Here is a 70,801-nt window from a genome sequence, read left to right as displayed (position 1 = left end):
GCCTGGGAACTGCAACAAGTTAAGTTAAATGAGAGCAAAGCACCCCGTTGCTTAGCCATCCTCATTTAACTCCACACCAACTTTTTCCTTTCGCATTTCTTCACTGCTGCGCTTCTCTCCCAAAATCACCTCCAGTCAAAGAGGTGGAAACAAGTTAAACAGAACTGTTCTAGATCCCTTCGTCCTGTTTAGCTTAGAAAAAAAGCCATAAAACTGGCTTACACCAAGAACAGCCGCATTCCTACAAACAGACAGAATTTCCCCCTTCATTAAAGAATATGAAGGGAAAGACACCAGCGGGGCAAAGCCTGACTAAAGGCTTGTTAAACCTGGAGCTTTACTGAGAGCACGCAAAGAGGAACAATGCACCAGCAAGAAAAAGCCCTGTTTATAAAAGAGTAATGTGGTATTCTTTGAATTCAAGGACAGCTCTCTTCCCCACTCACAAGGATTTAAGAAGCCGGGCGCTCTGGGGCCAGAAGGTGCCCCTATCGGCCTCTCCAGAAAGGGGGGAATTATGGATGCACCACATCATTAACTCAGACCCTACCTGAAGGTCTGCAACAGGAAGAGCCTGTGCCCTCTGCCACCCAGAACCAGCCATGGCTTCTAACTTAAATGACCACAATCTTCTCACTACAGCATCTAAGGAGACGTGTAGCTGCATGTGATGAAACCACAGCGGAGGTTCACCTGCCTCCTCCAGAGCCCAGGTTAACCAGCAGGCTCAGCGAAGGCCTGAGGGCAAAAAAAAGGCACTCGCTTACTCTCAGGGGGTTTTCATTGAGGTAGAGGGGTTCTCCTTCGATCATCTCGATGGCCATTATCCCCAGTGACCAGATGTCCACTTTGGGCCAGTAGGCTTTTCGTGTCACCACTTCAGGCGCCATCCAGTACGGGGTCCCCACCATGGTGCTGCGCTTGCTCTGTTCGGGAGTGATCTGGGCACAGAAGCCAAAGTCAGCTGGAAAAGCAAAGAAGGAGGGAAGAAAAAGTTAGAAACCAGCAGGTTTCTCCAAAAACAACACGTACTGATGCCAATGCTGTGGTACAAGCTAGCCTGTTGCACTGCCTGCTACATTGCTGCTGCAAAGGAGGCCCTGGTTTTGTGGTTAACAAGGTGTTCAGGAGTAAGCTTCTAAATCTGACTCGCTGAGGCCATCAACATCACAGAGCTGCTCACTTGTCGATGTGAAGGCTGGTGATCAGTAAAGAGCTGTACATGGATGCTGTGAAACGTGGCAGTGCAGCATTTGGCAGCTGTAATACACTGTGTAACACATGCTCTCAAGCCTGTTCCTGGGTCTGTGAAAACAGAAACCAATGCCCAGTCTGTCCTCCCTCCACCCACACCCACCAGTATTATCTGGTCGTATTTTCAGTCCCAGAGATAGTATTTCCCCAGAAGATGTACCATCTCGCAAACACGATTTGCTTTCTAGAGCAAATACTGTGTTCAGAATAAATTTAAGTACCTAATTTGGTACTTATTATTTTCTTTGAGAAGACAGAAAGCTGAAGAGCCTTCCTGTGGAAATTGCTTGGCCCTGTCTTATTTGCATTTGACTTTCCAAAAGATCACAGAATAATAGAATCATAGGAAAATTAAGGTTGGAAAAGCCCTCCAAGATCACCTGGTCCAACCATCCCCCTACGAACAATGTCACCCACGAAACCACGTCCCCAAGCACCACGTCCAACCTTGCCTTGAACACCCCCAGGGACAGGGACTCCACCACCTCCCTGGGCAACGCGTCCCAATGCCTGACCGCTCTTTCTGAGAAGAAATGTCTCCTAATTGTTTTAATTGGTGAAGAGTAGCACTCTTTGTTCAATTCTTTGTTTTAATTGTTGAAGAGTAAGGGCATGACGTTTCCATTTTTCCACTCACCAGTGACATCACCCGACTGCCAGGACTTTTCAACTGTGATGGAGAGCGGCTTGGCAACCCCATCAGCCAGTTCCCTCAGGACCCTGGGATTCATGTCATCAGGTCCCATAGACCTGGACCTGTTTACATTCAGCAGGTGGTCTCGAACCTGCTCTTCACTTACCGTGGGTGGGACTTTGCTCCCCCAGCCTCCACCTACAGGTTCAGGGAAATGAAAGACTTGGGAAGCCCATCTACCAGTGCAGACGGAGGCAAAGAAGTTGCTGAGTACCTCAGCCTTCTCCGTGTCTGTCGTTACCAATTACTCAGGTATAGAAACTCACTCCTAATATAAGAAATTAGCCACCTCTAATCGCTTCCACACTACTATTTTCACCCCTCAGTTTATTTTCACAAATGTTAAAGGCGCATGGTGGCCCCTGGGGACTCCTCCTGTCAGCCCAGCGCAGCAGCCCGAAGGGAGCTGTGTCCTCTCTTGTGCTCTTCCTCGAGGCTCTGTGCAGAGGGGCTGACACCTCTCGCACAAGGGCTGGCGGGTGGGAAAGAAACACGCACACAAGCCCTGAATATCAGCAAGAGTTCTTTATTGCCAGGTGTTTGGTGGCTCCAAGCTAATGCCTGGGATGGAGCCTGCGCGACGAGGAGTAGGGAGCTCGCCGGGCCCTGCTGCGTAGCTACCGGTGTTCTCTCATGGCACGCAGCAGAGAGCTGCCGGGGTAGTCCCAGGTCTGATGTGGCCGAGGTGGATCCACTTCCATGGGTTCCTCCGCCTCTTCTTGTGGATCCACCTCCATGGGCTCCACGGTGTCAGGCAGGAGGACAAGCCAGTCCTTGCCTGGGACTGCCCACACGGGATGCCTCCCATCAGCTGTGTTCTCCGGCCAGGGTGCCGAACGAGGGGGTCGCCCAGTTCCATTGCCTGGTCCCATGCCACTCTCCACTTGATATTCATTCGTGGGTTTCACGCCGCCATCTCTTTTACGGCCACGGCTGGGTCCCTCGCTGCGATCTGGCCGATGGGCACGCCTCTGCTCCCCACGGCTCTCCGCATCACGCTCCCGTCTTCGCTCCACACCACCACTGCACCTCTGGTTAGGCCCAGGCCCCCTGCTGCTGGATGTCTGAGGGGCCGGCCTGTTCCCCGCATCGCTGCGGTGCCAGTGATATCTCCAATAATCGTCTCTGGGCCGGGCAGCAGACTTCCCCCAGGCACTGATGTCTTTTGTGCCGCAGGTGCTGTCCCTCTGCCCATGAGACATCTTTCTCCCATTAGCTGCCATCTTCTCGGTGCTTCCTCAGATCGCTTCGCGGTCCTCACACCGAGGAGGGCTGCCGCTCGCCTTGCTCCTTTCTCTGGCCTTCCTCCTGCCGCTTACGCTGGCTCTCAGAGGACCGAGTCGCTGAGCAAGTGGCGGGCCAGCGGCAGGGGGCCTCTTTTATAGGGCCCGGGGCAAAGGCGTGACAGCGGTGGCCACTGTGACCTCAGCAAGGCTCTGTGATGGAGTGGCCCGTGCGAGGCCAAAGGCGGCTGCGTTGGGAGAGGCCTGGAAGATGCCCTCATGTGGACAAGGAGGAGGGCTGGGGGGGCTGAGGGGCCCCTTTTCTGGGGCTGGCTCCCCCCCAGGCCATTTGGCTTGACAGAGAGAAAGGCTGCCCCATGCAATCCTGCCTCAACCCATTTTTTCTCCCCATCTCCAAGGCTTAGAATCTCTGGTTAACAAAAGAAAACTCCATCAACAAAACCAAACCAGACCCATTCAAAAGGCTAAAGCGGTCACAGCTGAAGTACCCATCTTCAGGAGATCTTTGATCTGTTTGAGGGCAGCACAGCCCCAGGAATTGGAGGGGAGCAGCCAGGTTAAGCCCGGCAAGCTCACGGAGTTCAAGCTCTAAATTCTCCCAAAAGATGAGCCTCGGGACCAAAACTTGGGACCCTTCTGGGCAATAAAAATCAGGGATGCAGGAAAAACATCACTTATATAAAGTGCAGCAGTTTTCCCTGAAGCATGCGATAATAACCCTCTCTTCCTCTCTTGTACCTACCAGCGTATTGCCTCTGCTCCTGCTCATTCCCCCCACTTCGCTCCCAAATAATAAGACCCTGCAGAACTGTTCCCACCAGTGAAAACGCTAAATTTAGGTATGAAAAAGTAAAAGTTTAAAGATCCAGGGCAGGTTTTGTGTGTCCCAGTGCATATTTAGCCTTGGGACACCCTTCTGAGATAACCACAGGTACATTTCCCTCCCGTGCAGGTGGAAAAAAAAGGCAGCAGTGGGATGAGAGGACTGGGGTTGGGAAGCATTTTGCAGCCACGAGGTTTCAACCAGGACCTCTGCAGAAGCTCCTCTCCTTTGCCATGGGACTAAAAATAAAATAAAATAAAATAAAATAAAATAAAATAAAATAAAAACACTCAAGTAATGGTGTTGAGGGAAATACTGGCAGAGCCACCAGCCCCGTTACCACTTTTTCAGGCACTTTTGGGGTACGTTACCAGGCCCTCCGGTCTGCCTGGTGCCCGGCTTTGTGAAGTTTCACGAGGGGAGCAGCAGGATGCAGGATGACACAGTTTGGCTGCCGGGCTCTCATGGGACAAGGACATGGACATGGGATGCACATCGCAGCAGTGCCACCACCAACTAGTTTGCCAGCTCCCCCTTCCAGACATTCCCTTTTTCTTCCCCCTCCGACGTGGGGCTCAGCACCCAAATGGCTTGTGAGAGCTCGGCAGGGCTCCCAGTGCCAGGAGGCTGAGCTGGGAAAGTCCTCTTCACGTTAGGCTTGGTTTCTTGGACTTCCAGCACCCAGCTCTGCCCTACAGCCACAAGCGGATAAAATCCTACAGCAGGGGGCTTGTGGGGGCACACGTGTCCTCCCCTTAATATTCCTTAACCCAAGCTGGGACGAGGCACTTGCACAATTATGTAGGTGATAAACTCCTGCTCTTGTCATCAGCCTCACCCTACTGACCCCACATGTAAAAGTGATGCTGGGGAGGGCAGCTTTAGGGACCGATCCCAAATCCTCCCCCGTTTCCTCCTCTGCACCTGGAGCCGCAGACACCAAGCTCTGCCTGGGGAGACAACAAGCAGCCAGGAGGGTCCATTTCATCATCTGCCTCCTCCTCTTCCTCCTCAAGCTGGGCTCTACATCCTGCTTCCACACTGGTGTTTCTCAGAGCATTAATGACTTCCAAACAGGTGAAAATAAGCAGTAGAAATCACACTTTCTGCATCAGCTTTCAGCGTAAAGTCACTTTGCTCTATCAAGTAAGATCTAATTAAAACAGATCAGAGAAACACAACTCCTTCAAGCACCCCCCAATTCATTTCTGCAAGCGTCATTGAAACAAAGGGGAGGAGAAGCAGGTCATTCATTCAGGTTTTATTTAAGGTTTCAGTTTTGCTTTCTAAATGGCTGAGCTGACCCTAACAAACCGGGCACTACCGGAGAGTTACACCAAGGCAGTACAAAGAAAGAGAAACACGTTTTCCAGCTGATTTTAAAACGGCAAATGCCCTTGTTATTTCCCAGCAGGACAAGACACACAGACACCTGGCAGCAGGTCAGATTAGCTCCAGCTCACTTAGCACGAGTTGTTGCTCAAAGACATAAGGCTCAGTCCTCACTCTGAGCACCCCTTCATTGCACAGGAGCCCCCCGCTCCTTCCTGCTCCCAAACAGGATGCCTCAATCCACCGCAGGCTGCTTCAGCACCCTCCAAATTTCCTCAGCAGTTGGGAAACTGAGCTTTTACCTTTTGCATCCTCCTACCCCAGCACCCGTCTTCTTCCTCAGACCAACACCATCTTCTGTTGCCCTCCCACCCCTTTCCTGGGGGCATCCATTTCGGCTGCAAGTTTCCATCCAGCCCCCGCCGGCATCGCTGTTCTGCCACCACCGGCAGCTCCCTGCTTCTCCAAGACCCCAGCCTTGATGCTGAGAATTGTCATTAGCAGCAAACCATGAGATCCGCCCTAGGACATTATCTATATGCTCAATCCAGTGCGTTTACAACCCCAAAATACATCCACATGTTCTCTATTACTATCAAAATAAGCCACTGAAAAGTCTCCGTATTTTATGCTAGGGAGACAAACAGACTCAGCCTTCACCTTTGACAGCTTCCATATGAAAGATGCTGGGGAATCTGTAAGCTCGTAATTAAGAAAGGCGTTCAAATACGTACCATTCTTCTTGGACTTTGGGCTGGACCTTTCACTGCCAGCTGAGCTCAGCAAACTTGAAGTACCAGCAGCCTACAGGCCATTTCACCCCATCCTTGCATGGTAAATATCATCTGGTGATACCAACCCGTGATACCTTGAGACAGACACGTTCGGATACTAACAGAGATCTCAGCTCAGAAGCGATCTCAGCTCAGCCAGCCCCTCTCACCCAAACTCTTGGCCCCACTGAACTTAAATCAATCATTTGTTTAAAGAAAACCTAGGGCTGCAGTAATCCAGCTCAATATCAGCTCTTTAAATATAGGAAGCTTGAAATGCACCAGCTGCTTCTTAAATACGATATTCTTCAGTGCTTTGGAAAAAAAAGAGATGAGTTTTACCTTCCGCCACCACCAGGAGCTCTGGGAGCTGTAGCACGTTGTGCCATTTCGGCACCTAACCTGATGGGGTTGCTGAGGATCCCATAAAAACAAAGCAGGTTTTCAGGATGGATAGTCAAACTGAATATTTCATGTTCTCATATAGAAGAGAGAATCTAATAATCAAATAAATAAGGGCTGTGATTAAAAATGGTTCAGACTCAGTAGAATTAGTTCATACTGTAGGTATATTAAAATATATTTTAAAATGCTACCAAATCAGTTCTCTTCTCTTGGAAGTTGCGTTCAAATCCCAGCAGTAAGGATGTTCTCAGAAAAAAAAATAAGAATTATTAAGTCAGACACTTGTGCTAACAGCTCTCTGTAGTGACCAGAAAGTGCTGTAAAAGGCTATGCAGCAGCTGCCACCAGTGCTGAAGCTGAGCGATGCCCAGATGAACCTAAGAGTAGAGAAAAGGATCCATCTCTGGACAAAAAAAAATGTATCTCATTCTCCTAAACTAACTACATTCTTTTATTTATCTTTTTATTTAAGATTTCTGAGACCATGAAAACACGATGCGTCTGTTAACTTGGAATTGGGGCTAGGTACAAAGTAGCAAGTCAAACTCTTTCGCATCACAGGTTGGTAAAATAAAAACAGGAGAAGATGACATGTCTACAGCCGCTGTCTTACAGCTTCCCAGAGCACAGCTCTCAGTCCTTACCAAACCAGTAAGGACCAATCCACAGTCGAAGTCAATGAGACAGAAGCACATCACAGGCTTAAGAATGGGGAGAAACAGTCACTCCTGCAGATTCCTTTCCAATAGGCAACAGAGAATCCAGCAGAGTAACTTAAATACAAGTCACCCTTTTTACCATTTTTCCTCCTGCAGAAAAATAAGCTCACGGATTTGCTCGCAGGTAGGGCACATCTGCATTACCGCTCTCACCTCAAAGGGGTGTCAAGGATGGAGTGGGAAGGGAAGGCGAAGGGAAGTCAGCAACACTCAGTACATTCATGGATCGGGTTTAATCCTGTGCTGTCAAAAACAGTCAGTTGGTGGGTCGGTAAGACCAGAGCCACATTAGATTTTAGACCTAGTGAGATCTAGCCCATCATTCCTTCCCATCTACCCCACGCATGGCATTTTGAGACTTGCATAGAAAATAAAACCAAACTCCTCACCAAAGAGAATTATCCGAGGGCAGTGGCCTTCCCTCTCCCGATCTCCACCCCAGCCCCAAGCAGAGGAGCTCATCAAGAGATCAGGTTCCCCTCAGGGCTGGCAGCTTTGCTGCTCTGCCCAAGGAATTCATCTTGCGAGGGGAAACTCTCCATATTACATGAAGATGAAGAATATATACAAGGGGAGGAAGGCAGAAGATTTGGCAATGGGCTTCAGACATTACAGACTCACGTCAGACAGTGGCCACCCTGTAGCCTGAAGGATGGGAGAAGACACCAAAAAAGCAAGGGACCTTACAGGCTTTATCTACGCCTGTAAAACCAGTGCAAGGGCTGTCACGTATCGCAGAGTGAATGGGGAAAAATATATGTATATATTTCAATCACAAGCCCAGGGCAGGGAGGAAAGGACTGATCCAGCAGCAGGTGTCAGCAAGAAGCAGGAATGAGTTTCTGTGCAACACAAGTGCTTTGGGGAGAGGAGAACTGGATTAAACTCACCCTGGAAATGACCAAAGCGATACGTACAGAGAAAGCAAGATCTTTTATCCGTTCCCTCTGTGTGCAGTTACTCCTCTTCAGAGCCACTCGCTATCCCACAGGACTACAGAAGCTTGTATCACTTAATGCATCGCTTGTAAGCACCCAGTGACGATAACATGAAAACCCATCCCATCCGACAGAATTGTCTGGTGACAGTGAATTCTCCAACCCTCCCTCAGCCCCGAGTTAAGAAATGCAGCAGTCCTTTTATTAAAAATCAGGATACAGTTCAACATAACGCCAGTGTTTACACCCGATCTCTCTAGTAGTTCCAGGATTGCTGTTGTTTTACATATCATTAGCAACCGAAGGAGTCAGTAGCATAAAGATATCAGTTCACTCGCTCATTTCAAAAAAAAAATAAAATGAATGCCCCTATGCTTCCAAGGAAACACTGTCCATGATCAGTTTGTTTTCTGTTGGCCTTGGTCTAAGAAGCAAGAGTTTTCACCATCATCTTGCAGGCAGATCTTATCTTCCTAAGAGCAATTGTTCTGTTTGCTTTCTCTTACAGGGCAGGTCTCCACGAAGCCTGACAGCACTAATAAAATAACCCTAAAAGAAATCCCAGTTGATTTTTCCTGTGATTTTTCTAGAATATCAGAACTATTTGAAAGCTGTTTAATTACTTGAGTTGAAACGAAAGTGTGCGGGGAAGGACCTTGATTCACACAATTTGGCAAAAAGATCACGACTTGTCCAACAGCTGCAAGAAGCACACACAGGCTTTCTCCTTGCTCCCCCGAAGCATCCAGCGGTGCTGCAGGAGGGCTGCATGGTCCTGCCCTCGTTCCCCTTCCAGTTGTTTTAGCTGTTCCGATTGCTGCTGCCTGCTTCCTTCCCTCCTCAAGTCATCCACAGCAGAGAGCAGCCTCAGTGCTGGAAGAGCAGCTTGGCAAAAGCAGGAAGAGTCCAGCCAGCAGAAGATTTACTTTATTAAGATAAACATGGCCTAAAGGCTCCACATTATCTTTAAAAATAAACACAGTAAGAAATACGAAAACAAACTGGCTTTGCTACGGGTAGGTCAGGTTCAGATGTTCTCAGAAGATCTTCCCAGCCATAAAATATACCCTTCCCCTACCGTGCCCATCAAGGAGGATGGAAAGACAGTTCACTACGCAAGATCAGCAGCGTACCTGTTGCGTGCCCTCCCACATTCAGCAAACGATACATCTGCTACCCTTCAAGGCAGATCAAAGTTTTAAGAACACCCCTGTGAAGGAGGAGCAGGAGGGGACAGGGACAGGTAATTCGGTTTCTGTAGGGAACATCTAAAAGGCTTGACACGACGGCTGTGCTGGCTCCCCCGCTTTAATGGTTGTTCTTTGCTGCTTCTTTAGCAGCAAGAATCAGAGGAGTGAGACTAGAAAGAGGCTTTGCAATTTTCAGGAACTGGTGCTAGGAAGAGGAAAAAGGAAAAAAAAAGGTTACATTTCTCAGAACATGTCCCAAAAGCCTGGTGTTTACACAAAATATCAGGACCTAGACCTGTATGAACTCCAACAACCTCCAAGCAGGTGAAACAAAAAAGGCACGATGAGCAAGAAAGTTCACCGTGACTTTTGGGCCTTACCTGAACTGATAAAGAGCTTTGCACCCAACACATCCTAGTTTCTCCAATGTTTATACACTCTCAAGACCAAGCAAGTTCTCCCAGGAAATAAATTCATGCAAAATCTACAGTGAAATTCTTTGTGGAAGGGAGGTGTAAGTAAAAGCAACCTGTGCAGTTCCAAAACATTGCACAGGGCTTCCTGCAGCAATCATCTCTCCATTCTTCCTTTCCTGTCACCACAGATCTGCTGAAAACATTGCCTTGGCCTTCTAAAGCTATTAGAAATTTTCAGAACAGCTGGGACTGAAGAGCACAGCAGGGAATTCACAACAGGACCAGTCAGGCCATCTCCTATACCAGGTGCTCTGTTCTGTTAAACAATATTGATTATCGAGCATGCAACAAGCTGTAGGTGGTGTCACAAAGTGCTTCTTGCAGCACATGTGGTGTTTGTTTCGGGGGCAAGGCTTAAAACATAACATCTGGAACAGAGGAAGGAGTTTTCCCTGTGTTCAGGGTTAAGTGGAAAGCTTGCAATACTCCAGCCTCGCAGAGAAAGTCTAGGTTGAGGACAGAGACTGACACAAAACAGCCAATCAGACGAGTGGAGGCATGAAGCCCACAAGCTGTTCAGAAAACCCAAAATAATTAAGTCCCCCAGGACTTCTGAGCACCAGAAGGGATCAACCACCCAATCTGAACACACTTCAGAGGTGGTAAAATCCGAGGCCAAAAGGTAAAGGCAGGCAGAAATGCTGCAGTCCCAATGTTCTCCTGCCCCAAGGAACACAACCCTGCTGCTGTCTGATACTCTGGAGCTGGCAAGTCCAGGAGAAAAAGTCAGCTTTCATCTACTGCCATTCTTTCTGCCGGTGATTAATGCTTCATTAGTGTCTCAGAAAGGCAGCAGCACTCCCAAAGCTGAACCCAGTAGACAAACTAAAGGAAAGAAGGGAACACCAAAAAAGAGACAACTGTCTCACAGTCGACATCTGAGGGCCCCATCATCACCGATTTATTTTACAAAGAGCTGAAGCACATTTTCCACCCCCGTGGGAGGTCTGACAAAAGGAAACACATGAACACTCCTCATCTGTGTTGGTAAAAAGCCTGGGAGCTTTGTCCTTCACTTTCACCACGAGTCCAGACAAAGACACCAGGTTTTCAGTGAAATAACTGAGGATTTCTCACAAGCTTGGTTCCATCACCTCTGCAGGAAGAGCTGTATCTGGCAAAATGTGTTAACGCCAAACTGCTGCAGTTAATGCAAGACGTGCCCCTTCCAGAAAGCTTTGGGAACTCTCCCCCAGAAGGGAGACAACCAGAGCATTCGATAGCTGGAAGCCCTCCTGTTATCCAAATGGGAACAGGCATGGCCAGACCGCAACACCACAGCCAGATGTTAGGGTGAGCTGCGTGAAGAAGCCACGGGAATTAAGGGGCTCGGCAGCTGGCAGGATCGGGGCACGGCAATTATTTGAGGTTGGTTACAGAACACGCTGCACAGCTGCTGCCAGTAGCAAGTACAGCACAAAAAGGAAAGTACTCTGTTAACGCTTCGTTAGGGATTTGGGGTTTTTTGGTTGGTTGGTTTTGGTTTTTTTTGTTCGTTTCTTCATGGTAAATTATCTCTGCTGTGCTTGTGACTTCAGATGACGCAGTATTTAAGACCCCAAATGACATTGCTCCACGTGCCTATTCTCACTCTAGAATGCTTAATTCCGTCCCGTTCCCCGGCACTTACCTGGAGCAGCTCTTTTGCAGAACCTCTTTTTTCCACGTCCATTTCAAGACAGCGATTTAGGAAGTCTCGGAATATGGGTGAAAGCTTTTCTGGATTCTGCAGTTCCGGAGTCCCGTTAGTAGCAATGAGATACAGGGCCTAAAGCAAAGCAAGCACCAAAGAAACAGGAGGTTACGAAGGTCAGACTCCAGCTGCAGATTACAGAGGCACCCATTTTTCCTCTCCCTCCCCACAGTTCAATGGGGAAAAACAAAACCAAAACAAACCCTTATCAGGGTGACTAATAAATGCTTAAGTTTCAGCAAAGAGAAGAGCTGCCGGCCCTATTTTTATGTGGATGGGATCCAATCCTTTCTTGCTTTACCCTCGTAATCTGGGTTTGGATCCTGCAGCCCTCTCAAGGGATTAAGAGGACAAAACCAGCAGTCCAGACTGTGTTTACAGAGGGAAGTTGGCTGGCACAGCTCTGCCAGTGCTCGACTCCTGCAATAACTATATCCTCATGGGAAGGTACCCCTGAAGAAACAGGAGGCTTTCTTCTCTCGATACTTTGCCCAAATGCACAAGGCCTAAAAAGTCAATACTCTAAAGATGCAGTTGGTCCTTTACAAAAGATGGCCAGTAGGTTCTCAAGCAGCACTTAACACCCTACAGAAACAAGTGGAGTCGTTTTGCTGCTGCTTGGGAATGAAGAATTCTCTAAGAATCAGGAAATTCAGAATTCATCCACTGCAAAATTTTACTATTAAAAGAAAATCGCTAGATGCCTTTTAAAAGGAAACAGACATCTGGCAGAGGCCTTCTGAGCTCACTGCTCATCACATCTCAAGGTAGAGGTCTGATAGCCTGGGAACTGCAACAAGTTAAGTTAAATGAGAGCAAAGCACCCCGTTGCTTAGCCATCCTCATTTAACTCCATACCAACTTTTTCCTTTCGCATTTCTTCACTGCTGCGCTTCTCTCCCAAAATCATCTCCAGTAAAAGAGGTGGAAACAAGTTAAACAGAATTGTTCTAGATCCCTTCGTCCTGTTTAGCTTAGAAAAAAAGCCATAAAACTGGCTTACACCAAGAACAGCCGCATTCCTACAAACTGATAGAATTTCCCCTTTCATTAAAGAATACGAAGGGAAAGACACCAGCAGGGGCAAAGCCTGACTAAAGGCTTGTTAAACCTGGAGCTTTACTGGGAGCATGCAAAGAGGAACAATGCACCAGCAAGAAAAAGCCCTGTTTATAAAAGAGTAATGTGGTATTCTTTGAATTCAAGGACAGCTCTCTTCCCCACTCACAAGGATTTAAGAAGCCGGGCACTCTGGGGCCAGAAGGTGCCCCTATCGGCCTCTCCAGAAAGGGGGGAATTATGGATGCACCACATCATTAACTCAGACCCTACCTGAAGGTCTGCAACAGGAAGAGCCTGTGCCCTCTGCCACCCAGAACCAGTCATGGCTTCTAACTTAAATGACCACAATCTTCTCACTACAGCATCTAAGGAGACGTGTAGCTGCATGTGATGAAACCACAGCGGAGGTTCACCTGCCTCCTCCAGAGCCCAGGTTAACCAGCAGGCTCAGCGAAGGCCTGAGGGCAAAAAAAAGGCACTCGCTTACTCTCAGGGGGTTTTCATTGAGGTAGGGGGGTTCTCCTTCGATCATCTCGATGGCCATTATCCCCAGTGACCAGATGTCCACTTTGGGCCCGTAGGCTTTTCGTGTCACCACTTCAGGCGCCATCCAGTACGGGGTCCCCACCATGGTGCTGCGCTTGCTCTGTTCGGGAGTGATCTGGGCACAGAAGCCAAAGTCAGCTGGAAAAGCAAAGAAGGAGGGAAGAAAAAGTTAGAAATCAGCAGGTTTCTCCAAAAACAACACGTACTGATGCCAATGCTGTGGTACAAGCTAGCCTGTTGCACTGCCTGCTACATTGCTGCTGCAAAGGAGGCCCTGGTTTTGTGGTTAACAAGGTGTTCAGGAGTAAGCTTCTAAATCTGACTCGCTGAGGCCATCAACATCACAGAGCTGCTCACTTGTCGATGTGATGTGATGGTGATCAGTAAAGAGCTGTACATGGATGCTGTGAAACGTGGCAGTGCAGCATTTGGCAGCTGTAATACACTGTGTAACACATGCTCTCAAGCCTGTTCCTGGGTCTGTGAAAACAGAAACCAATGCCCAGTCTGTCCTCCCTCCACCCACACCCACCAGCATTATCTGGTCGTATTTTCAGTCCCAGAGATAGTATTTCCCCAGAAGATGTACCATCTCTCAAACACGATTTGCTTTCTAGAGCAAATACTGTGTTCAGAATAAATTTAAGTACCTAATTTGGTACTTATTATTTTCTTTGAGAAGACAGAAAGCTGGAGAGCCTTCCTGTGGAAATTGCTTGGCCCTGTCTTATTTGCATTTGACTTTCCAAAAGATCACAGAATAATAGAATCATAGGAAAATTAAGGTTGGAAAAGCCCTCCAAGATCACCTGGTCCAACCATCCCCCTACAAACAATGTCACCCACGAAACCACGTCCCCAAGCACCACGTCCAACCTTGCCTTGAACACCCCCAGGGACAGGGACTCCACCACCTCCCTGGGCAACGCGTCCCAATGCCTGACCGCTCTTTCTGAGAAGAAACGTCTCCTAATTGTTTTAATTGGTGAAGAGTAGCACTCTTTGTTCAATTCTTTGTTTTAATTGTTGAAGAGTAAGGGCATGACGTTTCCATTTTTCCACTCACCAGTGACATCACCCGACTGCCAGGACTTTTCAACTGTGATGGAGAGCGGCTTGGCAACCCCATCAGCCAGTTCCCTCAGGACCCTGGGATTCATGTCACCAGGTCCCATAGACCTGGACCTGTTTACATTCAGCAGGTGGTCTCGAACCTGCTCTTCACTTACCGTGGGTGGGACTTTGCTCCCCCAGCCTCCACCTACAGGTTCAGGGAAATGAAAGACTTGGGAAGCCCATCTACCAGTGCAGACGGAGGCAAAGAAGTTGCTGAGTACCTCAGCCTTCTCCGTGTCTGTCGTTACCAATTACTCAGGTATAGAAACTCACTCCTAATATAAGAAATTAGCCACCTCTAATCGCTTCCACACTACTATTTTCACCCCTCAGTTTATTTTCACAAATGTTAAAGGCGCATGGTGGCCCCTGGGGACTCCTCCTGTCAGCCCAGCGCAGCAGCCCGAAGGGAGCTGGGTCCTCTCTTGTGCTCTTCCTCGAGGCTCTGTGCAGAGGGGCTGACACCTCTCGCACAAGGGCTGGCGGGTGGGAAAGAAACACGCACACAAGCCCTGAATATCAGCAAGAGTTCTTTATTGCCAGGTGTTTGGTGGCTCCAAGCTAATGCCTGGGATGGAGCCTGCGCGACGAGGAGTAGGGAGCTCGCCGGGCCCTGCTGCGTAGCTACCGGTGTTCTCTCATGGCACGCAGCAGAGAGCTGCCGGGGTAGTCCCAGGTCTGATGTGGCCGAGGTGGATCCACTTCCATGGGTTCCTCCGCCTCTTCTTGTGGATCCACCTCCATGGGCTCCACGGTGTCAGGCAGGAGGACAAGCCAGTCCTTGCCTGGGACTGCCCACACGGGATGCCTCCCATCAGCTGTGTTCTCCGGCCAGGGTGCCGAACGAGGGGGTAGCCCAGTTCCATTGCCTGGTCCCATGCCACTCTCCACTTGATATTCATTCGTGGGTTTCACGCCGCCATCTCTTTTACGGCCACGGCTGGGTCCCTCGCTGCGATCTGGCCGATGGGCACGCCTCTGCTCCCCACGGCTCTCCGCATCACGCTCCCGTCTTCGCTCCACACCACCACTGCACCTCTGGTTAGGCCCAGGCCCCCTGCTGCTGGATGTCTGAGGGGCCGGCCTGTTCCCCGCATCGCTGCGGTGCCAGTGATATCTCCAATAATCGTCTCTGGGCCGGGCAGCAGGCTTCCCCCAGGCACTGATGTCTTTTGTGCCGCAGGTGCTGTCCCTCTGCCCATGAGACATCTTTCTCCCATTAGCTGCCATCTTCTCGGTGCTTCCTCAGATCGCTTCGCGGTCCTCACACCGAGGAGGGCTGCCGCTCGCCTTGCTCCTTTCTCTGGCCTTCCTCCTGCCGCTTACGCTGGCTCTCAGAGGACCGAGTCGCTGAGCAAGTGGCGGGCCAGCGGCAGGGGGCCTCTTTTATAGGGCCCGGGGCAAAGGCGTGACAGCGGTGGCCACTGTGACCTCAGCAAGGCTCTGTGATGGAGTGGCCCGTGCGAGGCCAAAGGCGGCTGCGTTGGGAGAGGCCTGGAAGATGCCCTCATGTGGACAAGGAGGAGGGCTGGGGGGGCTGAGGGGCCCCTTTTCTGGGGCTGGCTCCCCCCCAGGCCATTTGGCTTGACAGAGAGAAAGGCTGCCCCATGCAATCCTGCCTCAACCCATTTTTTCTCCCCATCTCCAAGGCTTAGAATCTCTGGTTAACAAAAGAAAACTCCATCAACAAAACCAAACCAGACCCATTCAAAAGGCTAAAGCGGTCACAGCTGAAGTACCCATCTTCAGGAGATCTTTGATCTCCTTCTATGACCAAGTGACGCGCTTGGTGGATGAGGGAAAGGCTGTGGATGTGGTTTACCTTGACCTCAGTAAGGCTTTTGACACCGTTCCCCACAACATTCTCCTCAAGAAACTGGCTGCTCGGGGCTTGGACTGGCGTACGCTTCGCTGGGTTAGAAACTGGCTGGATGGCCGGGCCCAGAGAGTTGTGGTGAATGGAGTCAAATCTGGTTGGAGGCCGGTCACTAGTGGAGTCCCCCAGGGCTCGGTACTGGGGCCGGTCCTCTTTAATATCTTTATTGATGATCTGGATGAGGGCGTCCAGTGCACCCTCAGTAAGTTTGCAGATGACACCAAGCTAAGTGCGTGTGTCGATCTGCTCGAGGGCAGGAAGGCTCTGCAGGAGGATCTGGATAGGCTGGAGCGATGGGTGAGGTCAACTGCATGAAGTTCAACAAGGCCAAGTGCCGGGTCCTGCACCTGGGGCGCAACAACCCCAAGCAGCGCTACAGGCTGGGAGATGAGTGGCTGGAAAGCTGCCTGGCCGAGAAGGACCTGGGAGTATTGGTGGATAGTCGGCTGAATATGAGCCAGCAGTGTGCTCAGGTGGCCAAGAAGGCCAACAGCATCCTGGCTTGTATAAGAAGCAGTGTGGCCAGCAGGTCTAGGGAAGTGATTGTCCCCCTGTACTCGGCTCTGGTGAGGCCGCACCTCGAGTACTGTGTTCAGTTTTGGGCCCCTCGCTACAGGAAGGACATGGACGTGCTCGAGCGAGTCCAGAGAAGGGCGACCAAGCTTGTGAGGGGTCTGGAGAACAAGTCTTACGAGGAGCGGCTGAGGGAGCTGGGCTTGTTCAGCCTGGAGAAGAGGAGGCTCAGGGGCGACCTCATCGCTCTCTACAGTTACCTGAAAGGAGGCTGTAGAGAGGTGGGGGTTGGTCTATTCTCCCACGTGCCTAGTGACAGGACGAGGGGGAATGGGCTAAAGTTGCGACAGGGGAGTTTTAGGTTGGATGTTAGGAAGTACTTCTTTACCGAAAGGGTTATTAAGCATTGGAACGGGCTGCCCAGGGAGGTGGTGGAGTCACCATCCCTGGAGGTCTTTAAAAGACGTTTAGATGTAGAACTTAGGGATATGGTTTAGTGGAGTACTTAGTGTTAGGTCGGAGGTTGGACTCGATGATCTTGAGGTCTCTTCCAACCTAGAGAAATCTGTGAATCTGTGAATCTGTGGGAGGCTGTGCTTAGTGGTCTAGTATTCCTTCCCAGTGATCCCTTACACAGCCTGAGACCACGTAGGCAGCAGGTGAATTACGTGGGGACATTTTCATCTCAGCTCCAAAGCATGCACCACTGCTGAATGTAGCTTACCAGACTGATCAAAAAACTCCCGCTCCTGTTTAGAGGGGTTGGCAGCCCATGGAGACAGACCAAGTCCTGTGAGATGTCTTCACCCTGGTGGGTTTGTTCTACTGGGCAATATTCTTTCATTGTTGCTGCCCATCTCCCTCACCACCCATTGCCATCACCCCTTCTCTTGTGGTTAGAAGCTTTTTTTTTTTTTTTTTTTTTTTATTTCAGTAGAAAAGGTGCTTGGGTAGGGTCCAAAAGGGACTTTTCTGAGCCCTAGGAAAGGAAAAATGACTACCTTTGGACACAGCGGGAGACAGATACTCTGTAAAACTGTGAATAGCCACTTGGTGTAAGAGTTCTTTATTCTGGTGTTGTGAACAGCCTTCCAGGTGAAGCACTGGTTACACACAGTCCATTTTATCCCTGTAACCTCTCCACCTTTCCTTTTGCTTTTCCTTTGCCACCAGGCCACCACCCAAGCACACCCTGAGCAGGGTCATGATCACCAAGAGCCGTGGGAAGGACAAGTTGTGGTGTTACACCCGTGAGCCCATCAAACAGCCGTTGCTGAAGAAGATCCTGGGGAGCGAGGAGCTGTCCCAAGAAGCCTGCATGGCCTTCATTGATATCCTTCCACTTCCTGGGGCACCCCTTGGGCAACAGGGCTGACAGGCAAAGGGCTGAGCAGCTTCTTCAGAGACCCAACTAAAGCCCATAGAAAGGTTTCTGGTCCCTCTTAAGGGCTTTGGGACCATGTCATGGACTTGGAGATGGATCTGATCCCGAAATCTGTATTTGAGCATCCTTGAGAGCTGATGGGTGTCTTCTCCATAAGCAAGGTCCAGGGAGTAAGTTACTGAGTCTTGCAGGTACACATCGCTTAGCGGTTAACTCAACAGTTCTGTTTTGGCTTGCTTCAACTCTCCAGGATGCATCTGCTGTAGAAGGGAGTAGACCTAATCATTATGGATACAAACTAGTCCTCATGGCCTCAGGGACAGGGCTTGATGCCTGAGTATCACTTTCCTGGCAGAATAAAGACAGCATGGGAGAAAGAAGCTGAGTACAAATATAAATCTAACCTGTGGAAGTCGCCTTTGTGTTTTGGTAGGGTTTTGCTCTAGGATACAGACTTTAGTTCGAACAGTTCTGTTGGTATAAACCCGGTACTGATGCTACAGCACAGTTACTGCTGCTACAGTTTTCCTCCTAGCAGCAAATAACAGCAGTAGTAGGAACTAAAAGGACTGGTAAAAATTGAGAACATCTGCAATTTTATCATTCTCCTTTCCATGTTAAACACATTTATTCAGAATACTGTGACCTGTTGTCATGCAGAATAGGTACAATATGGTGAAGTGGTGAAGGTCATCATTTGGTTTATGTTACCACAGCTCCAGTGCTGTCTGCAGAGCTCTGCCTCATGACACCAGCTGAAAATCTGGTCTTTTATAGTGGTATCACTATGTGTGATCAGGTAACACAGTAGTCACAGAACTTCCCTAGGCCTACATCCCAACCACAAAGTGGTTCTTTCTGACCTGAGATGATGCATGAAAAAGAGAGAGAGCTCGCTGGACATCTCCTAAAGAAATTTAAAGCCTTACCACTGTGCCCCCTCCACCAAATTGCAGCCACTTCTGTAGTCAAATGTGGGATGTCTTTTATCACATCATCAACAGAAGGGCTTCTCCAGACCTCCCGCTTAGCTGATCCTTGACTCCTGTCTCCCACCAGTGCTGAAGTACATGGGTGACTACCCATCCAAAAGGACCCGCTCAGTCAGTGAGCTGACAGACCAAATATTTGAAGGTGCCTTGAAAGCTGAGCCTCTGAAGGATGAAATCTACTGCCAGACCCTGAAGCAGCTTACGGACAACCACATCAAGTAAGAGTCGTTGGTTTTGCTTGGCCCAAAGACACTAGCCTCTGTTGGGCAAAGGAGATCTGGAGCCTAAGCATGTCTCCTCCCCTCTAGCTGAGAACCACCCACCCATGCCAAAGCACAGAGCAGTGTCCATGCCATAACTTTTTTCCTCCTGGATCTTTCCTCATTTAGGTACAGTGAAGAGAAAGGCTGGGAGCTGCTGTGGTTGTGTACAGGCCTTTTCCCTCCAAGTAACATCCTCCTGCCCCATGTCCAGAGGTTTCTGCAGTCCCGAAAACATCACCCGTTGGCAGCAGACTGCATCCAAAGACTCCAGAAATCCCTAAGGTACAGCACCAAAAGACCTCCAGGTCCTGACCATGTCACAGCATCCAAATATGCATTAGAAATTACAAGTAGGAGATGTTTTGGTAGTAGTTGGAGGGACACTGGAAGCTCACAGCCTTTCTCTGCATTCAGCCAAACTGAACTAAAAGGACTTTGGGTGGAGGATGTTGCTGATGCTATGGCACTTGCCTCTCCCTGTTTTGCAGGAATGGATCCAGAAAGTACCCTCCCCATCTCGTAGAAGTGGAAGCCATTCAACACAAAACCACCCAGATTTTCCACAAGGTTTACTTTCCTGATGACACCGATGAGGTAAATGGGATAGAAGGAAACTTCATTTTTGTCAGGATGGATGTCAATTTTCTTATTAAAATCCCAGAAAAGGCTACTGTTGTTTCTGATTCAGAAAAAATTCAGCCTTCCCAGAAGAGTCTGAAACAGCAGCATCAGAAAGATCCATCCTTATCTACCTTGGTGAGGCAGGATAGAAGACTGGAGCTCAGGGGTCTGATTTCCTGCAATTCACCTTCTCCAGACATGGGTGCTGAGTCAGTCTTCACTGCAAATTTTGACTCCAGGAAGAGAGAAACAGGATGTGTTCATCTCCATCCACGCCCTCAGTGGTTCACAGGCCTTGGCCATCAGTTATTTGCAGCCTCAACTGACAGATTCAGTCCACCAAACCATACCCAGCTGGGTACCAGTCCCAGGGACTGGGCTGGGAGCTGGCAAGAAGGAAACTAAAATTATTCCCCATTCTGACCTGAGATGATGCAGAAATCATAACATCTGCACTCAGGAACCTTTCATTAATCATCTTAGACATTAATAAGGCATGTAGATAAATTGAGGCTGGAGCAGATAGGCATGTCCTTGCAGGTACTGCTCTCTCATGCTACTGATTAGTCTCCCAGTGAGGTTTGCCTGCTCCTCTCTTTCATCATGCCCTTGGGCACAACTAAATTCTTGTATTTCCAAGGGAGTTTATGTGAAAAGCAGTGCACACCCATGAAGGGAAAAGGGTATTCTTCTCCAGTAGCTGTGTGTGTGCCCATGTTTTTCTGTAACGGGGTTTTACAGATCTCCTGGGACTTCTTATCACTCTGAGTATTTTTTCTATGTGACTAGTAATAAGCTGCTTTATACACACGCATCTGTGTGACAGCCAGTAGAAGGAGGCAGAGGGGACTTCGGCACGTGTCTGTGGTCCCTTTGACCATGGCAGTCACCCAGGTGGGCTGGCCAAGTAGTGTCCCTGTGGTACAACACGCATTTGCACTGAGGGGCAGTGGCACTGAGCTCCAGGCCATTCTCTCATGGTATGTGGAACATGGGTTCTGGTGGTTCAGGCAAACGTGGCCATGCATGGGACTGGCAGAAGTTTAAGTTCCCAATAAGTTCCCAATAAGAAGTTCATGGCTGAACTTCTGCAAATTTCCTTTTCACATGTCCAGAGCCACAATCCATAAAATCACTTCTTTCGTTGGTGGTGGGCACTTACATCTTTTCACATATCTGAGCCTAGAGCTCCTCGAAGAGAGCATGAAGCAGAAATTAATCTTGAGGTAGCAGTGGTGATGATCTTCCTTTCTTTGTAGGCATTTGAGGTGGAGTCCAGCACAAAAGCCAAGGATTTCTGCCAGAACATCTCCAACAGGCTGCTCCTAAAATCTTCTGAAGGCTTCAGCCTCTTCGTCAAAATCTCTGACAAGGTGAGTGACCCACACAGAGGCTGGGGTAATGCCAAAACACTCGGTGCTTCACAGCAATCATCCCAAAGGGCTTAAAACACAAACAGGCAAAGGTCTCCTGTGTTGAGAGCAGGTGGCTTTAACGCCCGATGATAGCACTGTGGCAGCCTGCTGTGTCCTGCTGACTGAGTGATGCAGCCAGTGCCACCCTATGTGCAGGATCTCACACTAATTGTGGCCCACCGAATCCCTGTGTGATCCAGAGTGAGGCAAGAGTCACTCTTTTTTTGCCTTTGTTGTCATTTTTGTCATTTTTTGCCCAAAAAGGTCACTGCATTGCGAATTAATTGAATGTTAAAGAGCACATGGGGACTGCCAGATGGAGCCAGCCTGGTCCCCTCTGGGTAGCTGTTCCTGTGATGCTGCATTGATCTGGGGCAAAGGAGATAGGGTCCATCAGGAGAAAGAGGTAGAAGACCCATGTTGCTGAGACGGTGTCCTGGTTTTGGCTGGTTTATAAGGATTAAGAAAAATGTGCAAGCTTAGAGCTGCCTTGGGCAACTGGAAGAAATCTACAGAGATAGTCATCAGGAAGGGAAATTAATTGCTCCAGGGAAACAGGAAGGTGCAATAAGAATTAATGGGTGGAATTAGAGCGAGTTGTTGGCAATGGCTTTCTGGCATCAGCAGTTTGTAGCAGAGAAGTCTAATTGAGACAAAGCAGTGAGCAAAAACTGCAGGAGATGGGGCAACAGCCAGCCCTGCCTGTGGCCTCTCGCTGCTTCCTCAGCCTTTGTAACCATGTGCTGTGCCCCCAGGTCATCAGTGTGCCCGAGGGCGATTTCTTCTTTGACTTTGTGAGACACCTGACGGACTGGATAAAGAAAGCAAGACCAGCGAAAGATGGTAACAGTGACTTTTCTCCCTTTGGGGTCACGCACAGCCCTCCTTGAGCCCTCCAGCCCTTTTAAAGATGGGCCACGCTGCTGTGGTTGTGCTGCCCGTGCCAGCCCTGGGGGCAAAACCTGACAGATGACCTGGCTGGTGCTCTCAGCATTGCTCTCAGATCTGCTCCCTGCTTCCTTCGCACAGGTATAGTGCCTTCCCTCACCTACCAAGTGTTCTTCATGAAAAAGCTCTGGACCAACACAACGCCTGGAAAGGATTCGATGGCAGATTCAATCTTCCACTATTACCAGGTGCTCTGGGAACCTGAGATAGCAGCAGAGACTTTGGGAGGAATTAGGGTGGAAAGACTGTGTATGTGCAGATGCATGAAGTTTTACTTTTAACAGAACAAAGTCCTGCCTTCAACAGAGAGCTATGAAGAACAGTTGGGTTGTATGGCAAGGACCAGGCTTCATGCACTGTAAGGCAACCAACTCAGCTGAGATTTGGGCCAGATGTTCTTGGGAAAGTAGCAAGAAGTGGGACACAGTAGCACTCAGCCTTAGCAGGGAGTACAAATTCACAAGCATTCTGAAGGTTTTCAGCTCCTTCATTCTTGGGCGTGAGCTGTGATGGTCCCAGCAGCCAGTCAAGAAGCTGCAGCTCTTCTGCACTTGTTTCATCTGGGAAGAAAGAGACATGTGCATGTCCCAAAGCTTTTTCATACAAGTATGCAAATACACAGATGTTCCCTGTGTTCTTGCCTGGATAAAGCAATTATCCTAATATTATCATAGCCTCTGATGCTTTGATAGTTACCTGACACATTTTCAAGCATCTTTTCGTAATGGGGGAATAGATTGAAAAAAAAATGAAAAGGAAAAATAAAGGGAGGAAAAAAAACACATTCAATTCCAATTGTCCATTACAAGGGTTGGATTTTCAGCAATGAGGGAGGGAGAACAAGACTGTAGGTTCACACATCTGATACCTACCACAGGGACCACCCTGTAACACGAGAACGTTTCAGGCCAGAGAGGATCTTTAGACATCAAGTGTGGTCTCAGCTGAGCAGCTGCCTGTCCACCACACTTGGTACAACAACTATGAGTGTTCCTAAGGCAGAGCCTCATATCCAGGAGCTGGAGACCTCCAAAAATGTGATTTAGCACCAGAGGGTGAAGGTCTGAGGTCACCCCCTCTATTTCTGAATGGCTTTCTTCCACATACAGGAGTTACCAAAGTACCTGCGCGGCTACCACAAGTGTACACGGGAAGAGGTCCTGCAGTTGGCAGCTCTCATCTACCGGGTGAAGTTTGAGGATGACAAATCCTATTTCCCCAGCATCCCCAAGCTTCTGAAGGAGCTGGTGCCTCAGGACCTCGTCCGGCAGCTCTCTCCAGATGACTGGAAGCGGGTAAAACAGCAGCTTTAGTCATAGGTCAGGCTTGGTGGGGGGAAACCCAGCATCTCGTGTGACTTGTCTGATGTTCAACACTGAAGTCAGGTTGCCAGAAGGAGTGACCCATGGTCCCTCTTGAGCCTTAAAAGGGCCACAGTCTCTCCAACAGCACCAAGAGAAGGAATTGTACATGTGTTCAGACACACACACACGTTGTGGGCTTTGTGCTGCACGTTGCTGTGACTGTAGTGGTGGATGCAGTGCTGTATGGACACATCTAGGGGATGGTCTCATGTAAAGCTTTGTTGTTGAAGGCAGACTGCTGAGCAGAAAGGCAATTCTCCCCGCTTTACACAAGGAGAGCTGTGGCACAGGTACGGACAAGTCTAGGCCATAAAGTAATGTAGATGTCTCACTGCCAAGAAACAATCTTGTAAGTCCTTTCTGTTTGCTGGGACTTGAACTTGGCCATGTGTCTAACAAGCAAATTATTGGCTTCTCTGTGTCGAAGTCCCCTCAGTCCCTTCTGCTCCCAAAATTGAAAGATCAAAATTTATAATCCCTATAATGGAGTCATCAGTACAGCTTCTAAGAAAGGACCTACTTTAGTTCCAGGCTCTGCTCCAGTGACCCACCAACACTTCTGTGAAGTGTTCATTGGAGCAGAGACTAGAATAGATGTCTCCACCTGGAAAACTTCTCCAGCTACTTTCTTGGCCCAATTAATATTTACTCATCCCAAGAAACTTGCCATCTGAGAACAGCTAATAGGCAGGAAGAACTGATCACAGGTTCACCATATGCTGTGGTTTGTTAATGAATCTCAGCGAAAGCCCAGTTACCGTGAAGCAATTATGGTTTCTGGTAGGATAGTCCGTCTTTGTAGCATGATGCTTCTTTACCTGCAAAAATCTTTGGTCCAAGGTAATGCAAACCCTCCAGCTCTGCTGTCCTCTCTGTTGCAGTCCATCGTGGCATACTACAATAAGCACGCAGGCAAAACGAGAGAAGAAGCCAAGCTTGCCTTCCTAAAGATTATCTTCAAGTGGCCTACATTTGGATCAGCATTCTTTGAAGTGAAGGTACCTGCTCTGCCTGGGGGTTCCCTGGCAGCTTTGAGACAGTATCAGAAGTCCCGTATCATGGAGGGGTTCCAGGTATGCAGGGTTGTCCCAGTGCCTGGAGTGGAACAACCCTGATAAGACAGGGAAAGGATGTAAGTCTCTCCATCAGTAAAGGGCTGAGATACTCATTTATGGCTGCCCTGTCTCTTTACAATACTGGGGCATTGTAGAGCATCAACGTATCTCAGTCCTCTTCAGGTCTATCCTCGCAGCTGTACTGCTGAGGAGGCAAGAGCCATTCTCTGTTTTGTGAAGGGAAAGGGGAACGTGTAATTTTCACACACCTGCACACACTGTGAACCCAATCCAGATCACCCATCATGGCACCAGGTTCCCATCACAGGCAGGGGAGGCCAGTAGTGATGAAGTCCAAGAACTCTGGGCACCTTATTGCAACCCCCCATACTCAGGGACCATACATTAAGCATGGTGTGGAAACATGACGCTGAAACCATTCATGATATCTTTGAACTTAGGCACCTTAATTTCTGTCATGTTCATTAGATGGCATAGTGGATCTGAATAATATCCTGTGATTTTTCCACCCAGAGTGATTTAGCTGCCAAATGTAAATGCAAATGCTGGCAGAAGATACTGGGTGAGGAAATAGGAAAGCACCTGATTTAGCACGACGCTTCCCCTAACCAGTTCATCTCATTTCCAACAGCAAACTACAGAGCCAAATTATCCAGAAATCCTTCTAATTGCCATCAATAAGCATGGAGTGAGCCTCATTGATCCCAAAACCAAGGTAAGCAAGACTGAGGTCTTCACCAGGTGCTCCTGAGCCAACTCCCCAACCCCTTACAGGGTTAATCCCAAAGGCTGTGCTATTCCACCAGCCACATGGACCTTCCAGTAGAGCAGTCCTCCACGAGAATGGAGGATCCGCAGTCTTGCACTTCACTGCTGTTCCTGTGAGGCCATGGTATATTCTCATTTCAGCAGACATCCTTGGTCTGCTTGAAGGAAAGTTAAAGGTTGAGGCTCTCGTGTTGAGTGTGAGTCTTGTGTTCCCACCAGGATATTCTCATCACTCACCCCTTCACCAAGATCTCCAACTGGAGCAGTGGCAACACCTACTTCCATATAACTATCGGCAACCTGGTGAGGGGAAGCAAGCTGCTCTGCGAGACATCCCTGGTAAGGAGTGTTAAAGATTGATGGGCACAGTTAGAAAAAATCCTGACTTTGGCAGGCTAAAATAAACTGCTTCCCATAAGCCATGTCTCAGGGATTCTCTGGACTGAAAGTGGTCTCATAGAAGACCCAACAATGTGTGTTTTTCTTTTTTTATTTTTATATTTTTTCCCCTTGATTTCAGCACTGTCTGGTTGCTATCTCCAGAACAGCTTTTCCTAGGGATGATTTAGATATTAAGTATGGGGATATGTTAAGTGTGTAAGGCCTCACCTCCTATGCATCCATGGAGAGCTTTATGGCAGCACAGAGTTCATCCAAGACTTCCCTGCCACTGCCCCCAGGGCAGTAGCACTGGACAAGCCTGTAGTAAGCAAACAAGCAGCACTCACACCATGGCTCTGCCCAAGCAACTGGGGCTCTCATTAGGTCCATCTTCCAAGTTACAGGCAAGCCTGAGGTTCTTGGGGCATTGCCGACCCAGGAACATGGGACACTGCTCCATGTCACTGGAGTGAAAAACGTATCAAAGCAGATGTGGGCTCAGGGGGTGTCCTTTTACCAAGATCCTTTGCCCAGCTTGTACCTACTAACAGCCACAAGGAAAAAAAAAAAGAAAACAAAACACTTCTGCTTAGTCTATCTTAAACTCAAAGCATGTAGGATAAAAAGTCCTGTCCTGTTATTAATTTGGGGCGTTCACATTATTTTTGGCCATTTGAAAAATCCACTCCCCTTCCAAAGCTCCACACATCCTTAGCCTCAGCAGCCTCCTGGGAGAGACTTGCACTGTAAATTGTGTTTGATCCTTGTGTCAGGGCCATATCACTCAAGGAGAACTGTGGAAAAAGGAAGAAGGAAAAAGAAAAAAAAAAAAGAAGGGAAAAATATACCTGGAAACATATATATAAGTTAACGACTTGTAGCAAGTGTGTTCAAGAAGCATGAGCCAGAGACCAAGCTGTGCTATAAAGGCAGGTAACATCTTCTCTCTCCTCACCAGGGCTACAAGATGGATGATCTTTTGACCTCGTACATCAGCCAGATGCTAACAGCCATGAGCAAACAGAGGAGTGCAAAGGGTAGCAAGTGAACTGCAAGAAGCCACTGGCAGGTGGCCATGGGGCTAATTCGCCAGCTGAGGGCTGTGGGGTACCCATGCAGCTGGGGGAGAACCTTTGCCTCCCAGATGTGGAAGATGAGCCGAACGCCGTCAGGGAGTTCGCTGGACTCTGACCTCGAAGGCTCCAATCCCACCTCCCCTTCGAGCGAGGATGACTATCTCTGACCCCCCGTCCTCCTTCCCCACCCTGCACCCCGACTCCACCTTAAACCTCAAAGATTTCCAGGGGACACCACCGCTCTCAGGCAGTGACTGAGCAAAGAAACTCCGGCAGGACGTTTGCCTGAACCCAACAGCTGCCATCAAAAAGGCTCTGGGAAGAGGATTTGTGTGTGTGTGCGTGTGCGTGTGGCTTGGTTTGGTTTGTGTTTTTATTTTAAGTAAAGAGAGAGCTATCGAGATGCTAACGGCTTTTGGTGAGCTTATGGGCATTTCAGGTTTGAAGAGGAGTAGCAGAGCCCCAGTCCATGCTGGAAAGGTGTCTGATGAACACTGCGGGGCTTGTTTTTTGACATCACAGAAGAATACACCGTGTTCTTAAGGACAGGAAGAAAAAGCAGGCTGGGAGGAGCACATTTTAACCAGGAATCAGAACAAACAAACCACTGATCGAACAGGCTAGAGTACTGAAGTGCTGTCCGTGCAATGCTGGAAATATTTAAAGAACAAATTTTAAAGTTCTGTTTCTTCTTCTATTTATTTTTTAAAATATTAAAAAGAAAAAAAAATATCCCGCAATTTGCGCTGGTATCTGGACGATGACTCAGGGCTGAGGGCGACCTGCAGGACAATTCCTCGCCCTAGGATCCCCCTGGCACCGTGACAGCCAGTGACTGGGGCACATCTTCCCCAACCTAAGGGCTCAGCTGGAAGTGAAGCTCAGAAGATGTCATCTCCTTTTGCCCCCCTTGTGTCCAGACAAATTAACCCTGGGAGGATCTTTACTGCAAGCTTCAACGTGGACGTAGGGATTTCGAAGTTCCTGCTCTTGGAAGATTGTGGCCAAGCCCATGTGCAGAAAGGGCTCTGATCTAAACACGGACTTGGCCATCACAGCTGGAAAAAACTTAATGATTTTGTTGTGCTTTTGTGTGTGTTGCTGTATAAAAGGGCTCTCTGCCAGTCCCGGTTGGAGCCTGAAGCACTCTCAGAGAGCACAGGCCCATGATTTCAGAGGGTTTTTCTCCATCTTTGGTTGGCCCTGCCGATCTGCTGGCTGGTTGTCCCATTGTCCACCCAGCACCACGCAGTGTGGAGCAGCTCCTTTGGACCAGAGCTGGGACCTGCCGGCAGAGAGGAGGCTAAAGGCATGTCGCGTCTGGGGGGAGGTAGGGGAAGGAGCATGGGGTGCCTTTCCAAAATCCAGGCTTCAGAGGAGCACGTTCCTGGGCAGGTGGCATCAGGAGGGGTGAGAAGTGTCTGCTGAGAGCTGATGTTGGTGTCACTAACCAGTTAAGCTCAAGTAACCCTTGCTGGGCTTACTGGGCTCAGTCTCCCAGCGCTGTGGCACCAGGAGCACTACCTGCCAGGCCACCAGGAGCACGGCATCTGACGGGGATACGGCAGTGGCTTTGGACCTCGGTCTCTCCACCAAAGCAAACAAAATGCTGCTTGGAGACGTCCACCAGCCAGCCAGGGCTGCTAGGAGATCCCCCTTACCACCACGACGAGCCTCCAGCCACCCCTGCCGCCCACAACACGCTCAGTAGACGATGCAGCCTAGCAATGTTCTCCAGTGCTGGTCTGGGCCAGCTTTCCCCCACCGCCACCCTCGTCCCTTCGTTCACAGCTCTGTTGGCCTCCCGTGCACCCCACCATTTAGGGGGTGCTGGGACTCTTGTGTGCGTGTGCCTGTGTGTCATATGTATTAGCATCTGCTGGCCTCTTTGTATTCACACCGAGCAATGTAACACGAAAAAAAACGTATGTCCAAGTGAAATATTCTCATTAAAAGGCATAAAGTGGCTTGCGGGAGGCTGTCCTGCACTGTGCGGTCGTGGTGGTGGCTCCACGGGTGGGATCAGGGCCCCCAGGTCCTCAGCAGGGAGAGGACTTCTGGTGGAACGGGGCTCCTGGTGAGAATATCCGGCAAGGGGGAGCGAACCGTCAGTGGACACAAAAATTAAGAAAATTAAGAAGGGGGGTAGGGAGCTAACACCATCATTAGGATCCTTTCTGCACGCTTCATAGATCTGGAGCTGCTCTACACCAATCCTTTTGCCCTTTTCCAAGGGAAGCTACTGCTTTTTCGCACATCTAGCCTCCAAAATACCTCAAAATTGCAAGCTTAGAAAATTTGAGTGCTTTTCAGCACAGTTAACTTTGAAACCCTGTACTTCCCTTTCACCTTTTATTTGTGATGATATGTTTAATCAGCAAAAACACACCTCTGAATGATGATGATCTGAATGCCACGTTCTTCCCCTTTCCCAATCCCCTAGAATAAGAACAAAACAGGATTGGAGAGCCAAACTGTATTTAAAACATCACCTAAAATTTACAAAAGAAAAAAAAAAAAAAGTTTTTATTATCTGTTCAAGTAGAAATGTATGGCTTAAACCTGGAGATGTTCACATCTCCCTTGCAGAACAAGGCATGGAATTCCTTCCCTGTATGTGCCAGCAGCCACCGGGAGAAATGAAAATCGGAATAAATCCCAGGATGCAGAGCAGGTAACAAAGACCTTCCCAAGGGAAAAGCAAACAGGACACCTCGTGGAACCAGTTCACACCCAGCTCGATGAAGAAGTGTTGTGCTCCTGGTTACTGTCCCGGTAGTCACATGGCCAAGGCACCAAGAAATCCTTTAGCATCTGTGGAAAATACTCCCTCACCCACAGCCAGGGTGAAGTCTGTCCCATTGGGGTTTACGGCAGGACTAGAGGAGGGGAAAGGAAAACCTAAGCTGTCCCTGCCTGTGTTATGGAGAGGCACAGACCCTGGTGAACCATCCAGCAGCACTTGACCGTCGTGGTGGGGCTGGGGAGCTCCTGGGGCTGGAGCAGACCTGAGAGGAGGAAGGGAGTGTGTGGACAGGAGACTGGAGAGATGTGGACAACCAAGGGCAAGGAGGACCAGAGGGTGCTCGGGTGTTTGCAGCGAAGATAAAAACAAAGCTGCACAAACAGAGGGCTTACACACTGCAGGAGGGCTTACAGGATGAGGTACAGTGGTCTCAGAGGGAAATGGTGGTTCCTACACGAATCCTGCCAGGGAGGTTTAATCCTTTCACCGTGGTGCACAGCTTCGTCATGGACGCAGCCCCATCTGTGCTCCTTTACACCCCAGGGATCCCTGCCAGGCATGGGACTGAGAGGAAAGCAACAGGAGAACAAGGTCAGTGCTCATCTCCATCGGGGTCGTGGTGGCAAATGGCTGCCCCTCGCCAGGCAGGCTGCTGTTTGCACCTCAGCAAGGGGCAGCAGGGCAGGCTTTGCTCTCCGATCCTCCGCGAGATGGCAGGTCTGCACCTCCTCCTTGCCCGCGTCAGGCCACGACAGCAGGCATGTTGCTGAGCTCTGCAACAGAAGACAAGCAGTGAGCTATTGACACACCTCCAGCTATTTTGCCAGCAGTCACAAGCAAACAGCTTGGCCAAAAAAAATCCTGCAGCCCAGGTTGGGTCATTTTGTCTGCTCCTTTAGTCCAGAAATCTGGCGCATGGGGGTATCCCCAACAGACCCCACCTTGCCGTGGAGATCTGAGAGTGCTCAGTGCCCTTCTGTTCTTTTTTCACAGCATCCCAGAGTAAAGCAGGTCAGAGGGGACCTCTGGAGCTCTCTGGTCCAACCTCTGCTTGAAGCAGAGCTCAAGGTTGCTCATGGCTTTGATGAAAAGTGATGTTCATCACTGGGGAGGAACCACAGCACTGCACCCATGCTGAGATAACCCATCCATCCTTCACCACGACATGGGCGTGACAGAGGTGACCCCGAGCAGGATCCATCTCCTGCCCCCCCTCACCCCGCTCACCTGTCCTGAACTTGTTGTAGGTGCCGCTCTCCAGCATCGAGCCACCATCGTGGGCACAGCAGGAGAAACTCCGCTCTCGCCACCTGCCAGGGGCAAAGTGCTTGGATCAGGCCACTGCTTGCTGTGGTTCCCCCCGCAGCTCCCTGGAGCCCCGATCACCCTTTTTCTACTTTGTCAGGGCAGGACCTGGCCTGGTACCTGAGGGTTTGCTCAAGTTTTTAGTGAGAAGGGATCCTGATGCACAGCTGTGATGTCTAAGTGTCCACGTTTCACGTGTAAAACAGCATTTTGAAGGCGCCTTTTTGACTAATCCCTCTCCAGCCTTCCAAAGCAAAAGTATAGCTGTCTCTCCTTTTCCACACCAAAGCACTCCACATAACCACGCCATGCTTATAAGCAAGCCAGGCTGCTCACCCAGGATCTTCCTGATCTTTCCCCCTGCTGTGACCCGCAGCAGAGCTGTGCTCCCAGCACCCCTGCAGAAAACAGCCCCGAGCTGGCTGGTCTGGTCCCTCCACCCACCCACAGGCAGGTGAAGAGCTGAGCCCAGCACCTCCTGCTGTAGGAGCACAGCCTGGCTTCTGATCCAACCACGGCAGAGCTGAGCATCCAGCAGCCTGACCCCAGTTTCTCCGTTATTAAACATAGATAATGTCTTGGACAGCACAGAAAGAAAGAAAATAGTGTCTGTGACACTCAGGTATTTCTGGGTATATTTCATATTTCAGATAGTTCGTCTGGGAGGATGGATTCCTCAGTGACTCTGATATATGCAGACAGAGACATGAGGTGCACAAATATTAACAATGAGAGCTCTCCTCCTAAGTTACATCCAATGTCCAAATAATCTAAATAGTAAAAAATAGAAAAATCAGTTCGTTTTCCAGCTTTGATAACTGGATTCTGCTGCTACTCTAAACACACCAAGTCTGCACTGAATCCTTTGGGTAGGTGATGTCTGAGTTACCAAAAGGAAAGGGAAATATATAGCAAGCAGGAGCAGTGCAGAGGTTTTTGGAGACTTTAAGGCCTTTTTTTTTTTTTTTTTCTAATTCTTGAAGAGGAAGATGTCCTCTAGAGCAGTTTTAACCCTTCAGGTCACTGAAAGCATCCCTTCATTCCTCCAAGGGGGACAACAGATGAGGCTAGCACGGCCACTAGCAGCTCAGTAGTTACCAGTGCAGAGCGAAGATGAGTGAGATGAGGAGCACAGAGGCCAGGTCCGTCAGGATCCACATGATGTTGTACTGCTGCGGCGTCTGGAAGGGAACAACAGAGGACGTGTCCAACACCAAGGACCCCGAAATACGCAAGAAAGCTGCTCTAGCTCCTCCTTGCTTCTTGATCCTAGCAATTCAGCTCCCTGGTGTGCATGTGAAGTAATATCCTTACGGTGTTTAAGGTATTTGGTGGCATTTTAAAGAGGTCACCTGCCAGTGGGTGTTGGTGCAAAATCATCAGTCTCAATAAGGACAAGTCCGCTGGGTGGCCAAGGAGACTGGACCACATCACAGTAAATACAACAGGGACTTGTTTGGACAGGCAGGCCCTGTAGTTTCCTTTGCTTCCCTATGACATTAATATCAACAGATGGCATTTGGCTGCCCCTGGAAAAACTGTACTTAAGTGAAAACCAGAGAGGGGCTGGGTTGGCTCCTGCTTCAAGTCCAAGAGCATCTGAAGATTTGTCCTCACATCAGACCACTCCCGCCCTCAGAATGGACTGAAATGATGCGGTTTTCTGGGTGGGAGATGGAAGCACTGTAAAATCTACTTCAAGAGTGTGAAACCAGTCATTCAGAGTGGTAACCTGAATGCAGGGACTCTGGTGAGACCAGTGACCCAGGTGCTCCGTAGCCCTATAGGTTGTCAAAGGCACAGTAGAGGGCAGACAAGCAATGTGAAAAGTTCCTCACAGCAGGTTTTTTTTTTTTTTTTTCCCTTTGGGCTTGTGACAACAGACCAAGTTGAGAAGGAATGTAGGCGTTCCTGGGATTTAGGAACTTTTGACAGCAATAAGGTTCTTTAGAAGCTTAGAGATTGAAATCCTCATGCGATATCCACATGTACCCTCAAAGGCCCCTTCCTTTAACCCTAGACAAGTTTCAGTATGACTTATTTTCCCTCATGTCAGGCCTGAGTCTCCAAGTCCAGCCAACCAGGGTTCTTCTCCATGGACCAAAAAGAACCAGGAAATGAGGGTGATGATACCTGGTATGGCTCAGAGGAATGAGGTAAACCAGGTTCATGTTAAGTCCGTCTGCATGCAGAGGGACTTTATTCATGCACAAATCAGCCCATGGTCTCTAAAGGTAGCCATGAATATCTGCCCCCCATTTTGTACCCCGGGAACAAGGGAGGATCACTGCTTACCATGAGGAAGAGGGGCTGGCTGAGATTCTTCAGCGTGTGGACAGCATTAGTGGTCACAGAGTGTGCCCCCGAGCACCACGCCAGGGAGAAGAGCCACGGCTCGTTGATCACATAGAGGTTGGTGGTGATGTTTGCCTCAGCGTATTTCCTTTAAAAGACCAAGAGGCAATTGCCTTCATTAAGGAAAGCAAGGAGGTTAGTACTTCCTTTGGGCTGAATCAAGGAGAGCTGGCAATTCTGTATGGCAATTCTGTCCTAACTTGTTATAGGACGTAGGTCAGGAACAGAAAGGAAGCCCAACCAGCCAATAATCAGTTGATAATATCTAATTCCAACCCCTACATGGGCAGGGACACCTCCTGCTAGGTCAGGTTGTCCAGAGCCCCTTCCAACCGGCCTTGGGCACCGCCAGGGCTGGGGCACCCCCAGCTCCTCTGGGCAGCCTGGGCCAGGGCCTCAGCGCCCTCAGAGGGAAGAATTTCTTCCCAACGCCTCCCCGAAGCCTCCCCCCTGCCAGGCTCCAGCCGGTGCCCCTCGTCCTGTCCCCCCAGCCCTGACAAAGAGTCCCTCCCCAGCTTCCCTGCCCCCCCTGCAGGCCCTGGCAGGCCGCTGGCAGCTCTCCCCGGGGCCTTCTCTTCCCCAGGCCCACCACCCCCAGCTCTCTCAGCCTGGCACCACAGCAGAGCTGCTCCAGCCCCTGAGCATCCTCGCGGCCTCCTCCGGGCCCGCTCCAGCAGCTCCGTGTCCTTGTGCTGGGCCCAGAGCTGAACGCAGCGCTGCAGGGGGGGCCTCCCGAGAGCGGGGCCCAGGGGGACAATCCAGCTGGGGGCTGCCAGCTCATATTCAGTATTCCACCTAAAAATGCATTTGTCATCTCCCAATAGTGTGTTTAAAATAATCTTCAAGGTCATTATTCACATTTCTTATGTTTGCAGCAACAGCTGGCCATCTGTGATGTCCTTATAAGTTACTGAAATTTAATATGAAGTGATACCATTTCTCTGTATAACTCTAAGGGAATGTATCATCAGTATGAGTATTTGTAAATTTATCTATAGTCTGCCCAGGATTTACCCAGATTTACCCAGATGGATCTACCTAGCATTTTAAATGTTGGGAAAATTATCATTAAGAAAACATGGACATTATTATTATCCAAAGGGCTAAACGTTTTCTTATACTTGTTTTTAATTATTTTTCAATGCTTTTGAGCATGGGAAAGAACAAAAAATCCTGTTTACAAAAGGAGAGCTGGATAGGTAAGACATTTCATATGTGTTTTTAAAAATATCTGTTTATGTAAGACAACCATTTTGGAGAATCCTTCAATAAATGTGGAGCTTTCCATTGGAGAGATTACACTGTTAGTGTGTCCCAAGCAACAGAGTACTGGTAGCAACAGAGACAATAATGAAGTCTCCAAAATACCATCTACAAGAGTGTTGTGTTCTCTCACCACAGCATTATGCACTCACACCGATGTTTGTGGAGGCCATAGGAGGTTAAATAGTTGTTTGTTCATTCTCTATGGTTCATTATTAGCAATACTGAGGATGGCATGTGTAGAAACCTGGAGACACCTGCATCCTTCTAGTCAGAAAATCCTTAGATCCCAGTGAAGTAGATATGGACTTGGACAAGGAGGGGTGCTACCCTCCTTGCTACGTATGCTACCTCTTGGCCCTACACGGGGTATACAGTAGGAATGAAATAAAGTCCTTCAACTCCAAAATGTAACAGGGTTGGCCACAACCTAAAAGAGCTCTTGCCAAAAATGGTGTAGATCCTAGAGCTGGTCACCGGAGGGAGGCATTGCCACACACATGAAGCAAATATCCTCTAGACAACAGCACTTCGGGCTGAAACTGCAACCTACCGGATATCTTCACTGGACATTTCAGTGTAGGCCAGATTGAGTTTGACAATATTGTCCATCAATAGGTCTTCAACTGGGCCAGCCTACCAGATTGGGTCTAATCCCAGACTCATTGAGGATGACTTCCAGGGTTCTGTTGATCCACGAGTACCTGTAAGGATGTTTCTCTGGAGGGCGGTAGAGATCAAATATAACAAGTTTATTCTGACTGTCTGCAAGGCGCAAGAAATTACTTAGCTTGTAAATTGACTGATTCATTGCCTGGTTTTGATCTGCCCTTGACAGTGAGCCCATGCATGAAAAGGGTTTGTCCTAGAAACAAACAGATGTAAAAAGGAAATCAGTCAGCCAGTCATATCTAGGAGCAAGCTGCATGCAAACATTTCATACCTCTGTAAGCGAAAAAGTTTGGCATCAACCCTCAGTAGGTGAGGATATTCTATTCTGCTTAGCTCTTCTACCTGAGAAACATGGATAATTAACCCAGATGACACTGCTTCTGGGACATAAATTGTGTAGCTAGCTCTGCTGTTCTTCTCTGTCCCATCACGTAAACCGTATTACACACAGCACCTTGCACAAGTACCTGTTTTCTTCTTTCTCCAGACCATCTGTTCTGCTGCTGCCATGATAAGGAGCTACAAGAACACCCACCAGCCAAACAAAATAGGTCTCCTAGGCCTAAAGGCCAAAAGGACAAAGCAAGGAGACCCCCAACTGAATGACTTCTACCAACTAAGTGTGGGCTCAACCAAAAGTTTCTCTCCTAACTTTCATACTAATAAGCTGTAGCCAGCCAGTGTCTCTTCTACAACATCACAGTCATTTATGGTGCTTGCCTTAAGGAACCATGCTCCAGCATTCAACTCCTTCAGGGTATCCCAGGAGAACAAGGCTGCATTTTGAGCAGTGTCGTTGGGATAGACCTCCCTGATGTTGGTTGTCCTCCTCAGGCTGCTGTCATGCATGAGGAAAGGAACTCCGTCGTAGCTGTTGGAGAGCAAGAATTCAGGTCACCTGGAGTGGAGATCATTCATGGCACAAGCAGAGTCAAACCAGGTGAGAACAACGTGTGGGCCACCATGAATGCAGCAGTACAGCCTCCCTTAGAGCAGAGGGTAGGGTAGGAAAGAAGGCTGACACTCAAGATACCAAACTGTTTCAAGCTTAAATATTTCTGGGTGACCTTGGTGAAGCTGTACCTCACTGTGACTCATTTTTCTCAGGGGCAAAGTGGAGATGGTGGCATTTATGCCTGCCAGCCCCTAAAAGAAAATGGGTAGTAACTTGTGGCCAAAGGCTCTTTTTGCTGACACCAAAGTGCTTCTACAGGTTTCAGAGGACTGAAGTTTAAATGGATAGAAAGGCAAAATTCTCTTTTATAGAAAGGTCTTTATTAATAGAACACCTAAGTATTAGTATTTTAGTTACTTAGTGCCTGGAAACTGCTCATCCTGCCCAGTAGGTTAGAAGGTCATGGCAAGGAGTCCCATACACAAAGGTAATTAAAGGTCTAGTAATTATATCAATGATGGCACAGGTCTAAATACAATTTTCTGGTGGTTTCTAGGCCTGATAAGACCTTCAGTGAGGCCTGGAAGTCAGACTACAGTAGGAACTTGTCTCTGTATGTTGCAAAAGTATTTAAAATATACTGTAGAAATAATGACTGTTAGATAAGAGCTTATTGAGAAGAGCCATGTCCCACAGCCCTTAGCATCATGCAGCAGCTGAGGGACCCTGTCCCAGCCGTTGGCAGAACCAAATTGCCCAAAATTACATGGCTCCAAAGGCAACTCTTAGAAGAAGTATCTGCTTTGGGAAGTGTGATGTTTTTCCCTTACCTAATGGTGACATCTGTTTCAAGACCATCCCCACCATGTTCAATTGTCTTCTGAAATGACATCTCAGTGTTTTCTGGTGCCAGCTGGGGAAAAAAAATGGGCCATGAGCAGACTGGCTTTAGACACACTCTGGAGGACTCTGTAAATACTTTCTGTCTCCTTGTAACGCCTGTTTTGTATTAAAGGACCACCATTATCTTGTTAAAGTCTCCCGTTTGCTTTCTTCCACCTTAGCCACCAAACCCACCATGTCTCTCAGGGTTCCCTGTTAGCAAACCCACAGAGCGATCATTTGGCACACAGTTCCAAACGGAAATGTCTCCCTTTCCACCCTCCATTGATTTCTTGGGGGGAAAAAATGATGATGATGAAGGCAACAGCACACAGGATGAGGAAATGATGTAAAATAGCTTCTCCAAACCTACCATCGGTGCTCCGCGGTGTCCAATGAGGGCTGGCTTTGGTCCAAGTGTCCCCTCCTCTCTGATGCAAGGAGAGTACATCCCCAGAGGTATCAAGAAAAGAAAGAGAAGGATAGCCAGGTATGGACCAACAATTACCACCTGAACAACTGCAAAAATTTGAAGGAGGAATGCTAGAGTTAATCCATTTGGTAGCACAGCGTTTGCCTTGCAGCTTGACTTTTAATACAGCCCTCCAGCTAAGTAACTGTTGGGCTTTGTCCCATCCCATTTTCCATCCCTTCTTCCCCTAATTTTCACCGTCTGTCCAAACAATACAGTCCAGGACAAAGAAGGATTTGGGCTGTTTAGGCTAGGATTGCAAGTTTTGTGCTGCAATTGCATCTCACTATGCCTTCCAGCAAGACACAGCCTTCATTTCTTTTTCATTGGAGATGATGCAATGCAATTTCCCCCACCTGTAGAGGAATGATCCTCAACAGAAGGATGCTTTTTTTTTTTTTTTCTTACTCAAATAAGAGCAGGCAACATTTTAAAGTTTCATTCCCCTCCAGGTGAATGCTTCCCTGGTTCCTTCAGACTGCTGTCAGTGGCTTTCTGTATGTGACATGCAGTCTCCTACTGACACTGACTGCATGGGTACTGCATCTCAGAAACCTGCCAAGTCATTACCTATGGTCTCTGGAGTCTGTTGACATATTACTCAAGAGTCCCAGTGGGCAACCTTCACCTCAGAGAATGAAACAGTTCCTCTGAGAAGCACCTGTGCACCAAAATTCCTTATTTAGGTGGGTACCACCACCCCTCTGCACACTGTATTAGTGGCTCTGAAAGAACTTGGGGTTACACCAAGTCAATGTATGGAGTTGAGTGACCATTAGGCACAGTGGGTTGTAAAGTCTTGGGTCCCAGCATGTTCCTCCCTACCCCCAGCTGCAGTTAAATGTAGAGAAATTCCTAGGTAGGAAACAAAATGCTCCCACCAGCACATTCTGTCTGAAGTCAATGGTTTCTGTTACAACTCAACATCTGCAGATGGGTGTCATGTAGACAACACTGGATATATGGAGAAACTGGGTCAGAGAAAAAGAGCCAGAGCCAGGCTCTTCTGCAGTTGTTCTTGACTCCTTGCCCTTACACTTCCTGGAGCTCTCAAAGGGATAACACCAGGAAAGGAAAGCAAAATTCCTTAACAACCAATCTGAAAGCTCTTTTCCCCATCCTATCTGGCTTCTCCTAAGATCCTCTAGTATGGACTGACTTTCTGAGACAGTGAAACTGAGCATAGCAATTTCGGACACTGGTTGCTCTCTCCTGCAAAATTCTGACCAAATTTTCACGCATGATCTAGAACTTGGGGACTTTTGCTAATCTCCTTATCTTTAGGGCTTGTCACTACCTTGGTATACACCAAAACTTTGCAAGGTAGCATGCAAATCACTAACAAGTATGGACAGGCCCGAGACAGTGCATAGGCTGAGCCCCAGCCCTGCTAATTTCTCTGGAATACTCAAAAACTAAAATTCAACTCTAGCTGGAATGTGGATGTGGGAGGAAACGGCTCCTGCACGCTTGATTTTCCACACTGATATGTGTCTTTTGTCATACAGGGAGCAGGAAGCAGAGCTACTGTACCTTTCTTATCTGCTCTGATGGCATACAGAGCCATGGGCCAGGAGAGGAGGACCATGATAGTTATTGCCCCTATGTGGAGATAGGGGGCTGTGATCTGGAAAGGAGAAAAAAGGATTTTATTCAAAGGATGAAGTGTGGATACAGACAGAAACAAGCCCCAACACAGCTGCAGCCTCCCACATAGATGGGCTCCTGCTGTGGACATCAGCAGTTTATCTTCTCTCCCACACCCAGGTTGGATCCACAAAACACCTCCTGAGTCAGGGCAGAGAGATGTGCCTGGCTGGTTCCCCGCACTGAGGAGTGCTCCTCACTTCAGTATAAAGCTCTCCTTTCCTCTCAACCAGCCAAAAGGGACAAGTCTGTCCTTGTCCCGGATGGTTTGGCAAACAATCACCTTTACTACTACGTCATAACCTGTGAACATCTTCCAGAGAGCACCAGTTTTAATCCAATCTAATCCAGTCCAATCTTATCCATGTAACAGTCATCTCCACTGCAACTAAATCATCAATCTAATGTCAACAAACCGGAATTTCCTCAGCCTTTCCTACCGCTTGGCCAACTCTCTAAAATGTAAGGGTTGAAGAAAAGCAGAAGTCATTGAGAGATGTCATTGTGTGTGAGAACGTCTGCCCTGGATACCTGGTCCCAACTTCTTTTGACCAGAAGCAGGATGCAGTTGCATAAACAAAGGTGCCACCTGAGATGTCCAGGATATTTGAGATAGTTATGCAGGGCTAGTGGACAGAACACAGGATCTGCTAAAGACTGGTGTCCTTTGGGAACAGCAGCTGAAGCATCTCAAAGGGCATGAACACCCAAAATAAACCACACCTGTGGGAAACCCAAAAGATTTTGTGTCTCCTTCTCCCCATCCTCCTCCCCTAGAGTCTGAAAAGGGGAGGAGAAGCTGACACTTTCTCTTTACCTTTGCCAGTGCATTAGCCCTGATTCCCTTCCTCAGGGAATGAAGTTCTTCTGGGTCGCAGGAGACTGAAATTGGGCTAATGCTAAAAGCTGCTGAGCTGGCATGAGCTGAGTAGGGAGTGAGTTCTCACTCCAGTAACCCCACCAGCCAAACGGATCTGATTTACCTGCCCTCAGCACCTGCTAATTAACAGTGCACTTAAAACAAGTTTGCCAAAAAAAAGGGAAAAAAAGATACGACTTCCCCAAAGGAGACATGTTATATCAAACAAATAGCTTGATACCAAACCTCAGGTCTTGGCTTCCTTCCTTCCTACGGGAAATGTTAAGTCTTAATAAAAGTCTATGCAAAACTGCACAGACTGCCAGGAAAACCCATGTGAAAAACATTTACCATATGGAATATTTTCCACTGATTGCCACACAATACTTCAAGAAACCAGTTGCTTTTTTCAAAGAACCTCCTTTCAAACAAACCTCTTACCTGGAATGAGAGGCGGACTGTTTTCCACTGATCTCCCCAGAGTACAGATAATATGAAGAGGGCTGTGATAGAGAAGCCCAGGACAAGAAAAGTCCCAATCTGGGGAGATACAAAGGACATTAATAAGCTTTGGTATTTCTGCATAGGGTGTGCAATCTATTTGCCTAACAGGCTTCTTTAATCAGCTTGGACTCAATACATTCGGGATGCACAAGCTTGGCTGTGCCACTTCATAGACAAAGAGATCTAATGGGACTAAAACCAGACCCACAGTGCTATAAATTGGATTTTCTGTATGGCAAAACTGATTTTACAAGTTAAGTACCTAACCTGAGTCAGCCCTCAAGGCTCCCTCTCTAGTCACGGGAGAAAGAGAGGAATTTACAGAGGTGATCCATTTCCACTTGCTTTATGATAAGGGATGCCTCTCTCTGTCTGTTGATGCAGATGGAGCCTAGATGAACAACTATCGTTAAATTCTGTAGTTGGCTGAACTCAGAAACACCAAGTTAAACCCAAAAGAGACATCAGCACAGCTTCCTTATGCTGAGTTGCTTTGGAAGAGGCTTCAGCAACTGCAAACTTTTCTGTAGTTCAGAAATAAGAATTTAATCTTTAACTAAAAGAAAAGTGAAGGGGTAGCTCATTCTGTGCTGTGGCTTCTTGCCCAGGTTGGTACCAAGCAGTTATGATGGCAGGCTCTTCCTGGAACCTTATTTGTCTGCTGAGAACTAAACACAAGTAGAAACTGGAACCAAGGCCCTAACTAGTCTTCAGGGAGATCCTACAGATCAGCATCCTAATAATCAGTCCCTAATCTCTTCCACATAGGGACGCAGTGTTGGTATTTTCCACAAATTGCTCTACAGCTTTCTGGATCTTCTGGTAGCCCATTTTTGATAGTAAAATTGATCGTTTCCACTGTGTAAATGAAGAAACAGAGGATGGAGTATTCTGACATTCAACTATTCCCCTTCACAGCAAGATTTGCAATCTTATTACGCTTTCCCCTAAGCTTCATGGCTTATTTTTTAAAAGCCTCACCTGGCTTTCAAGAAGTTCTTAAGAAAGGTGGTTTCTAAAGCATCATTTTGCAGCAACAGCTCCCTGAGGAGTTGTTTCTATGCCTTCCAAACTCCACGTGGCTTTTCCAAAACCACCCCAAGACGAAAAGACACGGGGCACCAGGATGCCTTGGAAAAGCCAGGTTTCTGTTCTGCAGAGGAAGCAGCCACTGTTTTTAAAGCTGTTGGGTCCTGCTACAGGGACTTACGCTGTGCTCCTCATGGAAACTTTGCCTTTGTCTACATGCAACCACATGTAGGCATGTCAAATGCAGACATCCTCACCTCAGTGAGTCACCACGGGCTCCTTTTAGAGCCAGTGGGGAAAAAAGGTACTTTAGGTGTGATTCATCTCATCTCAATTTAAGTGTCTATGACCAGCTGGATGATTTGCATCCTCGGAGGGTTCATTTCCCGCATCTGACTGCACAGGGAGCTTGGGGTGATTAGCTCACTTGGAGATATCATTAGTACGGATATTTAAAGCCTCCTAAGATTAACCTCCTCCCTCTCTCCTATGATCTAAGCTGTTTTGCATGCAGGGAAACACCACAGGCTGATGGTTTAAAGCATGGTTAGGGTTACCAGAAAACCCTCTCCCCACCTTGTGACTCCAGTGCAGGTACAGCTGCTGACCTTCTGCAAGCAAACACATCGCTAGGACCTGGGAAAGCAAGAAGAGATTGTTTGCATCCTGGTACAAAATGACAAAATGAGGCATTTCTGGAATTATTTTTGTATAGGGAAGTCACTTTACTCTAGACCTTTGTGCACAATGGCAAGGCAGGACAGGTGGATGGAGAGAAGCGGTTATTGCTACAGTAAATATGTTCCTGAAATGGCCAAGCACTCACCAAAACTGCCTTGTAGGGTCAAAACCTTCTCATGGGTGACAGATAGTTGAGCATTTTGGGGTACACACTTTGTGACTGCACTCTGATATATAGAATATGGCCTGGGCCAGCAGCCATGACATGAAAAATAGAGCAGCAACCTTACTTTTTTTCTATGTATTTGTTGTCACTAAAGGCACATCATCCATGGGGGACAGCTCAGGGAATAAAAGTCTCAAAAAAAAACCAAAAACACAAAACAAACAAACAAACAGAAAAACAGAGCAGAGAGCAAAGGAAAGCACACAGTGACAGTAATTGCAAGAAATGCAAGAAATGCACATCTCAGAACGTGGAAAACTGCCTTGGAGATTCAAAACCTCTGGTTTGTATTAGGTTAATTTTTAATTCCCAGCTGTGGCCCTATGGCTGGTGTGCTCCTTTCCCTGCTGGCAGGTTGGAGCCCTTGGGGATCAGGGTCCCTTAAGGACAGCAAAAACCCCAGCCAGGGCAGGGGACAACCTGAGATGCCCTGAACACCAAGTAAAGGATGAGGAAAACCAGTCCGTGGCTCTTCTGGAGACTAGCTTCAGGTTGTCACAGACAACTGATGAACCTGATGACAAGTTTCACCAGCCCAGATGCCTTGCTGCTGTGCAAACACGTGGGTCTATGCTCAGGTGCATGGAGCAAGCTTCCCAACAAGTGTAAGGGATGGTCTGGGAACCAGTATCACCAGATATGAGGGTTTAGAGAAAAAACATCTGTTAGCAGTCATCAGTGCTCCACTGAGACGATAATTTATGATCCAGGTCCTTGCAGACTGTAACACAGTGGGACTGTGTGAAAGCAGGACAAAGAGATTTAGGGCAATAATGTGCTGGGAAGGGGAGCTGTTCTCCTGAAACCCAACTATAAAGGAATGTAAGGTGATTCCGACCCAGCTACAAATACCCTCTCTTTCCAGGATGATGCTGATTTGAGGCAAGATAAGCTCAGCAGAGAATACAGATCAGCCTTTAAGGGCTACTTGACATGTCAGCCTCCTTTAATTGAATCCTACACCCAGGACATGATGAGTAACCGCGGGAGCAGTTCACGGAGAACTGAATTACTGCTGAAGATCTTAAACCAGGCACATTTAAATAAGCCATTTTAGAAAAATGAAGGGAAAAGACACTTTCAAAATCTCCCCTTTTCTTCAAGCAATGTTACGAAGACTTGGTCCATGCCTAAGGTGCATCCAAACGCCTACTTCAGAGGCCGTGCTCAACTAGACTCTCCCCTGCTACTCCTGTGTAACTTTCCTACAAAAGATGCAGCATATTTGGGGATGACATTGGAGGAAAAGCTCATTTTTATGGATAGAGGTAACGGCTCATTACCAGCTTACAAGAAGAATAATCACCAAGTTTCATCCTCGGATGGTGAAGGAGGAACTCTTGCAGTTGCTCCACTGGTCACTGGAGGAGAACACGTCTTGATGGACCGGTGAGATGATGTGATGTGGACAAGATCTGTCCTCTGTGTGCTCTGGCTCCTCAAAAGCTGCCTCAGGACCTGTCTGATCTGCTCTTCCATGGAGAGCAGCTGTGTTTAGCAGTGTCTCACACGGTTCCACCTACAGCAAGACTTCTTCAGGCCAAAGGACAACCACCACCAGCAGGTCTGGCTCCTCCAAACTGCTCCTACACATACCCTGGGATTCACTGCAATGGGGGCTTGACAGCACAAGCCAGGTTTCTACATTCACTTTCTGGCAAAAAAAAAAATGCAGGCTTTCAGAGCTTCCATGATACCCCAGTCCCTCAGGGATGAAGGCTTGAGGTCACTCTTTGGGCTTCAGTGCCAATGTACAATTTTGAGTCCTCTTCTTAGCGTATGAATGCAGAGGCCCCAGCACATCTGAACCCCTTTACATTATACAGTCAGGAGTTACCTCCTCAAAAACCCCTTGGAATGAATGTGTTTAACTGCAGAGAGGCAAATATCATCTTCTGTGTTTGAAAGACTGAACAAGAAAGTATTTTTCTTCTCCCCTGAGCCTGAACTGTCCTGCAACAAGACCCCGCAGCTTAACCTTTTAGCTCTAATGGGGATGAGAAGATTGCCTTGGGAGTGATAACAATTAAATTAATTGAAACTGATTGTCTGAAGAAAATTACACTGATGCATGCAGGCGGAGAGAGCCTCTGCACAGACAGCAAGTGCTTTGTTGTGCAGCACTTTGTTCAGCCACTGGTGGCTGCTGGGCAGAAGAGTGTTTGCTTCAGTGGTTCACAATAAGGACGTGGAAGGAGGCCTCCAGGCCCCAGTTGGGTGGAGGAAGAGACTACGATGCTCACAAACAAAACCACGCCAAGCACTGCTTGCTGTAAAAACTCTGCTCCAGCAAGGGCATCAGCGTGCTCAGCTTTCTGACACACGGGACTAGTGATGCAAAACATCACAAGGAAGCATTGCCTGGGTGAAGATCTCTGGTCCTTCCTGCAACACGTGGAATCCTCCCTCCTCCGCATCCCCATCCCATGTCCCTGCAGGTCAGGATGTCTGTCCCAGGTGATTGAAATTGGCTGATTCAGCCAAAAACTGTTGAGAAATAACAGGCAGGCAGCACAGCCAGCCTCTTAGGAAACAAGGCAAAAGCAAGTTTTCACACGGAGCCAACATGGTCACAGCCCACCATGGTTCAAAAAGGGTTTCTACGTGTGCCTAAGACCTGGTGAAGAACAGACCATGGTTTAACCTAAGTCTAGCTACGATGTGTGATACCAACAGTCTTGTAGGGAAGTCACACATCACAGGAACCACCAGTGGCTCAATGCAGAAGGTATTTCTGCTGTGTTACGCCCCCTGAACATCACTTGGGTAGGAGGGAGAAGTGCTCAGGGAAGTGCCAGCTGGCTGTGGTTGCTCAAGAGTGCTGAACCTCTGGAGATGAATGTTTTTGCTGGGATAGCAGTAGCCTGATGCACCCCAAGGTGGGAGGTCCCTGACTTGCTGTAGCCATGCCCTGCCTCTTTTGCCTCTGTGGAAAGCCACTGCACATTTTGAGATAGCAGGAGCACGAACAGCCTTGTGCCTCCCAGAACTTAACATCAGTGCATGCAGGAGTCTTGCCAAATTAGGCACGATGGACATAATGATGCAAGCAAGAAGGGCAAGTGCCCTTAGAAATACCCAGTGACTTTAGGTGGGTTACTTAACAGCTTCATGAAGATGAGGAGCAAATGGATCCTGACCGCACATGCATCTTTGGCAAAGCTCAGAGTTGCCCAAAGTAACATTGCAACCACCAAACTACCCACACTGATCCATTAACACCAGGAAAGCTAGGTAGACCTAGCTAAATAACAGAGATTAAGCTCTACAGCCACCAGCACGCCTCAAAATCCTTGTAATTAAATATTGTTATTTGACCTACTTAAAGATAAGTTATTCCACAGCTTTTATAATGCTATTGATTGCTTGTAGCATGGCCAAGCAGCTGTCCTATTTCTCACTTTGTTATTTTATTGCTAGCACTGAAATAAAATCACTATTTATTTGTACTTCAGCAGGGACAAAGGACCTTGGAAATCTGTTGTGTTGGGCACTGCGTGAGCAAGGCTAAGAGAGGTTCCCTGCCACGGGCAATTTACAGGCTGGCTATATGATGAGACGTCAATGAACGGGTAGGAGCAGCAGGAACTGATGATAAAAGCCAGTTGCCTTGGTCACAGAGGTGAGTCAAAGCCACAGCGTCAGCCCCAGCACCTGGCATCTCAAAACGCAAGCTGGAGCAGGAATGAGACTGAAAGTGGGGAAAATTTAATGCAGTTTGGAAAAGTGAAGACCTCAGGAACATAAACCTCTTTGGGCATAAATTTAAGGAGTGTTTTGTGACCACATCTGCGGTCTCCAACTGGAGACAAGCCCTCCAGCAAGGCAGAGAGAATCAAGGCAGCTTTAGTGATAATGTTTCCCTTCTTCTCATGAGTTTTACACTTCAGGGTTAGAGGAATAACTCTACTTTGACAACCCATCACCACTACAAGACTCAGATCTCCATACTTCCCTGCTGTCAAATAACAAAACTCAGCTTCCACATAACCAATACTGGCACAGCTTTCCTTGTTTTGATGGAGAAATGGGTCAAATTCACCAAAGGGAAATCACTGAGGGAAATCACAGAACCTACATCTAGCTCAGAGACACCTGTGTTGAAAATGCTCATCCGCAGGTGGGAGAAAGTACCACAAATGCTCATTGTGTTCCCAGTCCTCCCCAGGTAGCTACTGTCAAGCGTCAGGGCAAGGCTGAACTTTGGTCTGACACATTAAACCATCCCTGTATTTATTTTCTAGGCCCGTAACTCACTCCTTAACAGGAGCCTTACTTACCAACAGCAGCGCGATGTACATGAACAGGATTGCAGCCACTACCAGGAGAACAAGAGACCAGAGGAACCAGAAGCCCAGGTTCCCATAGTTATACCTAAAAAGCAATAAAACCTTATCATAGCATTTGTGGCACGTTAGCAGAAGGGGCTGCAGGGAAAATATATTTGAAGGAGAAAACGCCAGAAAGCTGGAGGAACTACAGAGGCGTATCCCAAGCAGAGAGAGGGAAGCTTTCCTTTCTATCCAAAGGCTCAATAACATTATTACACCTGAATAACATTATTACACATTATTATATATTATTATATATTACATATATATTTTATATATTATATATAATATAATATAATTATTATTATATATTTGTATTATATATTATATTATATATAATATTATATATATTATATTATTATAACAATGAATAACATTATTACACCTCCCCTTCTCATGGTATTTGAGCTATCTGGATGGCATCTGATTTTAGGGGCCAGATTTACATAACTGCTACCTACACAGTGCAGAAGGAAAGGATTTGCATAAAACCACACTGGTTATTTCTCTGTCTCCAGACTGGGAACATGAAATTCTCTTTGCTCTGCGATAGCTGCTGCAATACCTCTGATGCCAGCCACTATGCTTCTTCGGAGGGAACAGGAAAAAAGGAAAGATGACCAAGGGAAGGAAAGAGCCATTTAGTCCCTTTCATTCACCATTTTTGCAACAGCGGCTGTTATCTTTCTCACAAATCCACACTTAAACCTGTACACCGTAGCCAAGCAAAGGGCAGAGCCTCAGCACCTCTGGAGACCCTGGGAGTTCATTTAGGGTGCCAGAACCAAGATGTGAAGGGACCAAAGCTTTGGCTCGTGACTGAAGTGCCCGGCCTACCTGGGGTGTCTCATTAAAACCCGAGTGGGAAAGGAGGAAAACGTGGCACTTACCAGTCAAAGTTGTTGTAGTCATTTTTCGCTTCACCCCACATGTACAGGAAGACGAGAGAAAAGCAGAAAGCTCCAACGAGCAATGGGAAAAACACGCATTCCCGCTAGAGAGGGAGACGAAGGACAATCGGTCAGAGCCTCGTTCACTCCAAAGCAAGCAGAGCAAACAGCAGTCACTGCTTGCTTCTAGGCTGTCCGTGAAACACGTGGCTTGATGCTGGACCTTCTGAAGCCGACCTTCTCCTACGAGGAGAGGCTGCGAGAGCTGGGGCTGCTGGGCCTGGAGCAGAGGAGGCTCCGGGGGCTGCCAGCCATGGCCACCAGCACTGCCGGGAGGTGCCGAGAGGCCGGAGCCAGGCTCTGCTCAGGGGTGCCCGGGGCCAGGCCCAGAGGCCCCGGGCCCAGCCTGGAGCCCAGGAGGTGCCCTCTGCCCCTCAGGAAGCACTGCTGGGCTGGGCGGGTGCCGGAGCCCTGGCACAGGCTGCCCAGAGAGGGGCTGGGGGCTCCTCCTTGGGGATCTCCAGCAGCCGCCTGGACGTGGGGCTGGGCCCCCTGCTCGGGGTGGCCCTGCTGGACCAGGGCTGGCACCACAGGGACCCGCAGCTGCCCCACACCACCAGCCACACGGGGACACTCTCTCCATGGTGGCACAGACAAACTGAGCCTGCCAGAGAAGCACAGCAAGCCCTCCAGCCCCAGGAGCTGCCATCTAGGACACCAAGAGACCGCGCTGGGCTCTAAGGGAGGTGAGGCCTTTGACCCACAGCATCAACTGCTTCTCAGCTTGGACTGACTTTTCCCAGTGCAGAAATGAATGTCTTTGCTGATTCTGAGCTAATTTACCGTCTTGCAGCAGCATTTCCCAGGCTCGGTCCTTCTGCGTTGGTACCGCTTCCACCGGCAGCTGTAGAAACCCGCCAGGCAGGAGATGAAGGGCTGGTGCTCGTACCTCTGCAGCAAGTGCCGACGTACCACCTTCAGCTTCCCAAACTTGATCCTCTTGAGGCTGGTGGAACTGGCCTCCATCTGAAGAGCTTTATCTCATCTTCCTCCTGAAATGAGGTCACAAGATTGATGTGAGTCTCCTTGCCTTCGGGGTAAGCTTTTTGTGTCAGAAGGAGAGGAATTGTTCCCAAGAGGATGCAAAGACCAGCAGGAAAGGTGGCTGAGGACACCCCACCTAACTTTACACCCCTGAGAGAGATGTCTAGAAGAAAAGTACGGTCATTTCAAGTCCCCTGAGTGGTCAGTGGTTATAACTTTGGTGCTCTGCATCACCTCTGAGGGAACCTCTGCCTCCCTTTGACTCTACAGGGAGCTCTGGGAAAGGAAATCATTAACTTTAGCCCTCCATGCAGATTCCCAAATAATGTCAGATGAACCTGAGATGAACTTAGCCATGGGAATTAGCTCAATATCGCTGTGACCTCTCTGCAACCCCTTACCAGTTTAAGTAGTTCAGGTAGGAAAGGGACCAAAACTCTCCCAGGACACAGCCCTCTTATCCCAGAAAAACTGCAGCGCTGCAGAGACCGATCCCTGATGGAAAAACTATTTCCTGACTCAAAGAGCTCTACTGGCAGCGTGTTGGAAGGCCAGAAAGAACAGCTGTAAAGATGCACACATGGGAGATCTGTTCATAATCGGGACTTTAAACAAAGACTCCGGTGGTAAGTTGCAGCCGGTGTTAGCAGTGAAGCAAACAGCACAGGGGTTGTGCCAGCAAAGAGCAATTTGCCCAGCAGGGCACTGTCGAGACCACAAGGAAACATTAAGGAAAAATAGTCCTGTGTTGGCAGACGAACAGGCACCGCTATCCATCGCTTCTTTGGAGAACAGAGATAGCCTGAGATGCTCTCCGAGTGCCATAGTGCCCCTGAGTCCATACCGGTCATGTTCAGATGCAGGCATATCTGCTGCAAAGTCCCAGCTCAGGAGTCCAATCCCCTTAATTTATCTGATGTAATAACAGTAATTTAAGAGCAAAAATGAACAGATTGCTGCACTACACACGTGGGTAAAATGTACATGTAAATAGTTTGCAAACAACTCCAAGTCCTGCGTTTCTTTGCAGAAATGAATGGATAACAGCTTGCAAATTGACACTACATAAAAACAACCCCAAAAATCCAGCCCTATGATCAGTTTGCAGAAGGCACAAATAAAACAAGATGCAAGTTAAAACGGAAATGATGCTCTCCTCATGTATTTCCTGCTATATGTTCCCAGCCTAACAGCAGCTGGGTTGCAAAGGAGAGGGGATGGAAATGAAGCACAAGAGTTGTCAGATCAGGCTGGTCCTAACCAAGAAGTGCCCGCATGTGCCATGCCCTGAATGCCTTCCTGAGACAGAGGTGTTTGCCCATCCACGACACTCAGTTCACCAGCATCAGATCCGGAGGCAGCAGGAGGTCACCCCCTGGTAAAAAATTGATGCTGCTCTCACATGGCGACATGGTGAGCCTGCTCTTGAGTAACCCAGCACAGAGGGTTTGTGGGCTCTGTGCCACCGGTGAGTGGTGTAGATGACATTTGATCCTGCTGTCCTAGTCACCTGGACTAAAATATACCTGGCATAAGCCCAGCGATTGCCAAATTGCCCCAGCTGTGTCTTCTGAATACGTTTGAACCTTCAGAGCTCTTACCAGAAGGTTTACATGTGCCATGCGGGTGCAGTATTTGTTACCTTCTAGTAGGATCCCTAGACCATGATTTTCCCCATCAGTGAAGCACAGCATCGTTTTTTTCCCCAGCCCTTTATTTAATGCTTCATCCTTTCCCTCCAGCAATAGCAATGAAGACACTGGTTCAAAACCAGCAGCTTTGCTGTCAGAGGACCATGAAATTTGCTACTGCATTCTTAATGGAGACACGAGGCTCACACATCGATATTTATCCATCAGTGTATAGGATTTGACAGGAAAACTGATGGCAGAGACCTCAGCACATTGTCCTCTCCATCTGGCTGGCGGGATGTTAAATCTGGATGTTAGTCGAGATGTTAGACTAGCTCTCTCATAAAAAGGGTGATGGAGATACCACCAGCTCCCAAGACAGGCTAATCCTCTCTGAATTTGCTCTACCATTAACAGTTTTTTTTCAGTGCCTGGCCTCATGTCTAACAGTTTAAGCCCACCACTTCACGACCTGATCTTGATGGATCTAGAGAGGAGAGTAAATGTTTCCTCTGTTACGTATTTCACAACTGTTTGGATGACTGCCGTCTCGCTGGAGCTTTTGGAACGGGTAAGCACAACATCTCACATAATGGGAAACATTCACGTAGCAGCCTTTAAGAGAGCTTCAGTCTTAACCACGGCCAAACAAACCAAGAAATCCTCTTGAGGATCCACTTCCTGGCAGCATGAGGTGGGTTTGGGATGTCCACGTGCAGATCGCAGAGCCCTCGGTGCTCAAAGGGTTCATCTTGTCTCACGGCTGAGCCCTGGGACCCCGGATAATGTCCTCAGGGGACCCTGGCACCCACTGCTTGTCATCCTTTTGGGAAATGACACTTAGAAAGCTGAAGTTTCGGAATCTCAGTTTGCAAATTCTGCACCGAGGAACATCTGCAACCCAGGAAACGTCTTCAGAGCTGTTTATAAGAAGGAGCCCATCATCCTCAATCATCCTCTACCATTCTGCCTCTCCAGCATGGACTGACTAGGGGATGAGAGCTCCTGGGGCTGAAATCCTATCCTGCCCAAAAGAGAAACAGCAATGCACAGAAGACCTTGCAGTGACTTGCCAGCCCCATCCAGAAGTACAAGAGGCTGCCGGAGGTTAGAGACCAGGGATGCCAATAAAGCCATTATATCACAGCTGGTGGGAGCAGAAAGCTTTCAGCCAAAGCTGAACGTGCCCTGCTAAGCCCCAGATCATGACTTGCCCCACAGCTGCTCCTGCTCCCACTGGGCATGCGGGGCTCACACTGGAAAAGCAAATGGGAGACTTGGAGCCCCACGGCTGCAAGGGACTGCTGGGTCCACTGGGGAGCAAAGCACAGGAGATGCTTGAGATATCGAATAAAGAAGGCATTTATGTGTAAATTCAAAGGAAAGGGTTGATAGGGATAAAGAAAACCAGGCCTTTCACACAAGGGCAGGCAGAAATGTCCCTCTCAGCTCCAAATGGGTTCAAATCCTCAGCCTCCCCGTCCTTCTCTTTCTCTGTGTCCTCAGATATCGTGTTTAATTTAATGCAAGCTTCCTCACACCTCTGCCCCCTTTCGCTTTCTCCATGACCCTCCATCCCACAAACTCATCCTTGCTCCCAAATTTCCAGCCTGCTGTTACAGCTGCACTGGGGCGTTCAGAAGCCACAGAAACATCTCTCCCAAGGTATGGCCGAAACTGCAATGCCTCAGACCACATCAAGCACTGAAGCCTTTGACTTCACTAGCACCTGATCCCAACAAAGATAATATCCCAGCTTCTGGACCCAGCAACTGGGATAAAGGGGCAAAGAACATTGCAGCATATGGTGGGTGCAGAGTCCAAAAGACAGGAGGGCCACACGAGGATCTGGAGCAGTTCAGCCATTGTTAGGACACAGCAAGAGACCTCACAGTGCTTGGTCTAGATTTGAAGCAGAGTGCTCCTAAAACTTGGAGGCTGCCTGCAACCCCTCCCCAGCTCCACCAGGCAAAAGTAAATGGCTGGAAAAAGGGGACAGCATACCCCAAATCCATTCACTGGGAAAGCCATGGGAGCAAAGAGCAAGCAGGAAAACATGCATCAGCAGGAGAGCAAAGTTTAGGGCTTCAGCAAGTGAGCCATGACAGCAGTAACACATGTTTTCCAGCTCCATAATCCCAAGAGACCTCAGGTCTTTCCCTTGCAAACAGAGACTGTTTGCTCACAGATAAGAGTCCCCGTAATTGCAGGCATTTGAGCGGGGCTGCTCATTTCCCACTGCTCGACAGAGAGGGAGGAAAAGCATGAGAACTAGCCCGGGGGGTGGTGGAGAAATGAGCTGGAGAAAAAATTGGGAAATATATTCAGCTGCAAAGCCTGGATGCAGAAGGTAGTGCAAGCAGAGCTGGCTGGAGAGGCAAGCGCACGAGCAAGGAGAGGATCCTTGCCTCATTATTGTTATTATTATTATTATCTGATGCTTAGAGCTGGGGAACTCATCTTCTGAGTGGTAGACAGGTACAGAAGCCAAACCTGGCATCACCTATAGCTTTCTCCTTGAGGCTTTGAAGTCCATGCTTTCTCCTCAGCATCATGATGCTTTGTGAAGCCTGATGCAGGCGGCAGGTAGGGGTGATCCATGCTTTGCCCATCCCATTTCTAAGGAATTTGGACAGAATTTGGAGAGAAAGTAAACCCTGTGCCAAGGCTGAGCCTTCCCAGCGCCTGCAGCTCCTTCGCCTGATGGTGGAGATGCCACTGAAGTCGCCTGGCACAGGGACCCCCAGTGCCATCCCTCTGCTCTCTGGGGACATCACACCCTGCCCCTCTACCTGGGAATCTTCAACATTATCACACCAACAAATCAGAAGGACTAAAATCAACATCCAGACATGGTGCTGGTTGGTCACCGTCCCCATGAGCTGCACACAGACCTTGCCACCAGCCAGAAAACTCAGCAAAGAGCCTCCCTTAAACCTGCATTTCCAGCTCACGGTGTGCCCAAGGATCTGGATCACAGCCTTGGTTTCCTCTTGTTCCACTGCCATCAGCCTTCACTTTCTTTTCAGAAAACAGAAGAGGTTTGACACAGGGAAGGAAGAAGGTTGATATGAAACACGACTAGTCAACACCTCCCTGTGATACGGGATATACATCCTTTCCTTTCCCTGGCAGGTGATAATTATAATTTATCAGCAAGACATTCAACAGCTTCTTTATTAGCCCTAATTATGCCTTGCTTCTGCGTGGGATCCCAGGGAGGATGTGCAGCTCGACTCGAGTGTGTGCAAAGTAGCCCTGAGGACTGATTAGCTGTCGGTTTGAGGCAGATGACAGCCCTCAGCACACAGAAATGCTGGGCCTTACCCCAGAAAATAATGAATGAACATGGAAAGAGAAGGGGTTAATGAGGAATAAGTGCTCCCGTGGCTGCAGGAACAATACTCGTTTCATTTTGTGTGCTCTTGTACACCTCCAGCATGCAGTGGCTGTGGCTCTCAGAGCTCTGGGGAGGTTTCCAGCAAGGTTAATGTCCCATGTTTTGCAATATGCCTCCGCAGTTTGAACAGTCATAAATAATCACGCCTGCTTCAGACAAATGAACCTGAAAATACAGATGAAGCTTTGCATCTCTTCGGGTTGCAGAGGGACTTACAGAGCAGTCTTGGTGCTGGGGCTCAAAGGTCAGCCATCCAGCGTGAGTTGTGCTCGGAAGGGGTGCTGTACCCTGCTCAACACGAGCCACACTGGCTGGTTAGACCAGGATTCATCTGAGGATGCAGGCAAATGGATTTTCCGAGGCAACCAACCATGTATTTTGGGGTGGAGGTGGGGGTCAACTTGACAAGCCCTACAGGAACCCCAATTGATGAGGATGATCGGTGCGGTTTTGGAAACACTTCTGCCAGCCCCAGGCTTCTGCACATATCCCTGCGTGGAGAAGCAGACATCACTCCGATGGTGATGGGCTCACCTCAGAGCAAAGCCAGGCATCATCCATGAGAGTCTGGAGCAGAAAAGGTACCTTAATCCCTGCCTTTATTTCAGAGGGCTCATCATAGGAAGGAACGCTTCAAAGTTGAACCACGTTTTAGCCCAAATTACTTCTTTTTAAACCTCTCCTTTCCCCAAAAATTGTTTGGTCTCCCTTCACTTCAAGAAACTCTCACAGTACGCTCTCGTGTTTTGACCAAGTTTGTCCCCAGCCCCCGGGGTTGACTCATTATCCACAACCTCTTGCAGAACCCTCGTCTAATCCTAATCATCATCATCACAAATCACAGCTGGTTTTCTTCATCTTCAAAGCACTTTGCGGGCTGCCTCAGCGAATGCGTGCCTAGGAAATTATTGGCCAAGCCTCAGAGCATGTGCGATGGATTTTGTGCAAATGCTTTCAGTTTTGTGTTGAAACAGGCAAGGGGAAATTGTCGTGTTTGTCAAAGGGCCTCACAGCACTACAATAGATTTTTCCCTCTTTCCTGCTAGGAGCAAAATGAGTGTTTAGAACAAAGGCAATGAATAGTAGCTTAGTGGCTTGACATAAAAATAAAAATAAAAGGAAGAAGAAAAAGAAGGGGTGGAGAAAGACTTCCCAAGTGCCACAGCATTGGCTGGACTTTTGGCTGGAGCCATCCCTCGTTACACGGAGACTTCCCAAAAGGGCCGCGTGGTTTTGGGTCTGCAGAGGTTCGCCTGCTGCCCCAGTCCCTCCATCTTCGAGGAGCAAAGGTGTAGGACTGGCACGTATGGGGATGCTTTCATCTACAGAAATTTTCCTTTGAGGGGGAACAGGAGGTAAATCCCAGCATAGCTGTCCCGTCGGGTCGGGGTTTGAATTATTTTTGCCTGCCAGTTGCTTGTAGAGAGGTTCCAGCCCACCTACCTTTCAGAAAGGTCCACCCAGCTCACCCCGCTGTCCTTCTGGGAAGTCCTGCCCGCCCCAACCCTCCTCACGGAAGGTTCCACCAGCCCCAACTGTCCTTCCAGAAACTTCCACCGCACCACTCGAGTGAAGGCCACCCCCAGCCTTCAGCCCATGCCAGTCTCAGGTCTCCAGGACCCCAAGGACTGAAGCTTCAGCCCCTCCATCATGGGGGGACAAGAGGAGGAGAGGGCAGAAGCTGCACCGACCCCTGCCCTGGGGCTCGTTCCTCCAGGGAGGGGATGCTCCAGGGCCAAGGGGAGAAATGGGGGAGAGAAAATTCTGGCTGAGAATAATGAAGTCCTAAACTCTGACATCAAGTGTTGACCCAAACGTAGCAGGTTTTTATGCTGTGGTGTCTCTTTCCTGTAATTTGTCATGAGCTAAAATGTGGAGAGGGTCCAGTTCAGCCATGGAAGGGCCTGAAAAACATCAGAAAACTCAAGTAAAATAAAATAAAAGGTCGACATTCACTCATAGGACATGGCTCTTTCTTTCTCCTAGAAGACGAATTATAAGGCCTGGAAACAAGGTGGGACTATGTAGGTGCAGAACCAGGGGTAGTGCCCCAGGAGAGCCCAGATCTGCACACCAGGGTTGCCAGATATCGGGGTGTTAAAGGTCTCCACTTGCAACGAGCCCCGGGATCGCATCGCTTCCCAAACTTCCCTTTCAGGCTCGTTTCATTCACGCCCACGAGAAAGCTGAAGGGTTGAGAAATCCCCCGCTGAGCAGCCAGCGTCTCGCACGCGATGCTGGAGCAGCAGCAAATGAGGTGGGATGTCCCGGCTGGGACAGGAGATTTTTTTTGCTTAAAGTGAAGAGGGAAATGCTGTGTGGCATTAAATATCCATTAATGCAGAAGCAAGGCTTCTTTTTGTCCTGTGGTACCTTGCTGCATATCCCTAGAGACATGATGCACTGCACAGCATCAAATTTGGGGTTAAAGGACCTTGTGGGGGTTATTACCCGCTAGACCAGAGCTTGGGGTGGGCTTCGAGCCTCCCTACATGAGACTCATCCCTCCTAGAACCAGAGGGCACTCCCTGGGCAGCCGTACACGGTGTCTTTACCTGCCCTGCCTCTTCGGGCCACTAGCCACCGTGGTGGCCAGCCCCCCAAAACACCCTGGAACAGCCACGGCATTGCCCCACCACATGTGGGGTGGCACACAGGTAGCTCTGGCCCCATTGCTGGGCCATCAGCAGTTCCTTTCTTCTGTTTTTTACCCTGAGAGCCTTCATATAGCTGATTTGTAACCCATGAGCTTGGGCTACAGCCCCACATTGCTCAACATGTCCGTTATATGGATGTCCAGTCTTTTGGGGGAGCTGGATTCCCTCCTCTGGGCACTACAGGTGGGCAAAGGCAGAAATTAGCCCCCAAAAGGGTCGGGAACTGTGAGCTTCCAGCTGTGAGCACAAGGAGGTGGTTGAAGCCAGATGTCGGCCCCATTCACAAGGCAGCTGACAGCCCCGAGATTAGGGACACGGTTTGGTGGGTGACATTGGTGGTAGGGGGATGGTTGGACCAGATGATCTTGGAGGGCTTTTCCAACCCTAATGATGCTGTGATTCTATGAGATGTCCGTGTCCACATGTCATTTTGGTCATGCCAAGAGCGAATGGGGAGCACTGGGGAGATCCTACCTACAGGTCAAGCCTGAAAACAAGCCTGAAACTCAAAGCGACTGGTTTGAGAGGAAGCTGCTCCCCACATTTCGGCATGGTCAACAGGAGGGTTTTGTCCTCACCTGGCTCATAGCAACTTTGCAGGTGGTGCAGGGCATGGGGCTGTGCTCAGCACGGTCTCAGGTCACACGTGGAGCTCAGCCTGGGGCTGTGCCCCTGGGTGGCCCCCAGCTCTCCAAGAAGTCTCCGCCACCCTTGAAAAGTGGCCACAGCGAAGAAAAAAGGGCTGGGGAAGGAGGAGGAATAAATCCCTTGGAAGCCAAAAAAAAAATAAAAAATTAAAAATGGTGCTCAGAAAAGGGGGGAAACATTCCTTTGAAGATAAATCCCACTTTGTGCAGTTCAGCACATCCTGGCTCGGCTCCCACTCTGCTCCTGGGAATTCCTAAGCGGCTCTTTGTGCCCTACTGCTCAGGGGAGATGATGAGATGGGGACGCAGCGTGGGGGACCCCCGCCGGCCCCCCCAGCCCTGCTGAGGGCAGCGCAATGCCGCCAGCGCCATCTCCAAGGGAAGACTTTGTCAGTCGGCCAAAAGGGGGAGAAGAAAAGAGGTCTGCAGATCACATACCTCCGCCGGCGGCTCTGCAGAGCCCTATTCAGCCAGGACAAAGGACGGGGGCCCTGGACGGTCACCGCCCGAAGCCCCCAGCGCCGGCCCTCCCGCGGGCTGCCCGTGTTAAAGTTCAGGGTTTGGAGCAAAACAGCCCTGCAAGGAGGGGAGGAAGGGACGCTTTCCACGCCGTCGGCCGGAGGTTTCTCTATTCAGCTATCCGCAGCATCCATATGCATCAGGGCTGGCCCGTTTTTACCCCGTAACAATGCTGCCCCGCTGTTCCCAGCGCACCCCCCTTTCTGGCTAATTCAGTGCTACGCGTTTCTGCATAAGTCATCGCAGGATAGTTTTGAAGGGATTTAGGGAAAGGATGGCCTGACACTCAAGATCCACGCCCAAGATCCCCATCCTGACTCCAGCCTCCCAGTGCGGTGGAGCCATCACCCAGAGCCTCCTTTTCCCCCTCATGAACATCTCCATCAGCAGTCATTCCCTGTGCCATTTTCCATGGGGCAGGGGCGTGCTGAAAGCACGGTGAAAGCAGCAGATGACGACTTCACAGCTCATTTCTTTTTCACCCATCGTGAAAATCTCCAGGGCCTGCTCAGCAAGGCAGGTGCATGGTGGTTTTCATCGCATGGGCACCACCTCATGCAGAAAACCAGCGTGCAGGACCCCGATGGACAACCTCAGGACCTAGGGTATGGTTGGCTCTGCTGGGTCAACACCCAGCAGCGCTCACATCCCAACAGATCAGAAGAGGGTAATTTATTTAGCCGTAGAGTCTGTGGTGGGTGTTTCAATTCCTCTGTTTTAATTCCTCTAGGACCCATCTCCTCCGTGTTTGAGTGGTTACAAGGAGTGAAGAGGAATGGGTACAACTCAACCCATCCAAGAGCAGGCATCTTGAACAGGTTGGATGAACACAGCCAGAGTGCCAGGGCATGAATCCAGCCCAAGACATAAGGACATTCATCACTCCAACCCAAAAAACCCAAGCACCATTTCTTGGGCCTCCCAAGTTGCCTCGATTTAAGTATGGCCCTTGGGCACCAAAGCCCATTGCTGCCTGGAAACCCTGCCTTTGCTCTGGGTCTGTCCCCGCTGCAGTAGGAAGAAATGCAGGATTTCTCCATGCATGGTTAAAGGAAGCAGTCACGGGGACCACAGAAGTTCAACAGGCTGATTGAAGGCGGTAGTTCCCAATGCTGTAGTGCCTCATTCTTGTGGAATGGCCCCAAAACATCAAGCCCCAACCAACAGTCACCATAACACAGTAACACAGGCACAGCCTGGCAGCAGGCGAGGGAAGGAAGAGGTAAAGCACTGCTTGTGTAGTTTGGGGGAAGGGGAAGAAAAATGGATCAGAGCCGTTCACCTGCATTTCACGCCCAAATTGGGATTTGCCTAAGCAAGAAGCTTTAAGAAGTTTTCAGGGAAACGGAGCACTTCGGAGAGCGCTGACCCCGCAGAACCTCTCAGACCGCTTTAAGGCATGAATCAATTAAAGCAATCACGGAGCAAAGGTTAATCAGTAGCAAGTACATCTTAAGAAATAAGTAGCCTTTTAAAAAGCCATTGCTCCTGCCAATTCCTCCCCCCTCCCCTTCTTTTCTAAAGTGGCTTTTAGTTCTCGGACTCTGGAGACCTTCCAAAATAAGTCCTGTTATTAAGAGCGGCTGCAAAATCATGCAGCGGCAGGGGATGGACCCGAGGTACTTGCAGCAGCTCGGTACCACGGGGGGCTGAACACCTTCCAGGGGCCTCCAGCTTAATTAGAGCAGATGGAGGCGGGAGGGACGAGGGATTGCTTTTTGCAGTTAGTTTTGAGAAGGGAGGAAATGAGGCGGGAGGGTAAGGAGGGGACTGGCTCCACAGCAGGTCTACGCAAGCAGCGAGGCTCCAGCCCGAGCATGCAGGCACACGGCGGTGCTTCGAGCTGTTCCCGTGCCGTGTCCTGCCTGCAGAGGTGTTCCTCCTTCGGGCAGCCTCCTCTGCTCCCCTGCACAGGGTGTCCGAGCCGAGCCCATGCTCAGCCTGGTGTGAAGCCCACCGCAGGCATCCTCTCCGAGCTGCTCCATCCGTTGCCTCCCTTCCTGTGGGATCTGGAGCCCAAAGGATCTTCCCAACTTCTTATCCTATCCACTCTTCTCTGAAATAGTCCAAGACCCTCCTGTCCCAAGCCACCAAGAGGTCACTTGGGCAGGATTTGCTCCACGTGGGGAGGATGCAGGAGCCCATGTGCCGGGTTAGGGCACCTCAGCTGATGGGTGATGCCTTCAGAAGCCGCTTGCACACGATTATTACAAATATTTTTCTGAAGCTTCTGGGCTCTTGCACAGCAAGCAAACAAAGCCTCATTGCCCCAAAGCTACAAATGTAGAGAAATAATGCTTCTTGTATGTCTTGGCTGTTATTTTATCACACTAAACACCACCATACATCAACTATTTGCACAGAGGAACTTCCTAAGACACACGCAGTCCCGCAGCAAGTGATCACCAAGATTAAAGAGCTGCTTTTTCATCACCCCTAATGACACCTCGAGCCCAAAAGACACCATCCAGTCACCTCCTCGGTCCAATGCCATGCCATATTCTGTGATTCTGTGATAAGAAAGCCACGGGACCGGCTGTGAAACCCAGCTTTCTATTTCTCCGCAAAGTTTCCAGGTCGCCCTGGAAACCCTGCACACCTTTTAAACATTTCAATTGCAAAGTTGCAAAGAGGCAGCTTTGGCTCCCTTCGCATGCGGAGCATTTTTTCAGTTAAAATCCAGCTGGTCCCACAGCACATTCTGCATTTTCTTTTGTTAAATGCAGCTAAACTCTTTGAGCAGCTGTAGGAAATTATTTCCCTTCTCCTTTACCCTTCCACCTGGTGTCATGTGCCGGAGAATAAGTCCAGAGAGAGACTCCCTTTGGAGACCTGGATTCCCAAAGAAAAAGTAGGAGGGAAGAGAGGGTGATGTACACCCTCTGGACCTCCAGCCAGATGAAATCTGCGTTATCCAACCCCAATTGGTCCCCGCGTTGACACCAGCTAACCGAGCTGCTCCTGATTTACACCAGCACTCAGCCCTGCGCCAGGGCACCCAGCCTGGGGAAGGGAAGAGGTCGCCCATCCGAGCTGGCTCGCAGCGGGTGGCAGACCCGAGAGCCTTTGCCCCCTTCCAGCCATCCCTAAGAGGTCTCGATGATTTGCAGCTCTTCCCAGATGTTTGCCCTTTCACGGGTTATTTGCTCCCGGGACGACCTCCCTGTTCACACGCCGGGCAAGCTCGCGGAAAGAAAGAGAGGCTCCTTTCTCCCGTTTGCTATGGAAACAGCCCTTTATCCGAGGCATTACAAATGCTCAGCTGCCAGCTCCCTCCCACCAGCCCCCGGCTCCAGCAGCCCCACCGGCCACCCACCGCTCACGTCTCTCCCCAGCTCCCCTTCCTCCCCTCAACAGGTGACGGCAAACTTCTCTGGCAGGGGTGCCAGAGCGAAGCCGGACTCCTAAACTCCTTTTTCTCTCCAAGAAGTCACCGGGAACACCCCCCTTTGCAAATAATCCCCTTTTGTTCCCGCTTCTCCCCATCCTCCTGCTTTTCGGGCTTTGTTTCTCTGCCACCCAGGCAGCAGCTGCGACAATCGCCCCGCTGTCGGACGCCAACCAACACTCTCAAAACTCCGAAGAATACAAGAAAAGTCCTAAAAATCCACCTTCCCCCTCGCAAAGCTAACTTTTAGGGCAGGCAGGAACGGGCAAGGAGGTATGCATTTCACATAGGTGGGGGGAATCTTTAGCACGAGGACGTTGGAGGTAACTCACCTCGCCGGGACGCACATGGAGGGGTTATTTTTTGCTTTCTGCTGCTCTTGGATCGCTGTGTCCTCTGCTCGTGACACTCAGGACCCGAATGGTGGCACCGCTGTGTGACACCCAGTGTTAGGGAGGCTGCCGGAGCCGTCCCTCCCACCGTAGGAGGGGCCACGTGAGGCTTCATAAATTCAGCCCCCCGAGGCTGGGAAAATTAAAATCCCATCGTGGGATGGGGGCATGGCTCCTGGAGGAGCTGGGGACTCGTGGGTGAAGCCGGGTTTTATCCGTCCCACGCCCTGACCACCCAGAATGTGAGAGGCTGGTGTTAAAACGCTGCCCTGGCAGAATTATGTGCCCGCAGGTTGGGATTCGAGGAGATATCCCAAAGGCGATTTGGGCAAGACATTGCTGATCTTCAGAATTAAAACTAACAAGCTTCCTCCTGGAAAGCATCTCCTGCAGCCATGAGCCCGGGGCATGAATCTGTAGCACACAATTTCTGAGCAGCCCCAGATGCAAACAGTGCTTATTTTATTTTATTTTATTTTATTTATTTTTTATTTTGCAATGGTTTTTGGCTTTAAGATCTTAATCCTATTAGAGACATAACTCCCTTTGGAGGGGGTGAGGGGCAGATCAGTGCAACAAGAGCAGTTTGTGCGGTTGAATTTTGTAACTTCCAATGCATGGTGGCCTTTTGGAGGGATATCCGTGAAGTTTCTCAGGCTATAAGGCTTACCTTACACAGCTCCAACTTCTATTTAGTTCTCCACTGCACAAGAGGCCAAAAAAAAAAATCCCCCCTTGCCCCAAAGGGCTGCCTGAAATGCCACCACTGCAGGCTTTTCATCCCCATCACTTTTTACACTGGGATTTTTCCTGTTGGATGAAGAGAAGGTCCCTGAAAAGAAAATTCAGCAAACTGCTGTCTAAATGGAGAGGAGAAGAAGGGGGCAGAAATGATGGCCCAGTGTTTTTTAGGCAGATCACATTACAAATATAAACTTTTGATTAGAAGATGGGCCACAGAGATGACAGCCTGATTCACTCTGAAACCTAATGACGAGCAAAGGGCATATAACAGTTCCACTGTAAAAGCAGTACTGGTAATCCTTGGGTAGCACTAGATCCTACAGTACCATCATTTTCCTTTGGAGTTAGAATATTAAATAATGAGGGAGCCACAAAAGGTTGCCGAAGGCAGAAGCAGCTGTTTCTGTTGCTGCTTGTTTCTATTCCTGACCACCTTCAAGCTAACACTCAGCTGGCTGGGGTAGAGGCACGGCGTGGGGCTGTGTGCAAGCCTGTAGATAAATTACTTGGTTTATGGTCTGATTTCTGGAAAACTGATAGCGAGGGCAGGGAAGGGTGAGACTGAGAAGCCTGATGGCACTGATACGATGCAGGGAGCAGCAAGAGCAGCTTCCCCAGGTACCTGACAGGTGGGTGTCCAGCAGTTTTAGTCTCTGGGGTTGATGTGCTGGGTTATCCTCCTGAGCGGTGTGCTTGTGGCTGTGCTGAGCCCAGTTTCACTGCGGTCCTTGCCCGGGCTGCCTTTCCTCCAGCTGCTGCATCCTCAAGGTGTGGACAGGCTCCATTGGGTATGTGGGGAAAAAGGGGACAGGGCTGAGCAACGTCATCAGCACAAAACTCCTCCCTGCAGCAAAGGGCAGACCATGAAAAAGGAAAGGACCATCACTGAAAACACAACCAAAGCCCTACCCCAAACCAGCAAATATCCCTGCTTCCCCCCCCCCCCTCCAAAATACCAGCGTGCTTTTGCATCCTGCCCTTTCCTCTGGGTGCAGAGACGCAAAGCCCTCGGTTTGCTCTGCGATCACCTGGCAGATGACGTAGGGGCAGGGCGGGGGCTGCTCTGCCTGCGGTATCTTTGGCTCAGAGTTCAGCAGCTTATCTCAACCAGAAAATCCTTGCCCGGTGTCCCGGCCGGTGTCCCAGCCCTTCCAGCAGCTGACATTGAAGGGAGAGCAAGCGAGCGGGGTTGTTATCACGCTCCACGTGATGGACCTCATCCAGACCTGCTTTGCACCAGGACCTGCTGGAGCCCTGCCCTGAGGTTTATGAGCCCATAAAGAGGGCATCTGTAACAGCCCGGCTCGGGGATATCAGCCTTGAACTCCGCTGAATTTTGCCTCTATTCGTGTCAGGAGAAGATAAAACCGCGGGGGGAACGGCACAAACAGGGAGCGCCGGGAGCAGGGACATCTCGGTGCCCAGGTGCCTGACTAGATGCAGAGTCCCGGGCTGCATTTTGGTGAGAAATAATCACATTTTCATCCTACCACTGTCCCCCAGTGGCTTGGGACATTTGTATCGATGGGGTCGGTCACCCCTGGGCTGAGCTTGTGTCCCCGCTCCGTAGGGTTGCACAAGGAGCTGCTGCGGAGCCTTGACAGCAGGTGACTCGTGCAGGGAGCGAGGTCCCCGTAAGATTAACCACAGAAACTGCAGTGTTTATGGGCAGGAACGATACAGGAGGAGGGCAGGAGGGGACTTCAGCCCCTGCTCTCCCCTGGGGTTGTTCTCCTGTGGCAGCAGGCAAGTCTGCCTTTTGCAGGGAGCTGTGTCCCACCGAAAGGCAGAAGGTCCAGTTAGCGATGGGCTGGGGGTGGAAAGGAGCAGGGGTTCAGTAAGGAGAAGCACAAAGTCCTGCAGCAGGATGTGCTGGGGGCCCCCAGCTGGGCAGCAGCTCTGCAAAAATGGACCTGGGGGTCCTGGTGGGCACCGGGTGGAATGGGAGGCAGCCACGTGCCCTTGGCACTCAGAGGCCTCGTGGTCTTCTGGGCTGCCTGGGGCAGAGCAGGGCCGGCAGGCCGAGGGAGGTGATCCTTCCCCTCTGCTCAGCGCTGCTGAAGCCGCCCCTGCAGTGCTGGGCCCAGCGCTGGGCCCCCCAGCCCCAGCCAGAGCTGGGCACCCTGGGGAGAGCCCAGCGCAGGGCCCCCGAGGTGCCGAAGGGCCTGGAGCACCTCTGCCGTGAGGAGAGGCTGCGAGAGCTGGGGCTGCTGGGCCTGGAGCAGAGGAGGCTCCGGGGGCTGCCAGCCATGGCCACCGGCACTGCCGGGAGGTGCCGAGAGGCCGGAGCCAGGCTCTGCTCAGGGGTGCCCGGGGCCAGGCCCAGAGGCCCCGGGCAGAGATACCTCCAGACCCTCGACACGGGGCATGTCTGAATGTAAAGACTCTGAGGGCAGCTTCACGCTGAGCAAAGGAGGAGCAAAGCCCATGTAGACGTGCCAGAGGTTTCTTCTAGAGCCCGTGACCTGCTGGCTGCACACCTTACCCAAAGCGACAGAATTTAAACTCAAAAATCAGCTTTAGGCAGCCAGGCAGTTTCTCCTGAGCCCTGGGACTTACAGCTGGGCTTTGAGCATCTTCTCCTAATGAGCTACATCCCTCGGGCAGGCAGCCAGCTGGGACCACACAGATTTATCCTACAGCCCAATGCAACACCCAGCTACAGGGAGCACAAATACAGGCTGTGGTATGGCCAGGGAAACTTTCACACTGCACCCCAAAGCTCTCCCTCCCACAGCAACAAGCGCTCTGCCTCTTGTAACTCCATTGCCTACTCTCCTTCATGGGGCTGGTGCTGCTGCATTGTGGTCCGGCTTGCATGGCATTACAAAAAAAGGGTGAAAGCCTGTCCTCTCCTTTCTTCTTCTCTGTTTCATGGCTGTCTTTTAGTCATCATTTTGCTCTTTCCCAGCAGAAACTAGGAGTTTGCAATGCAGGTCAAACAGGAGGATGCAACTTGTGATAACCCAAAGGTCCAAGGAAGTCTCAGTGAAGCAGATTCAAGGAGCAGCGAGGAATGAAAACCCCTGGGAAAAGCTCAGGAAAATGCCAAACGTTTCTGTGCCTGAGCAGAGTGAGGTGGGGGAGACACCGCTGGATGTCGGGAAAAGAACACAGAGAAGTTTTGCTTTGTTTTCTGCCTGCTCTGCTGCTCTGCACTGCCTCCTGCCTCACGCTCCTCCAGATTCAGTGGGTCAATCTGGACCAAGGCGTTTGTCCCTTCTCTGGTGGCCCCCGGGTTATAGGGACACCCTGCTACACCCAGCAGGGACGTCACAGCGAGGTTCCCCCACCCCTGGGTTACAAACCCCATGGCTGGGCGCCCTTTAGGGACCAGCACCAGCTGCTCCTGAGCCCCACTGAGTTTGGAGGGGCTCAGATTTGGTGCTCCAGTTTCGATGTTTCCAACGGCCCAGGCTGTGCTTGGTGGCACTTGACCTCTCCAGAGGCTTCTCACCCTTCTGCCCATGGCCCTTTATGGCACAATCCCAGTGTGCTCGAGTCCTGGAGACCACTAGAGGACTTTAGCTTGAGCAGGACAGGGGAAGCCACCTTGCACTCATCCCATAGCTCTAAGCAGGCCCTGATGCTGGTGCCAATACCTATCAAACCCACCAGCTGTCACAGCACAGTGGTGACAGGTCCCTTCCCTCTAATCACGCTTAGTGAGTATGGGGCCACCAGAAGGCCCCGTTAGACCTGGGGAAGCACGAGGGCACCTGCAGGCACCCACCCTGCTGATGCTCAGACATGCACCCTGGGGGCTCTTCTCTTCTCTTCTCTTCTCTTCTCTTCTCTTCTCTTCTCTTCTCTTCTCTTCTCTTCTCTTCTCTTCTCTTCTCTTCTCTTCTCTTCTCTTCTCTTCTCTTCTCTTCTCTTCTCTTCTCTTCTCTTCTCTTCTCTTCTCTTCTCTTCTCTTCTCTTCTCTTCTCTTCTCTTCTCTTCTCTTCTCTTCTCTTCTCTTCTCTTCTCTTCTCTTCTCTTCTCTTCTCTTCTCTTCTCTTCTCTTCTCTTCTCTTCTCTTCTCTTCTCTTCTCTTCTCTTCCCTGCTCTGCTCTCTTTTCTCTGCTCTCTCCTCTCCTCTCCTCTCCTCTCCTCTCCTCTCCTCTCCTCTCCTCTCCTCTCCTCTCCTCTCCTCTCCTCTCCTCTCCTCTCCTCTCCTCTCCTCTCCTCTCCTCTCCTCTCCTCTCCTCTCCTCTCCTCTCCTCTCCTCTCCTCTCCTCTCCTCTCCTCTCCTCTCCTCTCCTCTCCTCTCCTCTCCTCTCCTCTCCTCTCCTCTCCTCTCCTCTCCTCTCCTCTCCTCTCCTCAGGGCTAACCAAACATTAAAGCACATTCCTGAGAGCATTTTCCAAACGCCCCTTGAATGCTGGCAGGCTTGGGGCATCAACCACCTCCCGAGGAAGCCTGTGCCAGTGTCTGAGCACCCTCATGGTAAAGAAAATTTTCCTGCTGTCCAGGCTGAGCCTCCCCTGGCACAGCTCCGTGCCATTCCCACGTAACATAACGTCGGTGCCCAGGGAGCAGAAGCCAGTGCCTCTCTCTCTGCATTCCCTCCTCAGGGAGCTGCAGGGAGCAGCGAGGCCACCCCACAGCCTCCTCTTCTCCACCCAGGTGCCCTCAGCCTCTCCTCTCAGCACCTGCCTTCCAGCCCTTTCCCCACCTTTGTTCCCCTGCTCCGGAGGCGCAGGCACTCCTCAACGCCCAGCTCTCAAGGTGAGGTGCAGGACGCCTCCTCCAGACCGTGGCACAAACCTCGAGCAGATGGAGGTGGAGGACGTGGGATGGTGGCCAAGGACCGTGCTGGAGCACCACAACCATCTCCTGATGCCTGCTGGGGTGTGCTGCCTGCCTTCAGCCTCCAAACTTGGAGCCTTGCAGTGGCAGCAGGGGAACACAAAGAGGAATTATCCCCAGTGCAGCTGCCCGGAGAGGGCAGCACAGCCCCAGGAATTGGAGGGGAGCAGCCAGGTTAAGCCCGGCAAGCTCATGGAGTTCAAGCTCTAAATTCTCCCAAAAGATGAGCCTCGGGACCAAAACTTGGGACCCTTCTGGGCAATAAAAATCAGGGATGCAGGAAAAACATCACTTATATAAAGTGCAGCAGTTTTCCCTGATGCTTGCGATAATAAACCTCTCTTCCTCTCTTGTACCTACCAGCGTATTGCCTCTGCTCCTGCTCATTCCCCCCACTTCGCTCCCAAATAATAAGACCCTGCAGAACTGTTCCCACCAGTGAAAACGCTAAATTTAGGTATGAAAAAGTAAAAGTTTAAAGATCCAGGGCAGGTTTTGTGAGTCCCAGTGCATATTTAGCCTTGGGACACCCCTCTGAGATAATCAGAGGTACATTTCCCTCCCGTGCAGGTGGAAAAAAAAGGCAGCAGTGGGATGAGAGGACTGGGGTTGGGAAGCATTTTGCAGCCACGAGGTTTCAACCAGGAACTCTGCACAAGCTCCTCTCCTTTGCCATGGGACTAAAATAAAATAAAATAAAATAAAATAAAATAAAATAAAATAAACACTCAAGTAATGGTGTTGAGGGAAATACTGGCAGAGCCACCAGCCCCGTTACCACTTTTTCAGGCACTTTTGGGGTACGTTACCAGGCCCTCCGGTCTGCCTGGTGCCCGGCTTTGTGAAGTTTCACGAGGGGAGCAGCAGGATGCAGGATGACACAGTTTGGCTGCCTGGCTCTCATGGGACAAGGACATGGACATGGGATGCACATCGCAGCAGTGCCACCACCAACTAGTTTGCCAGCTCCCCCTTCCAGATGTTCCCTTTTCTTCCAGCTCGCCCTCCGACGTGGGGCTCAGCACCCAAATGGCTTGTGAGAGCTCGGCAGGGCTCCCAGCGCCAGGAGGCTGACCTGGGAAAGTCCTCTTCACGTTAGGCTTGGTTTCTTGGACTTCCAGCACCCAGCTCTGCCCTACAGCCACAAGCGGATAAAATCCTACAGCAGGGGGCTTGTGGGGGCACATGTGTCCTCCCCTTAATATTCCTTAACCCAAGCTGGGACGAGGCACTTGCACAATTATGTAGGTGATAAACTCCTGCTCTTGTCATCAGCCTCACCCTACTGACCCCACATGTAAAAGTGATGCTGGGGAGGGCAGCTTTAGGGACCGATCCCAAATCCTCCCCCGTTTCCTCCTCTGCACCTGGAGCCGCAGACACCAAGCTCTACCTGGGGAGACAGCAAGCAGCCAGGAGGGTCAATTTCACCACCTGCCTCCTCCTCTTCCTCCTCAAGCTGGGCTCTACATCCTGCTTCCACACTGGTGTTTCTCAGAGCATTAATGACTTCCAAACAGGTGAAAATAAGCAGTAGAAATCACACTTTCTGCATCAGCTTTCAGTGTAAAGTCACTTTGCTCTATCAAGTAAGATCTAATTAAAACAGATCAGAGAAACACAACTCCTTCAAGCACCCCCCCATTCATTTCTGCAAGCGTCATTGAAACAAAGGGGAGGAGAAGCAGGTCATTCATTCTGGTTTTATTTAAGGTTTCAGTTTTGCTTTCTAAATGGCTGAGCTGACCCTAACAAACCGGGCACTACCGGAGAGTTACACCAAGGCAGTACAAAGAAAGAGAAACACATTTTCCAGCTGATTTTAAAACGGCAAAGGCTCTTGTTATTTCCCAGCAGGACCAGACACACAGACACCTGGCAGCAGGTCAGATTAGCTCCAGCTCACTTAGCATGAGTTGTTGCTCAAAGACATAAGGCTCAGTCCTCACTCTGAGCACCCCTTCATTGCACAGGAGCCCCCCGCTCCTTTCTGCTCCCAAACAGGATGCCTCAATCCACCGTAGGCTGCTCCAGCATCCTCCAAATTCCCTCAGCAGTTGGGAAACTGAGCTTTTACCTTTTGCTTCCACCTACACCTGCAACCATCCTCTTCCTCAGACCAACACCATCCTCTGTTGCCCTCCCACCCCTTTCCTGGGGGCATCCATTTCGGCTGCAAGTTTCCGTCCAGCCCCCGCTGGCATCGCTGTTCTGCCACCACCAGCGGCAGCTCCCTGCTTCTCCAAGACCCCAGCCTTGATGCTGAGAGCCGTCATTAGCAGCAAACCATGAGATCCGCCCTAGGACATTATCTGTACGCTCAATCCAGTGCGTTTACAACCCCAAAATACATCCACGTGTTCTCTATTACTATCAAAATAAGCCACTGAAAAGTCTCCGTATTTTATGCTAGGGAGACAAACAGACTCAGCCTTCACCTTTGACAGCTTCCATATGAAAGATGCTGGGGAATCTGTAAGCTCATAATTAAGAAAGGCGTTCAGATACGTACCATTCTTCTTGGACTTTGGGCTGGACCTTTCACTGCCAGCTGAGCTCAGCAAACTTGAAGTACCAGCAGCCTACAGGCCACTTCAGCCCATCCTTGCATGGTAAATATCATCTGGTGATAACAACCCGTGATACCTTGAGACAGACACGTTAGGATACTAACGGAGATCTCAGCTCAGAAGCGATCTCAGCTCAGCCAGCCCCTCTCACCCAAACTCTTGGCCCCACTGAACTTAAATCAATCATTTGTTTAAATAAAACCTAGGGCTACAGTAACACAACTCCATATCAGCTCTTTAAATATAAGAAGCTTGAAATGCACCAGCTGCTTCTTAAATACGACAATCTTCAGTGCTTTGGAAAAAAAAGAGATGAGTTTTACCTTCCGCCACCACCAGGAGCTCTGGGAGCTGTAGCACATTGTGCCATTTCAGCACCTAACCTGATGGGGTTGCTGAGGATCCCATAAAAACAAAGCAGGTTTTCAGGATGGATAGTCAAACAACTGAATATTTCATATTCTAATATAGAAGAGAGAATCTAATAATCAAATAAATAATTAAGGGCTGCGATTAAAAATGGTTCAGACTCAGTAAAATTAGTTCATACTGTAGGTATATTAAAATATATTTTAAAATGCTACCAAATCAGTTCTCTTCTCTTGGAAGTTGCGTTCAAATCCCAGCAGTAAGGATGTTCTCAGAAAAAAAAATAAGAATTATTAAGTCAGACACTTGTGCTAACAGCTCTCTGTAGTGACCAGAAAGTGCTGTAAAAGGCTATGCAGCAGCTGCCACCAGTGCTGAAGCTGAGCGATGCCCAGATGAACCTAAGAGTAGAGAAAAGGATCCATCTCTGGACAAAAAAAATGTATCTCATTCTCCTAAACTAACTAAATTCTTTTATTTATCTTTTTATTCAAGATTTCTGAGACCATGAAAACACGATGCATCTGTTAACTTGGAACTGGGGCTAGGCACACAGTAGCAAGTCAACTTCTTTCTCATCACAGGTTGGTAAAATAAAAACAGGAGAAGATGACAGGTCTACAGCCGCTGTCTTACAGCTTCCCAGAGCACAGCTCTCAGTCCTTACCAAACCAGTAAGGACCAATCCACAGTCGAAGTCAATGAGACAGAAGCACATCACAGGCTTAAGAATGGGGAGAAACAGTCACTCCTGCAGATTCCTTTCCAATAGGCAACAGAGAATCCAGCAGAGTAACTTAAACACAAGTCACCCTTTTTACCATTTTTCCTCCTGCAGAAAAATAAGCTCACGGATTTGCTCGCAGGTAGGGCACATCTGCATTACCGCTCTCACCTCAAAGGGGTGTCAAGGATGGAGTGGGAAGGGAAGGCGAAGGGAAGTCAG

General features: G+C 49.4%; 2 protein-coding genes across 2 annotated transcripts; one reads left to right on the top strand and one right to left on the bottom strand.

Moving 5' to 3' along the window:
- Nucleotides 1-22,507: 22,507 nt before the first annotated feature.
- Nucleotides 22,508-27,717, top strand: LOC310884838 (unconventional myosin-VIIa-like). Its single transcript, XM_083807268.1, has 5 exons — nucleotides 22,508-23,572; nucleotides 24,523-24,639; nucleotides 25,349-25,432; nucleotides 25,705-25,824; nucleotides 26,825-27,717. Exons 1-5 carry the CDS (start codon nucleotides 23,366-23,368, stop codon nucleotides 26,912-26,914), a joined length of 618 nt encoding a protein of 205 aa, XP_083663394.1. The 5' UTR covers nucleotides 22,508-23,365; the 3' UTR covers nucleotides 26,915-27,717.
- A 1,686-nt stretch (nucleotides 27,718-29,403) lies between these two features.
- LOC310884801 (glycerophosphodiester phosphodiesterase domain-containing protein 5-like) lies at nucleotides 29,404-66,028 on the bottom strand. Its single transcript, XM_083807135.1, is given in 16 exon segments — nucleotides 29,404-30,461; nucleotides 30,916-30,998; nucleotides 32,092-32,174; nucleotides 33,289-33,436; nucleotides 35,165-35,242; nucleotides 35,244-35,476; nucleotides 36,004-36,154; nucleotides 37,009-37,091; nucleotides 37,434-37,579; nucleotides 39,066-39,159; nucleotides 40,480-40,578; nucleotides 42,148-42,207; nucleotides 46,759-46,852; nucleotides 47,700-47,803; nucleotides 48,543-48,751; nucleotides 61,318-66,028. Coding segments are annotated over 15 exon segments (1,671 nt in total). The 5' UTR covers nucleotides 48,726-48,751; nucleotides 61,318-66,028; the 3' UTR covers nucleotides 29,404-30,429.
- Between the last annotated feature and the right edge of the window lie 4,773 nt (nucleotides 66,029-70,801).

Source organism: Anser anser (assembly GCF_964211835.1).
Source record: "Anser anser genome assembly, chromosome: 1".
NCBI lineage: Eukaryota > Metazoa > Chordata > Aves > Anseriformes > Anatidae > Anser > Anser anser.
This window is presented reverse-complemented; position numbering and strand designations above follow the sequence as displayed.

Coding starts and splice junctions, on each gene's coding strand:
- LOC310884838 (XM_083807268.1), top strand. CDS start 23,366: ATGGCTTTCTTCCACATACAGGAGTTACCAAAGTACCTGCGCGGCTAC. Junction 24,640..25,348: donor CAGCATTCTTTGAAGTGAAG/GTACCTGCTCTG, acceptor CATTTCCAACAG/CAAACTACAGAGCCAAATTA. Junction 25,433..25,704: donor TCATTGATCCCAAAACCAAG/GTAAGCAAGACT, acceptor TGTTCCCACCAG/GATATTCTCATCACTCACCC.